General features: G+C 43.5%; 6 protein-coding genes across 12 annotated transcripts in view; 3 read left to right on the top strand and 3 right to left on the bottom strand.

Annotated features, from left to right (window-relative positions):
- lmx1al (LIM homeobox transcription factor 1, alpha-like) overlaps positions 1–705 on the bottom strand; it is a 26593-nt gene extending 25888 nt beyond the window's left edge. Inside the window, exon 1 of the mRNA XM_061224531.1 lies at positions 662–705. Coding sequence (XP_061080515.1) covers positions 662–705 — 44 coding nt within the window. The remainder of the gene's footprint in view (positions 1–661) is intronic.
- A 17691-nt stretch (positions 706–18396) lies between these two features.
- On the top strand, positions 18397–37838 carry LOC133114105 (adhesion G protein-coupled receptor E5-like). Its single transcript, XM_061223295.1, has 18 exons — positions 18397–18678; positions 23370–23450; positions 24378–24524; positions 24842–24994; positions 28712–28847; positions 29792–30065; positions 30190–30300; positions 30522–30675; positions 31402–31521; positions 31740–31936; positions 32376–32540; positions 33096–33290; positions 33962–34179; positions 34458–34524; positions 34928–35019; positions 35245–35416; positions 35753–35845; positions 36139–37838. The coding sequence occupies exons 1-18, from the start codon at positions 18651–18653 to the stop codon at positions 36175–36177; spliced, it is 2442 nt and encodes an 813-aa protein (XP_061079279.1). The 5' UTR covers positions 18397–18650; the 3' UTR covers positions 36178–37838.
- Positions 37839–38368: 530 nt separating this feature from the next.
- Positions 38369–48264, top strand: slc27a1a (solute carrier family 27 member 1a). The gene is made up of 13 exons (XM_061224062.1): positions 38369–38813; positions 39176–39343; positions 40184–40578; positions 40967–41131; positions 43118–43187; positions 44332–44423; positions 44919–45028; positions 45571–45780; positions 46159–46285; positions 46652–46789; positions 46878–47042; positions 47559–47705; positions 47859–48264. Exons 2-13 carry the CDS (start codon positions 39177–39179, stop codon positions 48014–48016), a joined length of 1944 nt encoding a protein of 647 aa, XP_061080046.1. The 5' UTR covers positions 38369–38813; position 39176; the 3' UTR covers positions 48017–48264.
- Positions 48265–48873: 609 nt separating this feature from the next.
- On the bottom strand, positions 48874–56676 carry trim35-13 (tripartite motif containing 35-13). Of its 3 annotated transcripts, XM_061224149.1 has the most exons (7): positions 53986–54213; positions 53836–53902; positions 53183–53278; positions 52856–53086; positions 52273–52295; positions 52019–52137; positions 48874–50234 (listed from the first exon to the last, which is right to left on the bottom strand). In XM_061224149.1, exons 1-7 carry the CDS (start codon positions 54078–54080, stop codon positions 49687–49689), a joined length of 1179 nt encoding a protein of 392 aa, XP_061080133.1. In that variant the 5' UTR covers positions 54081–54213; the 3' UTR covers positions 48874–49686. The 3 variants fall into 3 exon arrangements, with proteins under 3 accessions (XP_061080133.1, XP_061080131.1, XP_061080132.1); XM_061224147.1 differs by lacking the exons at positions 53836–53902; positions 53986–54213 and adding an exon at positions 56031–56676; XM_061224148.1 differs by lacking the exon at positions 53836–53902 and having other exon boundaries at positions 53986–55181.
- Positions 56677–58860: 2184 nt separating this feature from the next.
- On the bottom strand, positions 58861–65473 carry LOC133113965 (zinc finger protein 239-like). 5 transcript variants are annotated; one of them, XM_061223137.1, is made up of 6 exons: positions 64983–65473; positions 64379–64546; positions 64165–64270; positions 62067–62194; positions 61872–61977; positions 58861–61109 (listed from the first exon to the last, which is right to left on the bottom strand). In XM_061223137.1, the coding sequence occupies exons 2-6, from the start codon at positions 64424–64426 to the stop codon at positions 59902–59904; spliced, it is 1596 nt and encodes a 531-aa protein (XP_061079121.1). In that variant the 5' UTR covers positions 64427–64546; positions 64983–65473; the 3' UTR covers positions 58861–59901. The 5 variants fall into 5 exon arrangements, with proteins under 5 accessions (XP_061079121.1, XP_061079120.1, XP_061079124.1 ...); XM_061223136.1 differs by having other exon boundaries at positions 64419–64546; XM_061223140.1 differs by having other exon boundaries at positions 58861–59364; positions 64419–64546.
- Positions 65474–67177: 1704 nt separating this feature from the next.
- pgls (6-phosphogluconolactonase) lies at positions 67178–70087 on the top strand. The gene is made up of 6 exons (XM_061224845.1): positions 67178–67263; positions 68133–68401; positions 68565–68672; positions 68754–68855; positions 69200–69340; positions 69568–70087. The coding sequence occupies exons 2-6, from the start codon at positions 68135–68137 to the stop codon at positions 69712–69714; spliced, it is 765 nt and encodes a 254-aa protein (XP_061080829.1). The 5' UTR covers positions 67178–67263; positions 68133–68134; the 3' UTR covers positions 69715–70087.
- The last annotated feature ends 340 nt before the right edge of the window (positions 70088–70427 follow it).

The following is a 70427-nucleotide window of genomic DNA, read 5'->3' as shown; positions in this document are numbered from 1 at the left end:
TTTTTCCAAGAATGCAATCATGAATGTGTTTTTCAACCTCATTAAAACATACCAATACATGCTAACATATTCCTACATATTTTACCTATAGGCTATAGGGAAGCATTTTCAGGAGGATGCAACAATGCGTCCGTTTAGGTTTGTGTAGTCCATATACAAGGCAGCAGCATCTATTCATTTCTGTTTGAATGCATAACTTACGTGTGTCGAAACAAATCGCGAATAAAAGTGTAACACAGACTGGAAACTTTTTCTGGTCATTATGCAAGGACACATTACTCTAAAAATATATATATTTACACAGAGACGCGCGCTGAGAAAATACTGCAAGGACAGGCAGAAGCCGCGCGCCTTATCCTTGTTGGCACGTGTAGGCGAACAGCCTCGCTGAAAAGCGGCTCCTAGGGGAGCGTGGCTTCTCACTTTCTTTTGACGCGTTTTTGAATTGAATCGATCCTCTGGTGTGCAGATTTATCTTTAGTTATCCGACACATATATGAAAACTAGGCTACAATCGTCATTCTCAATACATTGACAATAAAAGGAAATAATACAATGAGAAATGAAATGGATGAGGGAAAACAGGAAATGCATTTCCATAAAACTGCTGAAACACACGCACTCGTGCTGCAATATGCGCACTACCTGTCGGCGGACCTACCTTGTTGTGAAGGATACTTCTCCCGTGATTTCCGTTGGCAACATTAAAATTAGCAGTAGAAATGTTTTCAAACACTGGCAGCCGCGCCCACGAGCCGCGGCGTTTCACTCTTCCGACCGCATTCTAGCCTCCAGCATCAACAAATCCTTTCCTTTCCACCTTATTGTCTCTCCGTTGGAAACGGGGCTGCTCAGTGCTGCTCAGTGTAGACAAAGCGAAGGAGTGAGGGAAAGGAGAAGGGAGAAGGGGGGTGAGTGACTGGAGAAGGAGGGCCCATACACTCACAAGGACAGGGAAGAGATGGAGATAAGTAAGGGAAGGAGGGTGGCTATGTGCGCGCGTGTGTGTGAGAGAGGGGGAATGTTTATTTCACACGTTTTTGAAAAACTTGTCACGCGGTGTGAAAAGAGCGAGGGGGTAAATGAGAAGAGAGAGAGAGCGAGAGAGAGAGAGACTTGCCAAATTTATCTCGAGAAATTATTAAAATGTTTTTTTTTTTTGTTTTTTTTTTCAAATAGGTATCAGGTGCATTTCATAATCAAAACATTTTAACACGAGCTCTGTCATTTGCGGCAGTTTTTTCTGTCCGGCTCATTTATTGTTTAACTACTAAAACACAGGCGTACACTTAATTGTTCGATGAACACGAATAAATATCACGCTATACATATTAGACTCATCACCTGACGCGATACTAAGGCTGGAACAAACAGGAGCGAATTAGGCTCAACCATAGGCAAAAAATGACCACTACAAACTGCAAAATAAGTAGGTATACCAAAATTAATTTATACGGTCACAACGCATTTAAACTAGGTTTCCAAAGTGAACTGCATCAGCCCAAGGCACCAAGACAGTAGATTTGCATACGGCAATAAATACGGCGTGTCAGAAATATATGAAAATATGATGTCCACATATACACAAACTATCAAAATCATCAAATATCCCATTTTATGGCCATGACCCAATTTCAGTCTTTCAGTGATATCTTATATCTACAAAATAATTACATTGCAGGTTTCTAACATACAATTTGGGTTGAAATGAGGAAATTAAGAATTATAAAACGTTTGACTTGATATAGGCTAAATCTCGCGGTTGGAATGCTAATGACTAGTACTACAAACAAAGGTCTGTGCTACAAACCATTGCTTGTATAAAAATTTGAACGCGATAGGCTACTTGGCCTCTTCCTAGATAATCTTCATTCTGCGAACAAGAACTCATTCGTTATGACTGTTCAACTGTCACAAAATTGTGCTGATGGAAAATGTAATTATATAAAAAATATTCCAATAGTTGTAGCTGTTATACAAAAAAAGTTGACTTGTATGACTAGTGGTAGCTATTTTAGATATCGAGTTTTCTAATTACATTACGCTTAATAATTAACCTGGTTAAATACGAATTAATTGCATGCTAGCTGTTGATTATTGTCTTCAACGCCTATCACATTTGGTGCTGCTGGTTCAATCAAAGACATGCGCATGCAAGAAAGTAAACAACCTTATTATCAGATTACAAAATTTTAATATCCTATATTCATCTAAAATCATTTTCAAATCTGATTTAGACTGAGCAATTAACACTGCCCATTCAGACAGAACTTTGACCAACAAAATACGAGACGGGCGCCGATGTTAAAAGTGAGAAGAAAAAAAAAAAAGGGGGGGGGGGGGGCATTATGGCAGGCCATTGAAATCGGGTCAGGCCCTGGAGCAGTGCGCAGTAGCCTGACCAAAACAGGCAGGATAATGTATCCTCAAACATAAACCGTTCTTGGTTTATCATATACGTTACAGGCGACTCGTATTTGGGATGAGACACCTGTTCTATTTACCGCGCACTTAACATAATTTCCATTTTGCAACCTGCGAAAAGCGTAGGCTATTCCGAAGCGAATCTTGGGATGAAGAAAGGACTTCACCCTATTTAGGTCTATTTAAGTACATTGTGGATGACTTCTGGTGCCTGATCCCAAGTTTTACCACCAACATTTTATTATTTTATTCGTACTTCGGCTACCGTTATTAATGTCTAATCTATTTTATATAAATGATTATTAGCCTATGCAGGCACAAGAATTAACATTAAATGCTTTCTTAAATTCTAAAACTCAAAAGAAGTTTAATAATTTAAGCATCTAAGCGAGGAGTTGGATTTAAGCGTCACTTGTTCTACATATCAGCGTCTGCCCAGTCCAACCTTCGCATGGGCTCACACCTGGGATGACATATAGGCCTAACCACTAAATTAACAGCCGTACAAAAATATTAAATCCAGTCCAGCCATGGCTAAATTGTCCATGTGCGCAAACCACATTAGGTTGATAATCAGATTAAAACGGCAAACTTCATAAAGCCCTGCAAATTTGCATGGATATAGATTCATCCGCTGCACATTGACGCATTTCAATAAAGTTGCCGATTGCATTTCTGTTAATGCAATACACAAGAATGTAGCCTATTGATTTAATCCACAATGTTTCATCAAAATGTTCTGGAGAATATAAATAAATTATTTAATTAATTAATTAATTAATGATCGGGGGGGGGGCTTTTTTTTTACACAAATGCATGCAATAATAACATAGTGGGCCTATGTGAATTAAAGCTACAATTAAATTTCCTAAATCCGAGCAGAAAAATATACGGAAGAAAACGACAATCTTGACGCTAAAAAGATAAAAGACGCACAATTCACATTCGAAACTGTTAAATTGGCTATATTAGGCCCATACGTCGTTTTTTTAAAGAAAATGGCTGCAATATCGAGTATTGTATCCACCCTGACAAGTACCAGTTGTCGTTACAAAAATAAGTGCGTATTTACCCAAATGTGGACAGAGCGTGAAGTGGACCATATAATCGCTTCCTTGACCATAGGGGAAGAGTTTGTGGATGTTTCCAGAAATGCGTAATTTTAATATTAAAAGTCAAGGTCTTAGGTGTTGTCAATGCTACACCCCTACAAAAAGCAGCTCGGAACGGTAACGTATAGGGAAGGAGACACGTGATATCATACGACTTTATGACAGGTTTATAACTGTTACAAGCATGAATCTCCTCTACCATCTCAAACGGAAATTACTTCACCTGAAATCTAAGTTCAAATTAATATAAAATGAAAGGTTAAAATTGATGCGTCTGAAAGTTTTTCCTGATTTTAGCTGATGGATACAATGTTCCCGTATAATTGCCTGCCATGGGATACAAATGTATTCCCTCATTTTGGAGTCGTGGGGTGTTTCATGAGGTAATCATGATATAAGATAGATATTTAATCAGCCATTTCATATTTGTTTCTAATTTAAAATTGTTTACGTTGTGTGTACTGAGGAGAAAAGCAAGAAACAAAAACAGCAGGATCATCATCCACTTGTGTTGATCTCTGATTCACCCAACAGTCTTGTAGTCACCCCAGAAGGTTAATTTCACTGGATATCATGGAAAGGGGTTCCACTTGCAGATAATTTATGGTTTAACTCCTTGACTGAGGGGAAATCCAAAGCTTGAGGTGACCCTCTGCCTCCTGCCATCTTGCAGCTTCTTGGCCCTCGTGCTGCAGTGAAGGACAGAAAAAGAGAATCTGAAACATGGACTGAAGTAAAAAGAGCTGTTCCACATTTTACTCAGTGCAGTTATCCAGCTAACGCAGTAATCCTGCTTTGTGACACAGATTTTACTCAGTGCAGTTATCCAGCTAACACAGTAATCCTGCTTTGTGACAGACCCCAAAGACACGGGTTTTACTCAGTGCAGACGCCAGAGGCATTGGCATAGCAGCAGTAAGGTGTGTTAGAGTCAACTGCTTTACCTGATCATTTAATTGAGAGCTGAATAACAATGAAAGCCACCAGACATTGCATTACAGCTACTTAGCTGACCTTGGGACTGTGTAGCTTTACATGTAGTGCAGGTTATTTCCTGGAGGGATGCAGGTTGTCCCCCTGGTCCTTAGCTGTCATTCATGTGCTTCTTCAAGAATCGGAGCAATGTCAGATCAGGCACATGGCACTAAGTAATTAAGAACTTAGCTAAGAAATTGAGAGCAGGAGTTTGCATGAATGGTAGAAACTGAATTCCCTGGTGTATGTTTGTAAAGACAAACCAAAGCTCTGTGCTGGCAGAAACAGGAGCTTACAGGGGTTATAGCGACTCTCTAAACATGTGGTTCCCAAATTTGGTACTGGGGGGCCCCCTGTATGTGCAGGTTTTCATTCCGATCATAGCTACAATCTCAGAGTCTTAAACACCAGTTCATTTTGCGTAATTAGGTGCTTCATGTTTAGAGGGATTATGTAAACCACATAATGTCCGAAATAGCTATACATGCCACGAAGAATAAAATTCCCAAATTCAGATTGTGCTAAATTGCAATTGCATAAAAAAAGGTGACTTTTTTGATGAAATGAAAGAGTGACGTTAATCAGTAAGCTCCTTTTTCGGTTGTTGAGCATCGTCTTATTTCGTTAATAATTAACACCGAGGCTCATTATCAGTTTCTTTGTCTGAATAGTTTTCATTATCTTCCTGATGGTTATAGTTTTAGTGGCCAGGTGTCTACACTTTCACCCATTAGGAGTATATTGATTCACCGCAGCCTTTCATTTTGAGAAAGAACTTACTGTATGTACTTATTTTTATGCAGTTGTTTGCAATATAGCACAATAAGCCCAATGTGAACTTGGGAATTGTATTCTTCATGGCATGCATAGCTATTTCTGACATAATGTGGCTGACTTAAAATAAAAGTATATCATTTTCCCATATATAGGGGCGGCATGGCTCAGGCAGTAAGAGCAGTTGTCCGGCAGTCGGAGGGTTGCCGGTTCGATCCCCCGCCCGGGCTGTGTCGAAGTGTCCCTGAGCAAGACACCTAACCCCCAAATGCTCTGGACGAGCTGGTCGGCGCCTTGCATGGCAGCCAATCGCCATTGGTGTGTGAGTTTGTGTATGAATGGGTGAATGAGAAGCATCAATTATACCGCACTTTGGATAAAGGCGCTATATAAATGCCAACCATTTACCATATGTTTGAACACAACATATAGATCATTATCTGTGTTGTTTATTATATGCAGCCTTTTTTTCCTCATTTATATTAAAGGTGTCAATAATTCTGGAGGTCAATAACTCTTACATTTTTTATACATTTTTTTCATTTAAATGTGACAACCCTATTATCCCCTATTTATTTTCTCAACAAATGGTGTTGTATATATACACATATACACACACAATAAAAATACCACGCAATCACACAAAGGCATCCGTTAACTGCCTAAATGGCAACATGACAAGATACACATACAAGCCATCACGCCCACAATACATACAACGCAACGCAAACAGTTTGTTAGGCCTGTGTGTTACTTTGTCATAATCCAGAAAAATATGATTAATTTACAAAAGTATAAGCTGTGCTGATAAAAGAGGTACAGTCCTAAACTATTCGTTAGTTTTTAAATACTGGCAATCTCTTACCGTTTTATTTCCGTTTCACTCTGCGTAGAACAAAGCAATACTGCCCTCGTGTGTTGAAACTATTTCTTCACCGTGCTGCAGAATGCCGACGCACTAAATCTCACGATGGAATCTCACAATCATGAAATAACGTCATGAGTTTCAGTTCTCAGAATCCCTCCCCCGTCGTCAGATATGCTTTATCTTCACTGGAAGATTATGGGATAGCTAGATATATATATGCTGCAGTTGGCTTTTAGTCACAGCAGGCCCTTTTGGCTGCGTGAAGAATTCTCTCAGCCACTATTTTTCTCCCGTTCCCATTGCTTTTCAATGAATACATTTGTTTCTAAACTAAAAATAAATTGTCCAGAGTTACATTACTTTGGCAAGTTAGTCGTGGTATAATAATTGTGGAAATAATTGCTCTTCAGGGTGATAAACGTAGCAGAACAACGACCACAAACATACAGTCAATGTCATTAAGAACTATCTTTAGCGTAAAGAAGAACAAGGAGTCCTGGAAGTGATGGTATGGCCCCCACAGAGCCCTGAGGCTGCCTAAATCCACAGAACTTTCATGTATTCATTACACATAAAGTGAAATATTTCAAACCTTTTTTTTGTTTTAATCTTGATGATTACAGCTTACAGCTCATGAAAATAAAAAATCCAGTATCTCGAAATATTAGAATATTACATGACCAATAAAAAAATAAGCATTTATAATACAGAAATGTCAACCTTCTGAAAAGTATGTTCATTTATGCACTCAATACTTAGTCGGGGCTCCTTTTGCACAAATTACAGCATCAATGCAGCATGTTTTACTCAGTTCAGTTATGGAGCTAATTCAGTAATCCTGCTTCATGAAAAACCCCCTGGCTCCTCATTGTGTTTAACCCCTTAAGTATCACCCATTTTCTTAACACAAGCTTAAAAATGACATACCCACAATTAAATGCCTATTATTCTTGAACCCTTTGACTACAGGCATAATCCTGAAAGGTAACCCTTTGGGGTTTATTTGTCAAGAGTCAGAAAAAGACTAAATTATATTATGGGTCTTATGATGTGTGAAATACTGTATTTTGCTCACTAAAGTATTGTGGTCTCCTCAAAAAACGTCAACCTTTTTGGCTATACAATCTCAAGAACAGTTTTTGCCTTAGCGTAAGTCTCAGCATGTGTATTGAAAGTGCTACTGTTATGCTGTGTTGTTTTATGAAAGCCTAACAAATGATACACCGTTTGGAAACGTAATGTCATTAGCTAAAATGCTTCTCAGTCGCTACTTCAATACCATGCCACTAGCCGGTTCTAGGTTCAGCTGAAGTTATACTGTATTTTTTGCTCACGGATGGGGATCACGCCTTTACGGTACAACAGGATTACTGTCACTGATCAGAGACGTCCTTGTTCCAGAGAGCCTATACAAAACGTAGGTAATACCAGTCATACTGTATGTACACGTACTTTTATAGAAGAAACGGACAGCAATGCTAATTCCTCCAGGGAAATATAAGTAAACAATGGACATTCTCTCGACGTTTCTCAGAGTTAGCACGTTTTTAGAATTGCATTATTACACACGTCTCGGGGGCTCAGAATTGGTGGGGCGCAAAACTTTCCTTTAAACTAATCGGTGACATCGTCCCGTTTTCATTCAATTATGTCGATTAACGAACGTTTCAATGATGGGGCTCATAAATTAACCACGAAGTAGACTAGCCAACACTTATTTAAAAAGATGCGTCACTCTGTTATCTACCGCGTTAGCTTTCAGAATGACCAGCAATACCAGTTTACAATCTACGCATTGCAGATCATTTCCGAGAGTGAGTGCGGACTGCGAAATAAGAAGTCTACACGTATCCGCTGTTGATAAAATGTGCACCGTTTCGTAATGCAAATATAATGAAATGCATAAGGCATAGGCTTATTCTAATAATACCCAATTGGGGAGAGCTGGCTATATTTGACGGTACTGAGTATTTTCTGAATTAATCGTATGGATAGCCTACTGCCACTGCTTAGTGATTAAAACGGATTTTTGTTAATTGTATGCATCATTCAACACGATATGATGAAGCCTCGTGTTAATTCCCTATTGATTATTCAGATCATCGACACATTTATTAATCAAGGAAAATGAAAGAAAAAAGTTTGAGATCAACGATTGGTTTAAAGGAAAGTTTTGCGCCCCACCAATTATGAGCTCAGGAGCCGCCACTGATCATACATTTGGTTATACCCTTGATTATACCCTTGCAACGAAAATGACACTGACACTGACATTACCTTATTCTGTTTAGTATATGTCTCCAAAATGGAGAGAATGCGAGATCCCCCCCATAGCAGCCACCCACGTTACAAAATAGGGAACTGTTGTCGCAATGTTGTTAAAGCAATCTGAAATACAGTGGTGTGAAAAAGTGTTTGATTCCTGATTTCTTTTTTTTTTGCATGTTTGTCACACTTAAATGTTTCAGATCATCAAACAAATTTAAATATTAGTCATATCACTCCCTACTCCCCAGCTAGACCACTCCGGTCTGCCTGCTCTGGTCGCCTTATGGTTCCCGCACTACGAGCACCTGGCGGTCGAGCTGCACGTTCACGCCTGTTTTCCATTCTGGTTCCTCAGTGGTGGAATGACTTGCCTACCACTGTCAGGACAGCAGAATCCCTCCCCCTATTTTGACGCAGACTAAAATCACACCTCCCCCCCCCCCTTTCCGATTTCCCTCTTGTCTAACCCCCCCAAAATTATATATATATATATATATATATATATATACACAGTGGTGTGTAAAAGTGTTTGCCCCCTTCCTGATTTTTTTTTTTTTTGCATGTTTGTCACACTTAAATGTTTCAGATCATCAAACAAATTTAAATATTAGTCAGAGACAACACAAGTAAACACAAAATTCTGTTTTTAAATGAAGGTTTTTATTATTAATGGAGAAAAAAATCCAAACCTGCATGGCCCTGTGTGAAAAAGTTATTGCCCCCCCCTGTTAAAACATAACTTAACTGTGGTTTATCAAACCTGAGTTCAATTTCTCTAGCCACACCCAGGCCTGATTACTGCCACACCTGTTCTCAATCAAGAAATCACTTAAATAGGACCTGCCTGACAAAGTGAAGTAGACCAAATGATCCTCAAAAGCTAGACATCATGCCGAGATCTAAAGAAATTCAGGAACAAATGAGAAAGAAAGTAATTGAGATCGATCGATCTGTCTGGAAAAGGTTATAAAGCCATTTCTAAAGCTTTGGGACTCCAGCGAACCAGTGTTCATGACTCCACCATAAGAAAGAGACTGGGCAAAAATGGCCTGCATGGCAGAGTTCCAAGACGAAAACCACTGCTGAGCAAAAAGAACATTAAGGCTAGTCTCAAATTTGCCAGAAAACATCTTGATGATCCCCAAGACTTTACGGAAAATACTCTGTGGTCAGAGGTTGAACTTTTTGGAAGGTGTGTGTCCCATTACATCTGGTGTAAAAGTAACACCGCATTTCAGAAAAAGAACATCATACCAACAGTAAAATATGGTGGTGGTAGTGTGATGTTCTGGGGCTGTTTTGCTGGCCATCTGTTCATGACCTCAAGCTGAAACGAACTTGGGTTCTGCAGCAGGACAATGATCCAAAACACACCAGCAAGTCCACCTCTGAATGGCTGAAGAAAAACAAGACTTTGGAGTGGCCTAGTCATAGTCCTGACCTGAATCCTATTGAGATGCTGTGGCATGTCCTTAAATAGGCGGTTCATGCTTGAAAACCCTCCAAGGCGGGGCTGGCTTTTGTTGTTACTCAGTTGATTGATATTACAGGTAAGGCAAAAAGAAAAATCGGCAGACTCTATGGCTCGCTAGTGAGGACCACTATTAGAATTTATTACATAGGTATATGAAGCAGGCAAGGCACATGTAGGCTATCTTATATGCAATACAATAAGGTTCATTACAGACAGTAGCCTGACTGACTAGTCCCACTGAATTCACGGACGGAGTTGTTGTTTTAGCTGTTTGGTGTTTCTGCGTTTTCTCCTCTGAGGAGGAAGTGGTATGTTGCATTTCTGTCTTGAAATGTACTCCATATCTATGATCTGGCAGTGCGCTTGCTGTTAATCTCTCGATCAATTGAGGCTGCTGAGAATACATATTTGAGTTCTGACACGTTTTTGTGATTTTAGTTACTCCCTTACAATGCAAAACACACCAGCAAGTCCACCTCTGAATGGCTGAAGAAAAACAAAATGAAGACTTTGGAGTGGCCTAGCAAAGTCCTGACCTGAATCCTATTGAGATGCTGTGGCATGACCTTAAAGGTGGTTCATGCTCGAAAACCCTCCAATGTGGCTGAATTACAACAATTCTGCAAAGATGAGTGGGCCAAAATTCCTCCACAGCGCTGTAAGAGACTCATTGCAAGTTATCGCAAATGCTTGATTGCAGTTGTTGCTGCTAAGGGTGGCCCAACCAGTTATTAGGTTTAGGGGGCAATCACTTTTTCACACAGGGCCATGTAGGTTTGGATTTTTTTTCTCCCTTAATAATAAAAACCTTCATTTAAAAACTGCATTTTGTGTTTACTTGTGTTGTCTTTGACTAATATTTAAATTTGTTTGATGATCTGAAACATTTAAGTGTGACAAACATGCAAAAAAATAAGAAATCAGGAAGGGGGCAAACGCTTTTTCACACCACTGTAGGTTATACAGATCTAAAGTGAGTTTTAATGCTTTCAAACGGTATATCCCATTGCCATCGTGATTGGAAATTGTGTTAAAAGCTGAATGAATGTAAATAAATAAATAAATAAATAAAATTTGAATGACCACACATTTCTAGTATCAACATTGCTTATTCATAATTCCTGCTGGACACAGAAATGCTTGATGAAGTTTAACTTAAACCATGCTTTCAATCAAAGGTTTTTCCGGATACCTGAAGCTGTTTAAAGTGAAGGTGGACATGTAAAAATGAAATGTAGAAGTCAGGTTTGCTTCTGTTCACTTAGATATTAATTGTAAAAGGCTTTTTGACCAGGGGTGTCCAAAGCTTTGCACACTTCTATAAATGTGTGAGCTTCCCTGGACAAATAAAGTCTTATTTTAGCATAGACTCAGTTTCACATATGCTTATTAATCAAGTTCATTAAGTGTCCAGTTCTATTCAATAAAGCAGGGATACTGAAGTCTCAGTGCCAGTATTGCTGCTGGTTTTCATTCCCCCCTCTAATCAGGGACTGGTTTAAACCTGACACACCAGGTGAGTGTAATCTCTGGCCAATCAGTGACTGTATAAGAAAAGGACAACCGAGCAGCACTGCTGACCTTGAGGGCCAGATCTGAGTGTCCCTGCAATAGAATGAAGATTCTTGCAGAGAGCAGTCAATACACAGTGACATCATTTCAATGATATTATTAATGTCACACTGATCTTACTCATGGATTTCAACATTTTTCTGGAAAAGGACACGGAGTTCAAGCTGAAATGATGTTTTATGTATTATAAACAGCAGTTCTGTTTATTTACCCACTATGTTCCCCCCATTCTCTCTCAGTCTTGCTCGCTTTCACTTTCTCCCACTCAATCTTGCTCTCTCCGCTCTAAGTATATACATACACACAAACACAAATATACACACACATCCACACAAACACTTGCTCACCAACACACATACATGGGTGAGGAACTTGGGTTTCTGTGGTGGGTGAGGCAGTTGTGAATGACACTGCGTTTGTTTCTCGCAGATTCACCACGGTCATGTGTTGAAATGTAATAAAACTCCTCCCAATGGTGCATTGTGAAAGACAATTGACTCCATGCTTAAAATGTACACCATCATCTCCTCTGTATCCATCAACATTCATTGTAACCAGTTTACTTCCTGCTACAGGGACCAAACTCCCCGCCACCGCCCCCACTCCCTCCCCCTCAGTCCTCAAACACACATACACACACCAAATATGAAGAGACTACTGGTCCTGGCACAATGAGGTATATGTGGAATGTTGTGATTGCTGACTGGGGAGGGGGAGAGCGAACAGCCCCCTCACATCTATTGAGCGTACATGCCTGATGTGGAAAGCAGGTCAGATCAGGGTTAGGTCGGGTTTCCTGTACCGTCAGCATGACTTTTCTGCAAACAGGAAACAAGGCTCCCAAAGGGGGGGTTAACACTGTGATGACAAACCTTCAGAATAAATTTAAATTTCATCTGACAGGGTTGGGGCACTGTGTGTGTGTGTGTGTCAGAGAGAAAAAGGGGTAATTTTTGAACTTCTCTTTGGCACATCCTAATAATCATCTGCGCTCACCATCTCACAGCAGCGTCAATAATCGACGCTGAAATGTGGAGACTCGCAGCCTCAGGGCAGTACCGTACCACGGTCCCAGCCCGTTCACTAGCAGCCCGTGGCCTGTGCTCTTCTCCAGGTCAGCACTCAGCTCAGCGAGGGGAGAAAGGTGGCCCAGTTGACCATGCTCCTGCTCAAGAGACATGTTGAAAGATAACGAGGAATGAAACTGAACTGCTCAACTCCATTGATTTGCTGGTAATCTTGAAGAAAAACCCATGGCCAGCACTCTCTAGAACAGTGGTCCTAACTCCAGGTCCTGGAGAGCCTCAGGCGGGGCTGGCTTTTGTTGTTACTCAGTTGATTGATATTACAGGTAAGGCAAAAACAAAAATCGGCAGACTCTATGGCTCGCTAGTGAGGACCACTATTAGAATTTATTACATAGGTATATGAAGCAGGCAAGGCACATGTAGGCCATCTTATATGCAATACAATAAGGTTCATTACAGACAGTAGCCTGACTGACTAGTCCCACTGAATTCACAGAAGGAGTTGTTGTTTTAGCTGTTTGGTGTTTCTGCGTTTTCTCCTCTGAGGAGGAAGTGGTATGTTGCATTTCTGTCTTGAAATGTACTCCATATCTATGATCTGGCAGTGCGCTTGCTGTTAATCTCTCGATCGATTGAGGCAGCTGAGAATACATATTTGAGTTCTGACACGATTTTGTGATTTTAGTTACTCCAGTACAATGCAGGTTTGGCTCACTGGCAGTGAGTGACAGTGAATACCTCCACTATATAAAGTGAGTAAGAGCCAGATTAAGGGTAATATTAAATATGACAGCAGCGAGAGATTAACAAAGTGAACTACAGGCGATTCTTCGGGGTGAGTTTGATTAGCAGAACGAGAGGGTACAAATGGAAATTGGAAAAGGATAAATTGTGTACAGACATTAGGAAGTATTTTTTCACACAGAGCTTGGTCACTGTATGGAATAGCTTGCCAGGACATGTAGTGGAGGCAGAAACACTGGGGGTTTTCAAGACTAGATACTAGCAAGACATTAGATACATGTCACTGGTAGAAAAAGGCAAGTATTGCTGGGCTTATTGTTATGCTTATGTTCCTACTGTATATGTAAAGGGAGAGTGCCTGAAATGTTGTAGATGTTGCTGCTTTCATAGATGCTCTCAACAGCATCTTTGACCTCAAGGTTACTGGTGGTTTTCAAGACCAGGCTTGATACAGTGCTAGATACTATTTAGGTACACTTAGTGGTGGGGAAAAAAGCAAGCATTGATGGGCTGAATGGCCTGTTCTCACCATTATGTTAGGCTATGAGAGAGAGAGAGAGAGAGAGTAAGATACTTTTTTTTACTCTTAATACCCTGTTTTTATTAGTGACACAGTCTTAATCACTCTGCAGCAATCCAAAACAACCCGAAACCACAAGAAAGAAACCCAACCAGAAAAAAAGGAATCAATTCAGACCTTCAGCTCTAACTTATTCCCCACTACACAATGAACGGTAAATGCTGTCAGTATCAGAGGACTGGTGGCTGATCGATAATATCATAGTGTCATTGACACTAATAATTAGAATACAAAATAATATACAAATATAATGAGATTATAGTATACCCATTGACTGGGTAAACTAAAATTCAATAGCCTTCTGCACATGGGCAGTACATCCATCCATCCATTATCTTTTTTTTTTTAAAGATATTTTTTAGGCATTTTTCAGCTTTATTGGACAGTATATAGTATAGAGAGACAGGAAGAATGGGAGCGAGAGAGAGGGGAAGACATGCGTCAAATGTCGGACGGTCGGATTCGAACCGCCGACATCGCGGTTCGCAATGAGCATGCGGTCAGTGCTCTACAGGCTGCGCCACCGAGACCATCCATTATCTTAACCCGCTTATCCTGAACAGGGTCACAGGGGGGCTGGAGCCTATCCCAGCATACATTGGGGCGAAAGGCAGGAATACACCCTGGAGAGGTCGCCAGTCCATTGCAGGGTACACAAACCATTCACTCACACACTCATACCCACGGGCAATTTAGACTCTCCAAACAGCCTAACCTGCATGTCTTTGGACTGTGGGAGGAAACCGGAGTACCTGGAGGAAACCCACGCAAACATGCAGACTCCACACAGAGAGGCCCCGGCTGACCAGGATTAACCTCCTAAGACCCGCACTCTTTTTTGGTATGCATTTGTAATTTCTCTTTGCTATTTGGGCTTATTGGGACCTGATAAGTATAAAAACTAAGCATCATCTTTTGACATGATGTAGTTTTTGAGAAAAATGATGTCCACATATGTGGACTCTCGGTCTTAAGAATTAAGTATTACGGTTGTACAGCCCAAAATGTGGAGTCCACGCATGTGTATGCCAGGTTTTAGAAGGTTAAACAAAGGACCTCCTTGCTGTGAGGCGGCAGTGCTACCCACTGCACCCACTTATGATCTATTGTCAATTCAAGTTCATTTCATAGGTAATTCAAGGGAATTGTCACAAAGCAGTTTTACAGAGGCCACTGTGTGCTAGCATGGGGAAACTCCCTGGTGCAAATCTTGAGCAGAACCTGACTCAGAGGGGGATGGTTGCAGTAAAGCATTCTGCGAGCGTTCTGCGAGTTTACCACACATCTCAGGAAAACCCCCACCCCTCCAGTCTTCAGCCTGCGCTGCGAGGGGTTCAAGGTGAGTGCGCCCCAACCGCAGTTTACTTTACTTCTGCAGTTGCTAATGGCAACCGGATGCAAAAATCAACCACAGAGGGGTTTGTTGGCTGAGATGCAGAAGATTATTTCTGCAGGTTACTTAGCTGAATTCAGTTACTCCGTTTATTTTATCTTTATTTTTGATCCTCCACATAAAGGACACTTATTTTGGGTGCCTTCAGTGGCCCTCTTGCTATCAAAACAGATATCTTGCTATCAAAACAGATAACATGAAACATACTCCTGAAAAGTAAATTCACTCCGGTGCATTAAAGATGCTAGATGCTCAATAAAACTATATCCGTAAACCTTTCACTCCTTCACAGTTGCTGTTGATTCAATACGGAAACTTATCTCAAACTTTTCACAAGGAATTTATCTCAAATTGTTAAAACTCATACTATTGACATGCACAAAGCGGTGCAATTTAACAGGAAACCATTTAAATCAGCAGTCCCAATTCCTCTGGTGAAACAGGAAGTGGTGAAGACAGCTGGTCTATGTATGACAGCCCCTCCATTCCCATTGACATTGCCCTAAAATAAATACAGATGAACATGAACACAAACACAATGGACTTATAAACAGTGTGGCCTGACCAGAATTAGGCTGGCGCTCAGCTTGTCCGTCCCAGATCCTACTGAGGCATGGCAGGGCATCTCTTTGTGTGCGTGCTTGTGTGTGTGTGTGAAATGAGTGGTAGAGGAGAGTGTGATCAACATATGAGCCGAACTAAGAGGAACCTGAACCTTTGACTGCTGCTGTGTGTGTGTGTGTGTGTGTGTGTGTGTGTGTGTGAAATGAGTGGTAGAGGAGAGTATGATCAACATATGAACCAAACTAAGAAGGAAACAGAACTTTCTAATTCTGCTGCTGTGTGTGTGTCTGTGTATGTGTGTATGTATGTGGATGTGTTCGTGCATGCGTATATGCGTGTGTGTGAGTGTGTCTGTGCATGTATGTCTGTGTACGGGCATGTGTGTGAGAGAGCAAAGGCACACTGTTCTGCCAGCTCTAATCTGATAAAAAATGCTTGCACACAAAAAAGAAGCAGTCACAACCACGTCAAAACCATGCCTGAGAAAACACACCACCCTTGCCCCTAACAAACAGTCGCATTTGGTGGTGAACACTGTTCTAGGCGTTGTCGCAGTCACACAAGGGCGGCCTGTAGCGTAATGGTTAACGGAAATTCCTGGGACACGCAAGGTCGGTGGTTCTAATCCACAATAAGCCACAATAAGATCCATACAGCCATTCGGCCCTTGAGCAAGGCCCTTAACCCTGCATTGCTCCAGGGGAGGATTGTCTCCTGCTTAGTCTAATCAACTGTACGTCGCTCTGGATAACATCGTCTGCAAAATGCCAATAATGTGATAATGTAACACAACTGCATAGCACTTCATGCTTGACTGCTGAGTTGCTGGATCCTAAAAGAGCCTCCAGGAGAAGCACCTTATACCTACTATATGAAGGTGGGTCATTGTTATTTTGGAGATGTTTTGCTTCCAGTGCTCCAGGGGCACCATTTCAGATCTTGGCTGAGGATCTGCTTGCCTCCGCTAGGAAGGTGAGACTGGTTCTAGGTAGATTGTTCAGCAGGACAATGACTCCAGGCATACATCAGTGCCAAAATGGTTTAGTAAAAACAACGTAACCATGTTCTGCAATGGCCATCTCATTCTCCAGGCTTAAGTCCTCCCACCCCATGGTCTGAACTGAAGAGGGGGGTGGGGGGTCTAAAGGATATCAATGATTATGAAAAGTCAAAAATCCCTCCAAATGTGTTATCTGGGCTTATCACAGATTATAGGAAAAGGCTCATCATCTTTACCAGGGGTGTTTGCATAACTTATTAAACCAGGGGTGCCAATAATTGTGGACCCTGTTTTTTGGGGAAATATAATTTTTATTTGAAAAATGTAATGTTTTATATTAAAAAATACATTTTACTTGTTACACACTCAGTGCACTGTACCAAACAGAACATAAGAGAGGTATGGTAATTGTATTGTTAGTAGGGTTATGTATTTAAATGTCAGATCTCTGTGTCGAATGGGTAAAATGTTAACCAGTCCTATGGTCAAATAAACCTAATGAAAAAGGTTTTGTTTCATGAATGAATTCCATGAATGTCCACTCTTCAACATACATGTGAGCTATTCACCCAAGGTACTTTCCTTCCCTCAGTGATGCCTGGAAGGCAGCAGGTTCAGCTCAGCCAACCACAGATTATGTGTACATGCTACTTGCCAGATTTTTTTTTAATGCATTTTTATTAAACCTATCTGTATTTATCTTACTGAGCTAGCTAGTTTGCTAAACCCATCAAAATCAGTTTTCTAGTTCTACAAGCTGCTGCCTTCAAGGCATCACTGAGAGAAGGAAAGTGCCTTGGGCAAACTATTCTCAGCAGTTTTTTCTTTCTGCTCATACACTATCGAGTATTTTTGCCCCTATCTTGCACTGAGAACATTAGAATTACGTCATATCGAAGCTTATTTGGCTCTATAGCTGTTCACCTGGTAGCTGCTGTGTAGTTTCCTTTGCCCAAGTCATTAACCAAACCTAACGGCTGTAGATTGAGAAAGAGTTGCAACACAGGAACCAGGCAATCAGATGTTGACAACTCTGTTCCATGACTGCTGAGATAGGGGGCTGTCTCTTGCTCTCTCTTTCTCTCTCTCTCTCCCTCTCTCTGTCACACACAGGTGCCATAAGCAGAGTAGGGATTTGTATGTGTAACAAATAAAATTGAGGTTCTGTACTTTTCTGTTTTTTTGGACATGTTGTATCCTGCAAACAGTGTAGCTGGTACTCCAGGCCTCTGAATTCATAACAGGATATCCGTGAAATTACAACCAAATCACAGCGCAAGCAAAAGGACAACTAAATGGTAACTGCTGGTGACTGTAACCAAAAGGGACAGCGAAAGTTTATTTGGCTCTGCAGCTGTAAACAGGTAGAAATGACTGAGGTCTACGGCCACAACCATATCCACCCCCCCGAGCAATCATTGAACAGGGATTGTACATTTTTATCTCTGACAGCAGTCCTCTCCTCCTCTTTCTCTCTTCCCCCTCATTCTTTCCCACTCCCCCTCTCTGTCTCACCGCCTGTGACACAGGAGGTTCCTCTTCTTGAACCGGTGGGTGCAACTCTGAAATGAACAAGCCCTGCCCAGAGAGACAGAACACAGAAGAAAGAGAGCAAAAACAGAATGAGAGTGAGAGAGAGAGAGAGAGAGAGCGAGCGAGAGAGAGAAAGGGGACCATTTCAACGAGTGTGCACTGAAGTTGCGTCATTTTGCTAAAGAGCAGTACAGCTGTTTAAACTTTCGTACTTGGTGCTTATCAGTTTCTCTTTTATAAACTCACATTTTGGTTAGAAGAGTGTCTTTTTGTTACTTAAAAAAAATAATCTTTGGCTTCCTTTATCCATTTCAGTGCTTTGGCCATTTTCTTTTTCCACCATGAGGAGAGGGCTTTTGCTGATTCTGGGTGAGTAACTTTTATTGTTGCTTTGCCTTGGCAACAGTTTGTTTCTCAGAATGTAGAATAAATTACTGCCATCACTTTCATACTGTGGAATGAAGAACTACTTGGCTTGGTTGTGATTTAGGTACAGGCGAGTGTGGTGTTAAGTTGTTTTTTGTGTTGGGTTAAAGATATGTGTAATATCAGTGTTGAGGTAAGGGTTGGGTTGTATGTATTTAAATATACACGCACACACGCTGTTCTGTGGCTGTACAGTATATAAATTCCAACAGCACAAGGGAAAAGGTGGAGCTCCTCAGAGAAACACATTGTTAAAAACAGTTCAAATTCACGCTCCCATCCCTACATCCAGTACCCGCATCACATTTACATGTTTGGTATTTAGCTGACACTTTCATCCAGAGCAACCTACACAGCTTCCATTACTTTACATATAATCCTTCATAGAGCAGGATATTTACTTCCGGTTATCTTAGTTAAGAGTACAACAACATTCCCTCCTGGGTATCAACCCAACATTACAATCCCAACATTACAATCCCAGTTACTTAACCATTTCATTACATTTTCATCCCATAAATGACACAAATGTATCTGAGAGTCACCCACCCTAACACAGTCTCTCTCTCTCTCTCTCTCTCTCTCTCTCTCACACACTCACACACACACATACTCGCACATGCGGAACCTCACTCACCAACACATCCGCCTGCACATTCACACATTTTCTCGAGCATTTAACACATTTTTTGCGGCAATTCAGACGTGTTAGCAAACCTTTTATTGATTGCAAACTTTGCCGAGAATGTATTTACATAAAACAAAAGTGGAATAACCATCAATCCATAACAACATGTGTGGGAAGTAGAATACGATCTTCCCAGATTGGTCTGTCTCCCTTGCTTTTATGCCAAATCATACGTTTGAAACCAGGCGGCAGTGCCATAAATCAACCTGGAGGGGTGGTCAAATCTGGAATTTAGACCCCCACCCTTGGGGGTTGTTGAGTAGGGAAAATGAGATGATTACCAGGAGAGAACGTGTAGGTTTTCCCTTGAGTTACTGAAACTATGGTTTATTAAACTCCATTTGGTATGAAATGTATCTCATCCGATTCCTTCATTTTACCAAATCACATCCATACCAAACAGATTACCCAAACATTATCCATTTTACATGTAATTCCTGTTACCATTACATAAGACTTCATGCAATAATACAAGGATCACATGGGCAATGTTTTCAAGGTGTTACCGGGTCTATTTACTATCTTAATAGCAGTTTTGAATATTTAATCTAGGAGAACAGTCGAACCAATCAGAATAACACCAAACATTACTATATTCTGACCTGGGATTATCATGAAACATCTTTATGCCATCTCCAATATTCCTGTGCTCTAACCTGTCAGGAATGTGAGAAAAGGGGGGCCCCCAGGGCCCCCAGAAGGCGCCTCTAAGAATCCTTGCATGTGTGCCAACGGTGGGGCTAACAATGTATGCTCCAGGAGGGGGAAGTCAGCAAGCTGACCAGCACATGAGACCAAATGTTACTTCTGACTGGCTTACACAACCAAGGCCTTGGTGGACCTGATGGAAAGAGACATGCTTTTTCTTGTGATGAACAGTGAAACTTAGTGATGTCATCAGCCTCTAAATGTCAATCAGAGGGAGCTGCTGCTGGGATTTAGGTACAGGCGACTGTGGTGTTGTTTTTTGTGTTGGGTTAAAGATATGTGTAATATCAGTGTTGAGGTAAGGGTTGGGTTGTGTGGTGTACGTGTTTGTGGTCTAGATACCAGGGTGTGTGGTAATCGAATTGCCATGTTGTGGGTGTTATAGAGGTAGATAAAGGGAAGTGTGTATATTTTTGGTGGAACCTGTACTGGTATTAGTGGTTCTGGTGGAGTACAGTCGTTTGTGGTGTAAATACAGGAGCGAGTATATTATGCTGGGGTGTAGGTGTTCTGGTATTCACATGAGTGACTGTTTTAATGCTGATCAAAACAGAAACCACACAAAATGAAGAACATCAAGTTTCCAGTGTCACTGGTGTGTGTGTAATGAGTGGGAGTGCCGAGTACGCCTTTCTAAGACACAAGGGAAGAGTCAGTGTCCCCAGCTCAGATACGCTTTGTCAATTATTTCTACCCCATGATGCCATACTGCATCTACAGTGTGATATTTTAAATATACACGCACACACGCTGCTCTGAGGCTGTACAGTATATAAATTCCAACAGCACAAGGGAAAAGGTGAAGCTCCTCAGAGAAACACATTGTTAATAACGGTTCAAATTCACACTCCCATCCCTACATCCAGTACCCACATCACATTTACGTTTGGTATTTGAGACGGGTGCGTGGGGGTTCGACCCAAAATGCACGACTCAGAAACAATGGTAAAATAAAGTCCCGTCAGGGCTTTATTCGGGACGAATCCCAGGAGCGTAGTCAAAACAAGCAAAGTCCATACACGTAGATCCAGCCAATAAAACAATAAATAATCAGAAAACACGGTGCCGAGGGAAAAGGCAAACTCGTAGTCGGTAGACGTGCAGGGAGGTCCGGTAGCAGGAGAGCTGTCAGCGGGGCAGAAGTACAGGCGGGCGGCAGGCAGGGTCGTGGTCGAGGGCGATGCGGAAGTCGAAACCATAAAACAAACAGCGAGGCAAAGGTACAAAAGCAGTAGGCGGGGACGTGGTCAAAAACAAGCGATGGTCAACGAAACAGAAATCAATAAACGGTGGTCGATAAACAGGCTTGGATCTTAACGTGAAGACAATGGCACTAATCAGTCAAGCGTCGCTGAGACGGACAAAAGGCAGACAATTTCGCAACGAACAGAAGTGCAACTGGGCTATAAATGCGGGTGTAGACAGGTGTAGACAATTAGTTAGAGAGCAGCAAGGGAATGGAAAACAGGTGCGATGGATGACAAGTTTTAACAAGGTAATTAGTAATCGTTAGTAATAAACCTATCCTGCCCTAGCATTAGTAAATTAGTAAATGACATGCACGAGAAACGTACGGTAACATGAACACATGATTAGTCTGTTAGTATTACCCAATCCTGATCTAGCATTAGTAGTTTTAGTACATAGACCAGGGGTCGGCAACCCTGGTCCTGGAGAGCCGCAGGGTGTGCTGGCTTTCGTCTCCACTTTAAAATAAGCAACCGATTCAGACCCAAGAAACCAGGTGAGGTGAGTTAACTGTGCAATCAACGGCTTTCATTGATCAATTAATACCAAGTAACAACGAAAGCCAGCACACCCTGCGGCTCTCCAGGACCAGGGTTGCCGACCCCTGACAAGGTTTGCGGAAAAACATGTAAAAGTGTATTTTTAAACAGCGACAAGTTTACGTAACAATAAACAATAAATCAAAACATAACACAAAACGAACTAAGTCGATAACCACTCCACATAACAAGGTAAAAATAATCGTAATGAAAACATAACTAGACATGACAAGACAATTAATCGTAACAAGAAATAAACTAAACAACATGACGAACCTAGACTAACATAATACATGATAAGACAATACGTGACTAAGACAAATGATAAAACATAAAACAAGGCAAGACAGACCTGAAACGTGACAGTATTTAGCTGAAACTTTCATCCAGAGCAACCTACACAGCTTCCATTACTTTACATATAATCCTTCATAGAGCAGGATATATCTTACTGTAGCTACACTACGGCTTGAACCACCGACCTTTCAGGTCACAGTCAACCAGGCTGTACGCTGCCCCTTCCACACACACACACACGCACACACACACAAACACACGCACACACACAAACACACACACACACATACACATACATACTGACACAGACACAAACACTGTCTGCAAAGGTGAGTATTGCTGGGCTGAATGGCCTGTTCTCACCATTACCTTATGTTATGTTATGTTATGTTTTGTTATGTTATGTCTGCTTTGAGTGAATGGGCTGTGGAGACCATTGCTGATCAGCCATAAATCATTCATCCTCCTGCATTTTTGAGTAGCATAGACCTACTCGCATGTCCTGGCAGTCAGTACTCACCTGTGCGTTTGACACGCAGTGCACATTTACATTAACCCCATGCCAGCCAAGGCCTTGGAGGACCTGATGGAAGGAGACATGCTTTTTCTTGTGATGAACAGTGAAACTTAGTGATGTCATCAGCCTCTAAATGTCAATCAGAGGGAGCTGCGACCGAATATGAGGAGCGATAGGGTGGAGAATGCTGGGTTGCCAGGTGTGAGATTATTGCTGAATTGCGGGGGATTCACCGCCTCCCGCGAGCAGCCGTACTGCAGGAACAAACGCAGGAAGCGGCAGTTTCTGAGGTGTTGATGTGTCATCAGCAGGCCCTTGTGCTGGAAAGATTGCCAAGTCTGACCTCATCAGGTTTGGAGTTTGTCACAAGGTCACAAATAGTATAATCTTTTTTTATCCCCCCCCCCATTGGTTTGGAATTATGGGTAATAATGGCACCTGCTCTGCAGTTCCTGGCAGCACAGGGCTTTTAAGTGAAGACTTATGACTTATGATTTTGTTGTGCACACTGGATAGAAATGTTACATTTTAAGTCTTGGTCATATGAAGACTCTTTCATCAGAAAGAGATGGGTGATGAAGGGCAGGCAGCTGCTGAAAATGGAGGCAGCTCTGATCTCCCTGATCTCCTCCTGCAGGTTTCTCCTTCTCCCTGATGACAGATCTGGCACTCTCACAATGCAAAGTAGGATTTCAAAGTACAGGTGAAGGTTGTATTGGTAAGTTTCCCACAATAACTATCATATGTGACTAATACATAGACTTGGATATATTCACTGAAACAGTGAAATATTGTAGCTGCTGCAAATATATTGACCAATTAAGCTTGTTACAAGATATTGTAAATCCCTTCATATAATTGAAAAAAGGTTCACTGACATGTTGACTCATCCTCTGCCTGTGTTTATAGTCCTTAAATTCAGGTTTGAAAATATACAGTTGACCAGAAATATACAGTTGCAGACACTCTGTAACAAAACATTGTAAAGCTGTAATAATTGCCACAGCCAATGGTGTTTCAACATCAGTATGTTCAGAGAGAAGGGGGAGGGATAAACAGTCTTGTGGGTTGAGGGTGTCTGAAATTACCTATTGAACCTTATGTTCTAATAACTTTCTGAAACGACACAGGTGTGGCTCTCCTTGCCATTTGCAGTCGTTTTATTTTCATCCAACCATCCATTATCTTAACCCGCCTATCCTGAACAGGGTCACAGGGGGGCTGGAGCCTATCCCAGCATACATTGGGTGAAAGGCAGGAATACACACTGGACAGGTCGCCAGTCCATCGCAGGGCATACACACCATTCACTCACACACTCATACCTATGGGCAATTTAGACTCTCCAATCAGCCTAACCTGCATGTCTTTGGACTATGGGAGGAAACCGGAGTTTGTTTTATTTTTTTACTTTTAATTTGTAAGACAGTGGCCTGGACTCAATCAACATGAACTGATAGTTAAATTCAAATCTGTTTTTTTCCATAACCACGGCTTGATTCATAGTTTGGCAAGATGGTTTTTGGCAAGTTCAGCAATGACTAAAACTATACCGCTGTCATTTAAGCCAAAGGGAAGCACACAAGTTGACTGCATGCAGGCCAGTGACTCTCTCGTCTTCCGCTCTGATTTATTTCTTCTACAGACGTGGACGAATGTTTACCTGGAGAGAGGCCAATCTGTGGACAGAATGGAAACTGCAGCAACACCAATGGCAGCTACATGTGTATATGTCACCAGGGGTATAGAATGAAATCATCCAATGACCTTTTCAGCAGCGAGCCATGTTCAGGTAATACTACTCAAACCCTCACTTGTCTGAATGAGAAAAAGCGGCCATTTTCTCTAATGATGAAAGTAAACTTCATTATGAGACGCAAGCCTTGCCAGGCTGTATAGTTATACATTTTAATGCAATAATGCAGAATCAACCAGAAATACAGTAAGAAGCTCTGGAGATTTCCATTGCCTGTGTTTATCATCAGGTCTCATATCTTCCAGTGAGCATGTATAATTTTTTGTGTGAGATGAATTAGCTCTTGTCATGACTGGAGTTTTTTTTTTGTGAAATATTCATCATCCAATGTGTGAAAATATTTCTTTCTGCAGACATAAAAGAGTGTTTAGAGAATAAGACAATGTGTGGTCCCCACACACGTTGTATAGACACGCCTGGATCACATTCCTGCACCTGTAACAGTGGATTTGTCCCCAGCAATGAGAAACAACCATTTCTAGCCTCTGACGGAGTTACATGCAAAGGTCAGACTCCTTTTATGGAAATGTGGGAGGGAGGTTTCAGTCTTGTTTCTGCAGAGGTGTGTCCAAATCACAGCTGTGCTGCCACTTAATTTTTCTCTGTGCTAGAGTGTTTCCCCTGATCTCATCAATACTCAGTACCTCTGTGCGTTCAATTCAATTCAATGTGCTTTATTGGCAGGAAATATGTAGGTAAATATTGCCAAAGCAAACATTAAGTATATATAAGTATATAACTATATATAAGTATATAATCTCTCTCTCTCTCTCTCTCTCTCTCTCTCTCTCTCTCTCTCTCTCTCTCTCTCTCTCTCTCTCTCTCTCTCTCTCTCTCTCTCTCTCTCTCTCTCTCTCTCTCTCTCTCTCTCTCTCTCTCTCTCTCTCTCTCTCTCTCTGGGGCACAGCAATATTATGTAAAAGAAGGTAGTCATGTTTCGAATTTTGTTGCATATATTTTGCACGCCATGACTTCCTGATGTCTGTGACCTACCGACATCATCAGAGTCTGAATATCTTATTTTTAGGTTGGCCTAGGTGTTTCCTTTTTTAAAAAAATCCCTCCACCAATGTTCACCAGCCGAGTCACTCCCCTGTCTGTGTGTCCCACTATTTGGGATTTCAACATTCCTTCCAATCTCGCAGTTCTTACCTCCTGCTTCTCTTGGTAGTTAAATGTTGTAAAGCACTGTTCTTACTAACTACAACTAATCTAGATATTGTACAGTACTAATCCACTTACAGTACTAATCCATTAATACACTTACTCTCTGTCTTACTAACTAACTAACAGTCACTTTTATTGGGTAGTTAGAATTATTCACGTAACTAATTCACTAACAAAATCTCTTAGTGTTTCTGCACTATTCTATGACTCCGCCTCCCTATGCTATCCCTGATTACTCGCTTAGTTTCAGCGAAGTGTTCGCACCTGTCTCTGACTGTCACTACGTCTTCAATCTATACAAATGTCTACTCCTTAATCCGGAGCCGTATGTTTTACATGTTTGTTTACGTGCATCCAGTCCGCGTTTTTGTCTCCCTCCTGTTATGCTGTTGTTGCTAAGTTGTTTTTTGTGTTGGGTTAAAGATATGTGTAATATACAGTGTTGAGGTAAGGGTTGGGTAAGGGTAAGGGTCTAGATACCAGGGTGTGTTTAATTGCCATGTTGTGGGTGTTATAGAGGTAGATAAAGGGAAGAGAGTGTATATTTTTGGTGGAACCTGTACTGGTATTAGTGGTTCTGGTGGAGTACAGTGATTTGTGGTGTAAATACAGGAGCGAGTATATTATGCTGGGGTGTAGGTGTTCTGGTATTGACATGAGTGAGTGACTCTGTTTTAGTGCTGATCCACAGTGATATAAATAGAAACAGGCTGATCAAAACAGAAACCACACAAAATGAAGAACATCAAGTTTCCAGTGTTACTGCTGTGTGTGTGTGTGTGTGTGTGTGTGTGTGTGTGTGTGTGTGAAATGAGTGGGAGTGCCGAGTACGCCTTTCTAAGACACAAGGGAAGAGTCAGTATCCCCAGCTCAGATACGCTTTGCCAGTTATTTCTACCCCATGATGCCATGCTGCATCTATAGTGTGATATTATGAATACACACGCACACACACTGTTCTGGGGCTGTACAGTATATAAATTCCAACAGCACAAGGGAAAAGGTGAAGCTCCTCAGAGAAACACATTGTTAATAACGGTTCAAATTCACACTCCCATCCCTACATCCAGTACCCGCATCACATTTACATGTTTGGTATTTAGCTGACACTTTCATCCAGAGCAACCTACACAGCTTCCATTACTTTACATATAATCCTTCATAGAGCGGGATATTTACTTCCGGTTATTTTTGTTAATAGTACAACAACATTCCCTCCTGGGTATCAACCCAACATCCACTGAGTTACAATCCCAGTTACTTAACCATTTCATTACATTTTCATCCCATGTTGACTCACCCTCTGCCTGTGTTTATAGTCCTTAAATTCAGGTTTGAAAATATACAGTTGACCAAAAATATACAGTTGCAGACACTCTGTAACAAAACATTGTAAAGCTGTAATAATTGCCACAGCCAATGATGTTTCAACATCAGCATGTTCAGAGAGAAGGGGGAGGGATAAACAGTGTTGTGGGTTGAGGGTGTCCGAAATTACCTATTGAACCTTACGTTCTAATAACTTTCTGGAACGACACAGGTGTGGCTCTCCTTGCCATTTGCAGTCGTTTTATTTTCATCCAACCATCCCTCCTGTTATGCTGTTATTACCCTATTGTGTTTCCCCACCAGTTGTCTATTTGTTTAGCCCACCTTCTCCCCAGCCCCGCCTAGATTGTCATCTTCCCTCATGTATTTAAACCTCAGTCTCCATTTCACCCATTGTCCGAACGTTGATCTCTGATAGTTCTGAGGTTTTTGTATGCCTATTTTTGAGATTCTTAAAGACACCCCTTTGGTTTAGATTTTTCGAGTTTTGCCTTGCCCTCTGGTTTTGTTTGCCCTTCTGCTCTCTTGGCTTTGACTATTTGCTTTGTTTTGTGACTGTTTCCTGCCTTCGCCCTTTTGTACCTTAGCCCTTTGACTACTTGGATTTTGACCCTTTGCTTGTTTTTCCAATTCTTTTGCTTTCTGTTTTTGGTGTTGTCTTGGATCTCTTGGCTTGAACTCGGGATAAACCCTACATTTTTGGATTATCCCGTGGTCTGCGTCTGGGTCCACAGTGCCATATGTAACTAAGTGACCAGAAATGACAATATCATTAACAATAATAGTAATAATAGTCATTAACAATATTTACAGTTTTAGTGCAATCCATTAATTCTGACTAAAGGATTTCCTTTTCCGTTTTTTTTCCCTACTCCATTTTATATTTTAAATGTGATTCCATTATTTGTTTGTCCCGAATGTGCCCTAACACCAACCCCCAGCCTGTCTGATTTTTTTCCCCACCTTGAATCATACAAACTATATTCATCATTTCCCTGAGATACCAGGTTTTCTGTTCCGCTGTAATGTTTTACGATTGATTTAAAATACTCCATTTGTAGATCCTGATCTGAGGTAGACTTGAAAATAAATACTTGTCCCAGAAGTATAATAACATTTACAACCTCGTTTCTTTGCATTATCATAATACTCTATGGTCTCAATTATCTGTCTTATGTTATCGCCAAATGAAACAACCTTGAATGAAACCTGTTTGATCATTATGTATAATGTCTGAAATAACATTTTTAATCCTGTAAGCGATGCATTTGGCTAATATTTTAGCATCACAACATTGTAGGGTAAGAGATCTCCAATTTTATAAAAGACAGGGTCCTTATATTGACCCCCCTGGATCTGGTTCTAAAACTCTTTGCATTTGAATGGATCCCTATGGGAATTGGGGGGTCAGTCTAGATTCAGCTGTAAATTATGCTGATTCAGTATGGAACACATTTGTTGGCTAAATGGCTGTAAGTCATTAAGGTATCAAATGAGCCTTAAACCACCATGCTGCTGCCAGATATGCAGTAGATATGAAAATAATTGTTTCCCCAAATATTCCTGTTGAACTCAATGGAAATATTCAGGAGAAACAATTATTTTCTCCTGAATGGAAAGCTGGCTTGTGAGCCATGAACATCAAATTTCATTGAGATGCCCTAATATTGTTATCTGTGACTGATTGTCATCCATCCCTTCACCCCCCCACCCCCCACCCACTTCAGATGTAGATGAGTGCTTGGCTGATAGCTTGATCTGTGGAAAGGGTGGAGACTGCAACAACACAGAGGGCAGCTACAAGTGCGTCTGCAATACTGGATTCAGTAACTATGGCATTGCCCTGGCAAAGTGTGACGGTAAGTGAGCAGCTAGCAGTCAGAGGCCGCTGAAGCAGGAGGCATTATCACCACTAGGGTGCAGCACTGCTCAGCCCTTTGACTACTTGGATTTTGACCCTTTGCTTGTTTTTCCAATTATTCTTTTGTTTTCTGTTTTTGGTGTTGTCTTGGATCTCTCGGCTTGAACTCGCAATAAACACTACGTGTTTGGATTATCCCGTGGTCTGCGTCTGGGTCCACAGTGCCATACGTAACAAAGTGACCAGAAATGACAATATCATTAACGATAATAGTTTTGTCATATTCTAACAATATTAACAGTTTTAGTGCAATTAATTAATTCTGACAAAAGGATTTCCTTTTCCTTTTTTTTCCTACTCCATTTTATATTTGAAATGTGATTCCATTATTTGTTTGTCCCGAATGTGCCCTAACACCAACCCCCAGCCTGTCTGATTTTTTTCCCCACCTTGAATCATACAAACTATATTCATCATTTCCCTGAGATACCAGGTTTTCTGCTCCGCTGTAATGTTTCACGATTGATTTAAAATGCTTAATTTCGGGATCCTGATCCAAGGTAGACTTGAAAATAAAAACTTTGCCCAGAAGTATAATAACATTTACAACCAAATTTCTTTGCATTATCATAATACGGTCTCAATTATCTGTCTTATGTTATCGCCAAATGAAACGACCTTGAATGAAACCTGTTTGATCATTATGTATAATGTCTGAAATAACATTTTTAATCCAGTAAGCGATGCATTTGGCTAATATTTCAGCATCACAACATTGTAGGGTAAGAGATCTCCAATTTTATAAAAGACAGGGTCCTTATTGTCTTGAATCTCTCGGCTTGAACTCGCAATAAACACTACGTTCTTGGATTATCCCGTGGTCAAGCCCCCCCCCCCCACTTCAGATGTGGATGAGTGCTTGGCTGATAGTTTGATCTGTGGAAAGGGTGGAGGCCGCTGAAGCAGGAGGCATTATCACCACTAGGGTGCAGTCCAGTGTTACTGCTTTCGCTGCGAGACCAGGGGATGCCACCAGACCCCACCAACACTGTTCTGTTTCTGTCCTGGGACATCCACATCCAACAATGTACTGTACTGAAGGTTCAGGAAAGAACATGAATGCTGTGTGGAACACCACGGTGGTCAATAACAAGTCTTTCATTCATTCCCCCTTAGAGCTGACATGCAACAATTTTGCACCTGAGGCTTCACCTGACCAGGTAGTTTTCGCTTCATTACTGACCTGAACCTAATGGAGATTCAGATTGAAAGAATACAACGGTGAATGCATCTCTCTTACAGACTAAACTCATCTATCCTCCTCTCTCCTCAACCCCCTCTCAGATACCAGCAAAACTTGACAAAGCATTATCGCTGATGAGAAATGCATGTAATGCCCTGAGCAATTCTCATGGACCAGATGGAGGGCAGCCCGATGGAGAGATACTGTTGGAGGTGAAACAAAACTTGATTTATTCACTACAACACAAACATTACCCAAGCCATAGCTACACAACACCCCAATCAACAGCTACACAAACACACCCCAACCCAAAACTACACAAAGTAACATCTCAAAACCATGATGATGCCACACTCACCAATCTGGTTTCTGTCCATCTCACATCACTTCCCCTCTCCCTCATTTCCCTCTCTTGCTCCATGGCTTTGTCTAGAGACTGTTGCTCATAATCGAGCAGCTGCTGTCAGCTGGGCCGCTGAACAAGAACAGCGCAGTCAGCACCTTTCTGAAGGTGGTAGAGGATGCCCTGCGACTCATCGGACCTCTACTGCACAAAAAGAGCACCAGGAGGTCCTATAACCACACAGGTAGGAGCTCTACTCAACAGCTGCACACTGCTGCCCACTCCAGGCTGCTAACTGCTATTTGACTGCTGCTTATCACCACCGCTTTGTGCAGTCTAGTGGTCCAGTGGTCATACACTCTCAGAAAAAATATTTATTTGGCTTGTCCTCATAGTTTTTATGCATCCCTGTATGGTTGACATGAAAACTGTGAAAGCTCCCAGATCTAACCATGACAAAGAGCCATTGAAGTAGATACAGTCCCTCTGTAGAGACCCTTTCTTCTGAGAGTGGAGCAACTGAGACAAACAAGTAGCAGTGTCCCTTAATGGATAAAGAACTGAGCTTGCAGGTCAAAGGATGTTGGTCTGATTGGCAGACTACCTGTATTGTTTCAGTAAAACAGTCTGCTGTATGGGTGGTATGGGGAAAATGTAAGCAGTGTAAATTGTACTAAAACCTGCTATCTGGCATTTTACAGCAGACTACAATCTGTAAGCCACAACAAATGTGGAAATTTCTACTCAGGAACAAGCCTTCTATCTTCTAATTCATCTGCAGGCTTAAGTTAACACTTAAAACACATCTAATCATATGCTACGAAAATAATGTACAGTACATCATCAATTTAGCTTTGCCTCCATGTACTAGCACATTAATCACTAGATCACTGCCTGTAATGAGGATGCTTGAGGTGAGGATTGGGGGTCCATGCTGCAGGTTGTTCACCCCCTCTATGTCTCTGGGCAGAGGTGGAGATTTTAGTGGAGAGAGGTCAGCTGGCACCCAAGGGGGAGATCAGCCTGTCCTCTGCACATGCACATCTGGACACACACTGGGAGACTGCTGCTGGAGATACCGCCTACCCAGGTATTCTTCATCTTTCTTCCACTGTATCATCACCATCATCATCTATAGTTCTCTTATTACCATTACTTTACAAATACAAAACACCCTTTTTGGCGGTAATGTGCGATTGTAAGCTGATTCAATTCAAATCAACCACGATTTTTCATATTACCTTTTCTGATGCAATATAAACAACAGAAAAGTGACCTTGATCCCTTGACCCCTAACCTTTCACCCAGGATTTGCAGCTGCCTCTCTCCTGACCCATAAAGGCCTGGAGTCATCCACCAATGACTCATTCCAGAGACTTAAAGAAGACCACGAGCACAAGGGCATAAGGTTCTCAATGAACTCCAAAGTGGTGACGGTTAGCGTGAGCAACTTAAACACGACGAACCTGCAAAAACCCGTCAACTTCACCTTCTCGCACCTTGTGGTGAGCATGGTCAACACCACGTACCGAATCACAAGAGACCGCCACACGCTTTGTTTCTTTCTCTTGTCGTTGTTCTGAGTTCTTAGATCCAACCCCCCTGTCCAATTTTCCCTCTGCCCCCTTGTTTTCCTCCTGGCACTGAAGCCCTGTTTCCCCCTGGCCCTGAAGCCCTGTTTCCCCCTGGCACTGACCACCTGTTTCCCCCTGGCACTGACCACCTGTTTCCCTGTTCTGTTAATCATTAAAAATTATTGTTGTTGGCACAAGAATTATATAATAATATAATTTAGTCCCGGGAAATTCACCCAGCAGCCCTGCCTGACTGTCTAGACATTTCAGTTAGTTTTAATGTCTAGTTTTCACTGAGTTGCCACCATAAAAATGTCCACTTGGTCGTTTCCTGTTACTCTTTCCACCTCACTTCCTGTTTCTCCCCCAGTCCACAGATGAAAACCACTCCTGCGTTTACTGGGATGCCAGGAGCGCTGGAGGGGGCTGGTCCACGGAGGGCTGTGAGGTGGTGCGCAGCAACGCCAATGAGACAGAGTGCTCCTGCACCCACCTGAGCAGCTTCGCTGTGCTGATGGCCATGTACGAGCTGGAGGTGAGGCGGACGGGGAGGTCTACAGCACCAGGCTGTCTGCTCTTAATTCTATTTACTTATTTGTTTATTTTTGACAGGGACAATGCACATCGAGCCACAATTCAGTTTCCACATCAATTCAAATGTGCCATTAGCTAATGAGGTCTGTATGATAAATGAAAGACCTAATGTCATCAATACAATACTTCAGCAAATGCAGCACTACTATAGAATTTATACATCAATACATAAAGCTATGAAAACATGTAACCTATCCTGTCTCTGTGGTATAGTTTTCTCTCCTACTATGTGAAGCAATACTCCCTGGCGTTAGCATTGGCAGGCTACCATTCATTGATACTGTCCTCCAGCATCTCTGCATTTGGTTCAGGGGTTTGTATTTACAGTGATGCTGACCCTCGGTTTTGAGGGCCAAGGGCTTTTGCCCACCTGTCACTGAATAGTATATGTTTGTAAGATATTTTTTGTTGTTGTGGATAGCACACAGGAATGGAAGAGAGATCTTGAGTGTGTACTGCACATAGAGACTGAAGCGTTTACCTTGTTTTTCGGCAGGACAACTTCCATTTGGAGGTGATCACCTGGGTGGGGCTGTCCGTGTCCCAGCTGTGCCTTCTGCTCTGCGTCCTCACCTTCCTCTACTGCCACTCCATCCAGGGCACACGCAACACCATCCACCTGCACCTCTGTGTCTGCCTCTTCATCGCCAACCTCATCTTCCTCGCTGGCATCTCCAGCACACAGAACAAGGTGTGTGTGTGTCCGGTCTGCACATCTGTTTGTGTCTGTGTGTCTCTGTGAGTGTGTCTGTGTGTCTGTGCGGGTGTGTGTATGTGGGTGTGTCTGTGTGTGTGGGTGTGTCTGTCTGTTTGTGTGTATGTGGGTGTGTCTATGTGTGTGGGTGTGTCTGTTTGTGTCTGTGTGTGTGTGTGTGTGTGTGTGTGTGCGTGTGTGCGGGTGTGTGTGTGGGTGTGTCTGTTTGTGTCTGTGTGTCTGTGTGTTTGTGTGTGTGTGTGTCTGTGTGTGTGTGTGTGTGTGTGTGTGTGTGTCTTTGTGTGTGTGTGTGTGTGTGTGTCTGTGTGTCTGTGTGTGTGTGTGTGCTACAACGAGAGACTGTTTTGCAATCATGTCTCTCACTCTCCCTCCCTCCCCCTCCCTTTCCTTTCCTTCCCTTCCCAATCCCTCCTGTCTCTTTCCAACAATTAAAATCTGCTTCACTGACAATGCACATGCTAGGCCATGCTAGGTATTGTGTGGTCAGAGCACACAAATAAAGAGAATAATACATATAACATGATAAGGAACCTGGAACTAACAAGTGCAATATAACAGCAGTAAACAAAATGATCAGATATCCATAATAGCATAACAGGTTAAACATAATTTATGGACAATCTTTTTAATGATGTCTTCTTGCTCAGGTTGGCTGTGCGGTTGTGGCTGGTCTTCTTCACTTCTTCTTCCTGGCAGCGTTCTGCTGGATGTGTCTGGAGGGGGTGCAGCTGTACCGCATGGTGGTGCTGGTCTTCAACACCACGCTGCGGCCCCTCTACATGATGGCGGCCGGTTACGGGGTCCCCGCCATCATCGTCAGTGTCTCTGCCGCCATCCACCCAGGGGGATACGGCACGGATAAACAGTAGGGCTCCGATGTCTGTCTGTCTGTCTATCCTTCTGCCCTTCTGTCTGTCTGGTTGGCTTTCTGGCTGGCTGGCTGCCTCCCTCTATTCCTTTCCAATTATTTTCATAGAGCTCATTTCAGCACTGAACAGTTAAAAGTCGCAACTGTGAAAGCAAGGCACGATTCAGTGAACATGCTGTTACATAAAATAAAGTCACTCTTTCAGAATGTTTTAAAATGTGCGTGTTAGTATTGTGTGTTTTAGAGCTTTGAAACAGTGCTGTGTCTTCCCACAGTTGCTGGCTGCTGCTAAAGGATGGTTTTATCTGGAGTTTCTTTGGTCCTGTCTGCGTCATCATCATGGTGAGTGTCCCACCCCAGAGCTCCCAGTCTGCCCCCTCTACCTCCCCACCCTGGTCACCTTATTCACATACCCTCAGGCTCACAGAGGCTCTTCAGAGGCTGCTGAGAGGCTCATCCTATTGAAACACTGGGTTCCACAGTGTAGCACACTTTAGGTTGCAGCATCCTCCACGGATAGAGGGATTTAGTGACCTCCTCTAGTTTTAGGTGGAGAGAAAATACTTTTCTCCTGTATTCATGAAAGAGCTTGTTGTGTAAATGAACACAATTATGCACAGGGAGGGGACATTTACAAAATCTGGGTTAAAAATTATCTTTCAAATATATTTGTCATTTCTGAAATATATTTATCGTTTGTAATCGTTCATTTTGAATATTTTTCTCAATCACCCTTCTCCCCCAGGTGAATGCTTTCTTCTTCATGATAACAGTGTGGAAGCTGGTGGACAAGTTCTCCAGCCTCAACCCTGACCTTACCAACCTGCGGAAGATCAAGTATGAGCTCAATACTTAAATATTATACACATCATATTCATATACATGTGGCACATATGGCACCACTTTCTGCATGTCTAATACTGTTATACACACATATTACAGTCATATATACATAAGTGGATTAGTACACATTTTACTCTTCAACCTTCCGCATTTCAGATATCTTGCCCAATTTATCCTCGTCAATGCCTTGGGCCTGATGTCTGCTGTCTCCCCCTGCAGGGTATTTACTGTTACTGCAGTGGCACAGCTGTGTGTGTTGGGGACTATGTGGATCTTTGGATGCTTCCTGTTTGAGGAGACCACCAATCGCCCTTTGGAGTACATCTTCACTTTCCTCAACAGCCTGCAGGGGACGCTGTTGTTTGTGATGCACTGCCTATTCTCCAAACAGGTGTGCTGTTCTCACACACACGCACACACACAGAGTAACTTAATCCACTCATATACATAAAATACAAATATGCTCAACAAAAGAAAAGGTTTAATTCAAACATACATTGAATACATTTGCGGTTGTGATAAAAAGATGTGCTCGGTGAGTTTATGTCTTACATCAATGTATCATAATACAACATATTTGAATGTATTGTGCCAGATCAAGCATAGCAATATTGCTGTGCTTTCATTTCTTTGACCAAGTGTGTTTGCAATAGAAAAAGTGAAATAGCATATTTTCTTCACATTCATATTTAATCCGTTCCTTTCTGCCCTCTGCTGACCCTCTCAGGTGAGAGATGAGTATGGCAAGCTCCTGTCCCGCTGTAAATCTCAGAAGAAGAAATACTCTGAATTCAGCAGCAACCAGTCAAGCAACTCCCAGGTACTCTCTCAGCCTTATTTTCAAGTTTTTTTGTGTGGGATGCAGCAAAAAGTCCGTCACTCAGTCACACACCTCAGTTTTGCTTCCACTTCATTATCTTTCCCTCTGTCTTTTCTTTGATCAATAGACAGCATGTCCTCCCCTCTCTGTCTTTCTCTCTCTCGCACACTCACACACTCACACACACACACACACACACACACACACGCTGATGTGCTATACTGTGAAGAGCACCTGTTCATCCCTGTAACAGTATTGATGGTAAGAGTGTTGATGATCTTTGTTTCTCACAGGCCAAGAGTGCTCAGCACACCGGCGAGTCACGAATCTGATGGCCACACCGTGACCCATGATGCTTTGCAAGTGAAGGACACTTCTTTTTCTTTTTCACCATGGCCCCTCTTTGACCTCCTCTCCTCCCTCTAGTATTTCTTACTGCATAAGATCTGAATCTGAGCTGAACAGAAATTATATTAATGGAATCAGGAAAGTTCCGCTGATCTATTGGCTGACTTGTCATGTGAGAGCAGAGCTATTGCTGGATTGTGTAAAGGAAAACAAAGCAATTTGCTAACTTGACACATGGAAGTAATATTATTGGTGGATTCTTTGGGGTAGACAAGTCCCATTGGTGGACACAAGGAGCTTCTATCTACACCTAGCTGTAAAGTGTTCCAATATGGAACACAAGGGAACACAGAGTGGGAAATGGAAGCTCCTATGTGGAAACAAGGAAGGTTCTCATCTTGTGATTGGACACTCAGGCTATGAGAGGCTGTCTGATTGGACTAAATGATGATGACAGTTTGGTACAGTCAGTGTCCCTCCTGTCACACCCCAGGACCAGAGGACTGGAACAACTACAGCTCCCCCACTCTGAGCAGGGCTGACCCTCCAGCTACAGTAGTTGCATAGCGATGACGTTCATTTGTGCATGCAGTCACAGCCCTGGTGCTTAGAACTGTCCTTCTACCATCCTTCTACCATACTGACTAGGTCCACTCATTGTGATGGTTGGCATTTATAGAGCATCCAAAGTGCTGTATAAATGATGCTTCTCATTCACCCTCATTCACCCATTCATACACACACTCACACACACACCAACGGCGATTGGCTGCCATTCAAGGCACCGACCACCTCGTCAGAGGGGTTAGGTGTCTTGCTCAGGGACACTTCGATACACCCAGGGTGGGATCGAACCGGCAACCGACAGCCAGACGACTGCTTTTACCACCCGAGCTAATGTGGCCTTGTGATTTTCTTCTGATGCATAGTTCAGATGCTTTCACAATCAGTGAAACTGCTGAGATACAATGCATATCCCGCCTGATTCGAGGAGCTCAAATATGCAATGTCATCGAAGGTATGAAGACAGAAGCATCCTAGTCACTGGCATCCTTGCTATGACAGAAAGGTGGTAGAACCTGATCAGAACACAAGCAAATAACGATACACAAAGGAGGAACAGTGTTGGCTTCATCTCTCTTTATTAGATAATGTTGAACATTAGTTCATTCTTTTTGCCATTGCTTTTAATGTGTGTACATGCTGTAGATATCAATATTGAAACCAGCGTCTAGTTTTAGATCTGGTTTATGATGATCCTGCATATAAGGCCACACAGACACAGACAATGGAAGTCAATTTTTGTAGTTTAAACAATGGGAATAAATTATTGTTGTTGTTGTTGTTGTTGTTATTACTATGATTGTGATGATAACAACGATGAGGATAATGATGAATATGTATAACTGTTCATTTATTATCAATAATAAATTGCACATCTGTTACTGTACCTCCAGCAGCCCCACCTTCATTGTATCTCCTCTTTAAGCTCCTATTTTATTTATTCTCTAAATTGTAATCTGCTGGACAGCATACTTTCAGAGTAAGACAGGTTATCCCATGTATTTATCTTTAATCTTATAAAGACTGTATGTTGCTTTTGTGTGTTGCTTGATGGAAATCTAATAAATTAAGAATAATTCTATGGCTTTTTAGCATTTTCTTTGTGCACCTTAAGTATTTTGTTTCTCACTGTGTTTGAATCTGATTCTGGTTTTGAATTACTCTCCCAGCAACCCCATATGCACACTTACCTCACAAACCCCACATAGCTACCCCGCCAACAATCACCTTCTTTATTTCCCCAACTTATTCTTCCATTAAAAGTAAATAATTGAATTAATATGACATGCCAGTCATATTCATCATAAGGAGTTTGTTGGAAAGCTAATGTTGTTCTGGAAATTGAATCATATCAAATCAAATTAATAAAATAATACTAATCATATCCAGTCAGTTACTGAAATACGTCAGTAGTATATGAGGAAGTAACCAGATATTACTTGATTACCAGATATTATGACAAATAACAACCAGCTATCTTTCTGAACCATTAAACTCAGCGAATAATCTCAGACGTCATTAACCTCTGACCAATGGTGCATCGGATCGTTCGACAGCTATCGAATAGCCGAAAACGCACGGCATTCTCTAGTAGCAGAGGCGGGGCCTGTGGTCCGGGTATTATACTTGGGAATGAGTATGCTTGGGTGTGAAGATACCCGGTCCATAAACTGGACATCGTCAAATAAGGATCTGATAGTTAGGACCTGCATCTGTCGGCCTAGCACACAGAAAGTAGCTACCGGGAAATATATTTTATATCTTTTATTGTGATTTTTAAATCCGGATGTATGAAACGAAGTGTGATTTCGCATCACACTACTATAGCTTGTAGTTTCATTATGGTGTTGATTAATACGATTAGCTAGCTATACTAGTTCGCTAAAGCTCCTGTTCCAGTTGGCTAGAAGTGAGCGAGATATACAAAGTCATTATACCGGGCCTAACGCAATTTCTGGAGTGTAGCCTACTCCTCACAACCGTAGCCAGCTTTGGGAGTTGCCGACTATAGTGGCTTTGTAAGCATTACGGCTGTGGGAGAACTCTTGCTACAAAGGTAGGCTAAGTGCGATTCTATGCCATGTAGCAAATTGTATTCAAGTGTAACAATGTATCCCAGATCTCCCAGTAGACACGCGAGCTTCAATGCTATGTTTGTAGCTGGCTAACTAGGCAACAACCTAAGTGAAATAGCTACTGTAGCTAAGCTGGTTGCTGTAAATTCTTAACCAACTAGCTATTTAGCTAGCTCTCCCGCGCTTGCTAGTAGCCGGAAAAGCTGACACATCCATAGATGGCTACATACACTTCTAAAATCATGAATGGTTTACTCCATAGTTTTGTAGTTCACGGTATAGTTATTTGACTCGCATGCCCTGAGCCCTAGCACCAATGTGTACTCTCCTATCTCTGTCCTAGCATGCGGGGTGCAGCCAGTGTCTGTGCATCTTTCGGATCTCTGGGTTTGCTCCGGCTTTTTGGGATACCCTGGTCCTGGAGCCTGGCGGCCAGTCTGGGGGTCTACCTGGGTACAGGGGGCTGGAGGTTCTTGTATGTCGTGGTACGCACAGCCAAGAGAGACCTGACGTGAGTGAGGGAAGCCCCTGTTGCTACCAATGTTCGGAACTAGTAGTTTAACTGCTGTTAAGCACTTTGTGCTGTATGCTCGAAAAGGGCAATACAAATAAAGTTATTATTATTACTATTATAATAATAATGATGATGATGATAATAATAATAATAATAATAATAATAATAATAATCATCACATCATCAGAATTATTATTATTATTATTATTATTATTATATAGGCTTTAAATTGGTTCCCCCATGTGAATTACAAAGTAGTTTGAGCTAGTTTTTCAAGTTGTTTCTCTTTAGGGTAGCTTAACTGTAGTTCAACTACATTCTTATTTTCGTTGTGAAGTAATTAGTGGTTTGTAGAACTATGTTTTCCGAGTCGTTTCCTTAACACTGTGCTAGAAGATATGTGTGGTGAGGTTTGGACTGATGTTCCTTTAATTTGAAATGTCTGTTGCCCCACATTTTGAAATACAGTGATAGGCACAAGGATTGACACAATGGTGGTTAGTTTAATGAAAAACATTGAATCACGACTGGAAGATTATTATTTGACAGAAAACACTACTTTTTTATTAATAAGGATAAATGATAACCTGGTCACAGGCTTAGGGTTTCAACAACACGACACAATGACTTCAATGTCAACTTGCATAAAAAAGGCTACTGTCATGTAACCATTGATTCCAGAACAATCAACCGAACAATATTGGGTTGTTTTTACAAATGCAACATTATGTGACATACACATATGCACAACTAAGCCTAGCAATAATATTCTTTTACTCTTGAAAGATTTTGAAGGAAACTTTCTACCCCTCTCCACTGCTCTCTTACTCTCCCTAGTGGTCTGTACGTGCTCCTGCGTGTGAAGCTGGCTCTCCGTCGGCACCTACGCAAAGGCAGCACGGTCCCCTCCATCTTCGCCCAGACGGTGGCGCTGCACCCCGACAAGCCGGCGCTGGTGTACGAGGCCACGGGCGAGACCTGGACCTTCTCCCAGCTGGACCAGCTGTCCAACGCAGTGGCCCACTGGGCGCTGGCCCAGGGCTGGGCCCCGGGCGACATGGTGGCCCTCTTCATGGAGAGCCGACCCCTGCTGGTGGCCCTCTGGCTGGGCCTGGCTAAGGTGGGCGTGGAAGCGGCGCTCATCAACTTCAACCTGCGCCGCGATTCGCTCATGCACTGCGTGGGCGTGTCCGGCTCACGGGGGCTGGTGTTTGGGGCGGAGCTAGCTGACGGTGAGTGGATATTGGAGAGGCACAACCAGTGATGTCAACTCTTAAGCACCACAATGTACGTAACTGCGTGAGATGTAAAGGATGGTGACTGTTTGCTAGTTTTCAACTGTTGTGCAATATTGTCAGTGTGTGTCTGTTTGTCAGTACTCGGGGGCATGTCAGTTGTGTCAAGCAGCATCAGTGTTTTGACAGTGCGTCAGCGTTCTGTCTGGGCCTGTCAGTGGAGCGGGATGCTATGAGGGCACAGATGTGCACGAAGCTTGACCGCCCACTTCTCTTGCGGTGTCGGTCGGTCGGTCGGTCCACCCGTCCGTGTCTCCCCCCATTTATTTTGTTCCTCACTCTTTTTCCTCGCGCTCCCTCGCTCCCTCTCTCCCTCTCTCCCCAGCCGTAGCGGAGGTGAACGCGTCTCTCAGTCAGTACATGGTGCGGTTCTGCGCGGGGGAGCTGAGCTCCGATCGACTCGCCGCCCTGGCCGCCGCCCCGCTGGACCCACTCCTGGCCTCCTCCCCCCGGCTGCCCCCTCCCTGTACCCACCGAAAGGGCTTCAATGGTGAGAGCTGCTCCCCGTGTCACCCCCTGCTTTGTCTTTGCCTCAGGACTGATTGTGGGATTATTGTTTTTGTCGATCTTTGTGACACAGAGCAACGCCTGGTGGCTGGAATAACACGTGTAATTAGTTGAAGCAAACGGGTGCCATAATATTTCCGAAAATATAGATAAATAAATTAAACCTAATGTGGGATGGATGCCCGTGGCAGTGGTCTATAAATGGAATTTACGTTCTGAAAGATTTACCTTTTAAACATGTGACGCCTGTTTCTTTCTGGGAAATCATAATGTGTTGTAACGGGATTGTCATAACACATACCGTTAGTTTTTGTCTGCCTCTGTCATTAGATGTGATGCACTCATGACATGCGAATAAAGTAAGATGTGTAACGTTAGTGATAAACATGCAAACATATCAGCCTATTGCTACTGATTTGTGAATGTGGGCTGTTTTCCAATCTGGCGACAGGCAATTGACACGATGTCTGCGGTACAATAGGTAATTTCAGACTTCTGATGGTCAAGAGAGCAATTGCAGCGAACACAAACACGCTCAAACCACAACACTTTATCCCACCCCTTCTTTGTATGCGCTGCCGTTGAAACACCATTGGCATAGAACCAATTTTCAACCAATGAGCTTGAATTATTGTACAGCTATGCAATGTATTGGTACAGAGTGAGTTTAAGGACTATAAACACAGGCAGAGGATGAGTCAACATGTCAGTGAGCCTTTTTCAATGATAGGAAGGGATTTACAATGGTCTTGTAACAATTGTTTAACACAAAAACCTTACCTGTTGTACCAGCACTTACTTGGCAATGTGCTTGTGAATTAAACAGCAAGCTTATTTTAATGAGCCATGGCCTATAACCTCACCGTATGCTGTACCGATGCATATATTTATTTTGTTTAGGCTCCCTTGCAGAGACATAAATCAGTATTGCCACACAGGCAGAGAGACCTGTGCCATCTTATGTGTGCAGACACCGATTGCTATTGCTATCTAGCCATTTTTTTGAAAAAGTGCAAATGTCAAATAGTCCCTTTTGAGGAGGCTACAATACTGATTTGTGCCATTTTGTTAACATAGATTATTATTTTTTCAATATAAAACACCGGGCTTTATTAGAGGATTTTTGGAATCCAGATTCATCTCACTTGGCAACCTGGCTTGTTTTCCATTTTGTAGACTTGCCTAACCTCTGCAGTATTATCATACATATTAATGATATGTGATATGATGTAAACAGGGTGCTTGAACAGGACCAACACCCATGCCTCTTCACAGTTAGGTTTCAGGAATGGCGTAATGTGGCAACTTCCTCCCAGAGTTCACATTCAGACTTGCAGAGGCACACACACACACACACGCACACACACACACACATCCTGACAGTCATAGCATGTTAATATGATTAATGTAGCAGGAAGACCGACCGGCATGTGTGCCGACTGACACCACACCGAATGTGCCCGTGACACTGGAATCTCAGAGCTCACTGAACCAGAGTCACTGGAGTGTTTCCATGTTTTCTTCATAGGCTCTGTTCAATGTGAAAAGCCTCATTGTCAAGAACAGAGAGACTCATGGTGTTCACAGATACAGTGAACAGATCTGTTTAAAGAGCAAACATGGTTCATCCCTCTTCCTTTCTCTATTTCACTCACTCACTTGTTCACCAGTGGCCAGACTCGAATGGTATGTAACCTTTCCCCTACATGTTTATCCCTCTCTCTCACTCTCCCGCTCTCTCTCTCTCTCTCTCTCTCTCTCTCTCTCTCTCTCTCTCTCTCGGTCTCAATTTCCCCTTTTCTGTCTGTGCATCTGTTTTGTTTGTGGGTGGGTAGTGTATACATTTGTGATGACTTTAGATGAACATTTGGAGACGCTGCCGTTTCCTCTGATGGACGGGGGGGGGGGGGGGAGTCCGCCCCTTCCTCTTCTTTCTTCACCTCTACCTCTCTTCTCTCCATCTCTGCAGATCGCCTGTTCTATATTTACACCTCTGGCACCACGGGACTTCCCAAAGCTGCAATTGTCGTACATAGCCGGTGAGTCTGCATTCAGTGAACTGTTGTGGTGCAGTCCCTCTCTCTCCTCCCCACTAGAGGGCGCTGCACCATTCCTGATTGGGGGGGGGGGGTGATGGTCTTATGTGCTGATAAAGGTTACGGGTTTTTAAAAATATATAAATTATTTCAGTTGTTGTGTATCTTTTCGATTGGCCCAGTCCTCTTTTTGTTTGTGATGTAGATTTATAAATATTGAGAAGTTTCTGATGATCTGGCAGCAGCTTCACAATGGGAGTTGTAGGGGAATACCCGGGTTTTTATTTTAAAGCTGAGGGGCTGTCCATTTAAGCTGCCAGCAACCTATAATTACCAACATGTTTATAGCTGGAACATCAAGTGATGTCCCATTATAATTATTTATATTGCTGATGATTTCTCACTTTTATGAAAATATTTTTGTACATTTTGGTTTTGGCATATATAAATTATGGAGCTTTTCATACATAACCCCCCTTCCCCCCATTTCAGGGCAACATATTATTTGTTTCTGATTAGTCGGCTGTATTCAATGGCTTCCTTAGTGCAGGTACAAGAGAGCCTTCCAGTATCTTGTCTTGATTCTAGGCTTTCGATTAAAAAACAAAGTACACATTAACTATTGGTAAAATGCACTGACCGGTACAGTGAGCAAACAGTCACCTGTGTGATTTACTCTCATCCACATACAGTCTCCTCTAGTATTGGAACCGCAAGGTCAATTCCTTTGTTTTTGCTATACACTGAAGACAATTGAGTTTGAGTCAAAAGATGTACATGAGATGACAGATCTGAATTTCAGCTTTTATTTCCTGGTACTTTTTTATTTATCTAGATTTGATATTCTAGATATCTGGAATACTTTTATCACCTAGAATTGGGTGGTCTGATACCAAAGGTGCTATGTTCTAAGTAGTTTAACACATCTAGGCGTAAATACCAGGAAATAAAAGCTCTTGTTTCGTGTTCATCTTTCTATCTCAACCCCAAATATATTCAGTGTAGAGCAAAAACAAAGGAATTGGCCTTGCTGCTCCAAACTATGTTACATTCATATGTCCAACCCTAAAAAATACTGCATCACTGACCACAAAAAGAGTGAGATGAGTCACAAATTAATTCCCTGATGTCCATTGTGACTCACCAGATACTACCGCATTGCTGCTTTTGGGTACTATGCCTTCGGCATGCGGCAGGATGACATCGTCTACGACTGCCTACCCCTTTACCACTCCGCAGGTGTGTCCGACTGTTCTGCGCCGTGTCTGTCAATCTGCACTCTCGTGTCTGTCAATCTGCGCTCTCGTGTCTGTCAATCTGCGCTCTCGTGTAAATGGCAGGCATTTATATAGCGCCTTTATCCAAAGCGCTGTACAATAGATGCTTCTCCATTCACCCATTCATACACACACTCACACACCGACGGCAATTGGCTGCCATGCCAATGGCCCTACCAGCTCGTCAGGAGCATTTTGGGGGTTAGGTGTCTTGCTCAGGGACACTTCGACACAGCCGGGGCGGGGGATCGAATCGGCAACCCTCCGACTGCCAGACGATTGCCTTACTGCCTGAGCCATGTCGCCCCTGTCTGTCTGTGTGATTCCTGCTCCCGGCCACGTGCTTTCCATATTTTTGTATTTATGCTAATTTTACAGGTAATTTCCAAGTGGAGATCATTGCCCACATTCTTGTGTTCACCTCCCTTTTAATGTCTCCTCCCCCCCTCTCTCCCAGGTAACATCATGGGGGTGGGTCAGTGCCTGATTAATGGTCTAACCGTTGTGGTGAAAAAGAAGTTCTCAGCCAGTCGCTTCTGGGAAGACTGCATCAAGTACAACTGCACAGTAAGTGATGGGAGAAACGGCCTATCGCATACGGCTTCACAATGCTGGTCTACCAATCATGCTGATGAACAGGAAGGAACATTCCTGTTCAACCGTGCACAGCTTTCAGGAAGGGCAGGTGGGTTGTAATTGGAGAGGTTTCGTACTGTGTTGATGTAGAGATATTTTTATTTCTTAGATGTTTGTATGGTGTATATGGTTCAGCCTGGTGTTTGTGATGTACATTCTTGACTGTTTTTTTTTGTTTTGATATTTCTTTATCAGAAATATTAATGTATATATTGTTACCTATTACAAAAAAAGTTGGGAAAACACTTACATGCTGAAAAAAGATATCTTTATTGGGCTTTCAACACACAAAGCGAATAACTCACTGTGGGCCAAGCTATTGACACTGTGTAGATGATCTCCTTTGCCTTGTGCATTAAAAGCCCAGTAAATCTTTTTTCAGTGTTTCCCCAACGTTTTTGTTATCAGTCATAGTACATAACGTTTCCCAATTCCCCTGTGGCTTCTGTTACCCTCCCGTCCCTGTGGTCCAGGTGGTGCAGTACATCGGGGAGATCTGTCGGTACCTGCTGTCCCAGCCGGAGCGTCCCGCGGAGTCGGGCCACCGCGTGCGGCTGGCGGTGGGGAACGGGCTCCGGCCCAGCGTGTGGGAGGCCTTCACCGAGCGCTTCCGGGTGGCGCAGATCGGCGAGTTCTACGGAGCCACGGAGTGCAACTGCAGCATCGCCAACATGGACGGCAAGGTGGGCGGGGCCTCGGCGGGCGCTGGCACTCGGCTTCCCCGCGTCAGACCGCGGAGGTTACACCCCCTCGATGGGCGAATCCGCCATTTTAAACCCGGTTTGAGAGTAGGAATGCGAGCGCTCGCTAAAGTTCATATGATGTACGTGGTAGGGATGTGTGTTTAATAGTCCTCACCCCCCTCAGATAGAGCTGTGTTTATAATGGTCACCACCTCCCTCAGATAGAGCTGTGTTTATAATGTTCACCACCTCCCTCAGATAGAGCTGTGTTTATAATGTTCACCACCCTGTTCCTCAGATAGAGCTGTGTTAATAATGGTCACCACCCCGTTCCTCAGGTAGGGCTGTTTGTGTAAATGTCCCTACCCTCTCTTTCAGGTGGGGGCGTGTGGCTTCAACAGCCGTATCCTGCCCTATGTGTACCCAATCCGTTTGGTGAAGGTGGAGGAGGAGACCATGGCACTGGTCCGGGACAGGGAGGGCCTGTGTGTCCCCTGTCGGCCTGGTGAGTGACCTGCAGTCCGAATTTAACCGTGTACACCCACCCCACTGACCCAGGGATACTAAAACCACACCCACCCCACTGACCCAGGGATACTAAAGCCACGCCCTCCCCACTGACCCAGGGATACTAAAACCACACCCACGCCACTGAGCCAGGGATACTAAAACCACACCCACCCCACTGACCCAGGGATACTAAAACCACGCCCTCCCCACTGACTTAGGGATACTAAAACCACACCCTCCCCACTGACTCAGGGATACTAAAACCACACCCACGCCACTGACCCAGGGATACTAAAGCCACGCCCTCCCCACTGACCCAGGGGCACTAAAGCCACTCCACTGTGGGCCATGTATTCCCCAGGGGAGCCAGGGCTGCTGGTGGGCCGGATTAACCAGCAGGACCCCCTGCGGCGTTTTGACGGTTATGCCAGTCAGGATGCCACCAACAAGAAGATCGCCCGCGACGTCTTCAAGAAGGGAGACTCCGCCTACCTGTCAGGTATGCCCGTCAGTCACAGCAGCTGTGATGTTTCCGTAGTGGTTCCTCCCTTCCTCTCTGATTGTCCCCTCTACCTTCCCTCGCTCAGGTGATGTTCTTGTGATGGATGAGTTGGGGTACATGTACTTCCGGGATCGCAGTGGGGACACGTTTCGCTGGAGGGGGGAAAATGTCTCCACCACGGAGGTAGAGGGGACACTCAGCACGCTGTTGGGGCAGGCTGACGTGGCTGTGTATGGAGTACCTGTACCAGGTGAGAGAGAGACACTATACCTATACCTGTACCAGGTGAGAGAGAGACGCTGTACCTGTACCTGTACCAGGTGAGAGAGAGAGACACTGTACCTGTACCAGGTGAGAGAGAGAGACACTGTACCTGTACCTATACCAGGTGACAGAGACACTGTACCAGGTCAGAGGAAGACACTGTACCTGTACAGGTGAGAGAAAGACGCTATACCTATACCAGGTCAGAGATAGAGCCACTTTACCTGTACCAGGTGAGACGGATGCTGTACCTGTACCAGGTGACAGAGACACTGTACCAGGTCAGAGAGAGAGAGACACTTTACCTGTACCAGGTGAGACAGATGCTGTACCTGTACCAGGTCAGAGAGGGAGAGAGTACCTATACCAGGTGTGAGAGTGAGGGATTCTGTACCTATACCAGGTGAGAGGTAATTTAATAACATTGTACAATATAAAAACCCTAATTTGTTTGTCATGCCTGTAAGGCTCTCTGATCTCTCACTCCCTCTTTGATTGTCAGGTGTAGAGGGAAAAGCGGGGATGGCGGCCATTGCAGACGGGGAGGGGCAGTTCGACTGTGCTGTCTTCCTCCGGGAGGCTCAGCTGGTCCTGCCTCCTTACGCTCGTCCTGTCTTCCTCCGCATCTCCCCACAGGTGGACACCACAGGTAAGGGGCGGGGCTGGACCGTCAATCGGTGAAATGGTCTATCATAGTAAACCTACTGTGCTGTGTGTTGCTGCCTCTATTTTATCATTTTGACTTAATCTCCATCTTCTTCCTTCCCATCCCTCTTGTGTCTTCCCCTTACCCCCCTTTCAGGCACCTTCAAAATCCAGAAGACCAGACTACAGAGGGAGGGATACAATCCACGTCTCACAAACGACCGGATCTACTTCCTGAATTCCCGGGCCGGGTGTTATGAAATTGTTAATGAGGAGCTGTATAGTTCCATTTTAGAGGGCAGGATGTCCCTATGAGACTGACAGACTAACAGACTGACAGAGGGAGGGTGGACAGACTGACACCCCCTGTTAATGCGCCCCTCTCTCTCCACAGTTTCCCTAGGGACAGCAAGGCATCTAAGGGTTAATGTAAAAGTGTAGATTAGGGCTCTGATTGTTGCATTCGGAGCAAAGTCCCGGTGCTGTGGTTGAATTTTGGGGAAACAGGGTTCAGTTTATGAAGTGAATACTGAAACCTGGCTGCTGAATAGTCTGACTTAATGAAGGAGGGGGGGAGGGGGAGGGGGAGGGGGGGGGGGTGCACTTGCTTAAAAAAGACTTCTGAACTTGATTCAAAGGAAATGAAAAGCTGTTTTTATCCATGGGTTTCAGCAATGATGAGCACATTGGGATGTTACCAGCACAATGTGAGCTCAGAAAAATACACACATGCTGCTTCACACACACGCACAGACAGGCACACCAGCTCCTGAACAGACACGTGCTCAACACGGACACACACACACACACGCAAACAAACTCGCACAATGTGCCTTGTAGCCCTGTTACTGTATACTCCGAGGATTCATTTTCAGGGCTAAATTTAGTGGACTGCAGTAGGCATTATGACTCTTCCTGTGACTGGCAGCCCAGCGCAGAGACTTTATCACATGAAGGCATTTTTGGTTCATCCAACAGAACAACGGTTTCTGCAGTGTGGCGAATGTACAGCCTGGACTACTAGGGTTATTAGAGCTTCACTGTCATCCGATTGGTAAATGTTACAACCAGATTAGGATTAACTGCCTGATAAAATTTCACAGGAAAGTTTTTAAGCGGTGCAATAATGAAGATACTATTTTTGCTGTTTGAGAGGCAGATAAAATATGCAATTGAAAATAAAGGTTTTTTTATTTTTTTTATTCATGTTGTGAGCAGAGCGCTGTCCACCCCCCAGAAATGCAGTGTAAGCGCTCTTATTGTTTGCTGCTTATATATTGTGTCTACATGTGTTGGGGTGTTGAAGGTATGTTGTGTTTTAATATGTTATGGAAGAGTGCAGTAGTACAATTGAGAAGCACAAATGAAATGCTTTATATGAAGTCAAGCCAACAGGGGCAGGAGAAGGAGAAAGGCTGGTTGAAGCGTTGATAATATGTCAATTGTGGAGCTTTTCCTTCGATCTGAAGGAAAGCGACTGAAGCCAGTTCCTGAGAGCGCGTTGTCGGTGACCCTTGCTGAGGATGGAATTCTATTTCTAGACTTTGAGTTTGATTCTCTTCTAGTGTGTCTCGTAATCGACACAATCTCTTGGCTTCCCGTTTGAAAAATACAATTGACATTAATGAATTTAACAGTTTTCAGTTTTATTTTTTTATTTTTATTTTTTAAAAAGGTTCCTACTCACTACTGGAGCTTGTGAGCCTCCCTGTACAGTATATGAGTGACATTCTCAGTGCTCATATCAAAGCGATGGGTCTACAAACTGGGCTCAGTATGCATTTCACCTCTTCACGTCTATTTTAACACTAGATATCATGCTAATTGACTCAACTTCATTCACGTAGGAGCAGCTTCGGACAGGTTTTGTCACTGTCCTGCACACGGCTATACTGAACGGACTGCTACTGGGTTTTCTGGTCACACTGGGACGGGAGGAGGGAGGAGGAAGCTCTTGAGTTGGATGGCGTTTGGGCAGGGAGGTTTCACCCGTGGTAGTTCTCGGGTGTGACTGACAGCCGTCTGGGCAGGACCGTGATGGGGTAGAGCTTGCAGGCGGTGCAGAAGTAGGGGAGAACCCGAGGGCTCAGGATGTCCGTGAAGGTGTAGAGGGGCGTCCTCACCCTGGGGTCATGGAAGGTGACCTTCGCCCTGTCCATGTCCAGCGTGACCCTGATCACCTCTGGCTCGCGGGTCATGTTCAGCGAGGTCCAGGGTGCCGAACAGGCCTTGTACTCCCCGTTGCGCAGCCGAATGGTCCAGAAGCCCTCAGCCGGTGTCAGCACGTGCTTTCCCTTCCTGTTGATGGAGTCCTTGGCTACGCCGATGACCCAGTAGGTGTTGTCCCTCACATCCACCTCCCAGCTGTGGCGCCCTGACCCAAATCCCTCGGAGCCCAGCATCTCCGCACTGATGTCAAACCGCTCCAGGTTGTCAGGGAGATCAAACCTCTCCTTGCAGCACTGGACCACTGTTAGGTCATCTGACACCAGGAAGCAGCTCGCTGCAGTGTTGGGGTCCACTGTCACTGGAGCTGTGGGGAGGGAGAGCAAGGGGCAAGATGATGGATCAGGGTATGCGTACCCACTCAATCATGTCTGAAAAGGGCCAGTGTGGGTGCAGGTTTTTGTTTTAGCCCTGTAACAAGACAGCTGGGCTCATTCCAATCGCTTGTTTATCACTTCCTCCTTTCTTTCATTGTATCCTTTCCTTCCTCTTAGCTACAACCATTGGGGGAGGCAAGGAAAGGAAGTGAGAAAAGGATGTGAAGATGGGGGAAATCAAGAAAATGTGAATTAGGCAAATTGAATGTCCTTGCTCCTTCAAACATTAGTTTGAAGCAATATCCATTACAGATGTGGCAAATGGGGATCCATAGGTGGGTCACATGTACGTCATGCCTTCCAAAAAATACATTCACAAAGAACGTGCAAATACTATCCTGATAAATTGATTAGTTGAGTCAGGTGGGCTAAAACAACAACAAAAAACAGCACCCGTCCCACATCAACCCTTTTCGGATAACATTGGATACCTCTGGCATTGAGAACAACTGCTGCCATTGTCCATGTCCTAACTCCGAGATCCTCCATCATATCTAGGATGGGCTGGTGTGGGTGCAGACTTTTGTTCCAGCCAAGCAATTTGACACTTGATTCTACTGATCAACTATTAAGGTCTTTGCTGAACACTTTGATTCGTAGAATCAGGTGTGTAAATGCTTTGTTGGAACAAAAGCCTGCACCCACACTGGTCCTTTCTTGATGATTGAGAATTGCTGTTGTACATTATTGAATCATAAAATGGACCGAACTGCTTATCTGACCAAATGTAATCCATTTCTATATATTTAAGTTTCAGAAACAGGCCAATTTGCACAATTCCTATCAGCACAGGATACAGTATGATTACAGGTTTACAGCTAACATTTGCCTTTGATATATATAACTATTGCCTATTAACATTAATTTGTTTGAACCAGCTTGCATAAGAGTACTTACTAATAAGATTTTGTGGATCTCCCTGTTAAGAACTTGCTTGCTAGCCTGGATGACTGTTAGCTGGCTAGCCAGACTGCTTGGCCAGCTAGATAAGCTGCTCTATAGCCCAACCATGGCTAGTTAAGAATTTGCCTAAAGCAGGCATCATAAAATCTGGACCTCAATCTAAATATGGCCTTGGGTTTCTTTTCTCTCAGGTAATTGGCTGAACAATTAGTTCTACTGAGTGGCCAGACTGCCTTCACACCTGACTCCCAGGTAAAGGGAGGGTGGAAAACCAGTCTTGAGGACTGATTTGATGATCCCTGGCCTGAAGCAATATTGCTATAGTCAACATCTCAGAAATACACTGAATAGCATTAGTAGAGGACTAATGCTAGTCAGTGTAGGACTTTAGCGACCATCAGCTGTCCAACTACATTGCAACGAATGCATATTTATGTTAAAAATTTTATTCTCCCTGGCAGTGAATTTGGAACTTGAATTGTTACATCTGTTTATATAGCTTTCAGTGGCGTATCTGTAGAAGACAGGCAGCAGGTGACATGACCAATAATCTCCCAAGAGCTAGAAATAGAAATGCCATCCTGATGGATATTCAAGCTCTAAGGCTGGGGCTTGAATGTACCCCAAATGCTCCCCTAGCTTTGGATGTGTTTCCAAATATAATTTGGGTTGGTTTACAGAAACTGGTCCCCAAAGGAAAGCGTTACTGCAAGTCTCACTTGTACACTAGCATGCAGATACACAGATACGTACACCAATAAGCCTGCTCAGTCTCTTAGGACGTGCCACGCCTCAGCCACTCCGTACTCACTGTATCGAACAACTTCTCGCATCTTCTCCCAGATATTGTACTTCAAGTTGCCCAGGTGTTTGGCCACGTCGATCAGTGCTCCTGAAACAACCTCTGGATCCTTCAGTGTACTCCAGGTTCTGCATGAACATTCAGGTGTCAGTACTGATGTAACACTGGATTCAGGAATCGACTAATACAGGTTTGGGTTCAGAGGTCCATGTTTATACAAATTATTTCAAAGAAGAGGGAACAGGAGGAAGGACGGGACATACCTCTTTATAGTGGCCCTGTAGTTCTGGAAGTCAAGAGAAAGCCACATTAATCATGTGATTAAGCACAGATGTGTTTCAGTCTGCTGCCTTAATTTATGACATTGCTCTATGGAGGGGCTGTTCCTGGAGGTCTACCGTCTTGTATACCAAAACACCTCATTCAACAGTTGTGCTTAGTTAGGGTTGGAGTGGGGAGAGGGGGGGAAAATTGTGTATATTTAAGAAGTCTTGCTGCAATTGGCACAGACTGGACCTGGTTGGCTAGATTGCAGACTAAAGCCTGAAGTTCCCATTACCTAGCTAGCTATGATATTAGTGTGTACAGTATGAGGACATCCTCTACATTCTATCTCTGTGCTTACCACACACCAGAATATGCAGGGGGAAAATAGTTGATTGTTGTTGATTTTGTTGAACAAAATTATGTTCTCTGGAGTGGCCTTAATCACAAGTATAATTTAGTTTAGATATGTAGTTATGGTTATTGTTGGGGATCATGACCACCAGGGTTGTAACCCACAATCCAAATACACTCATCTCCAATCTGGCCCACTCCATAGTAAGTATAGGACCGCTGAATTACCTGCAGGAATGCAATGTCTTCAGATCTCATCTCCTGCTTTATGGCTCTGATGGAGTCTGATATGTAACTGATCTCTCCATCCATTCCTCCAATCTTTTCTTTAATCATCTCACTCTTCTGCTCCTCTTCCTCCTTCAGGATGGCAAGCCGAGCCTCCTCTTCCTCTCGCAGGAACTGGTGGAGCTTCTCAAACTCTTCCTGTATCTGTGTCTCTGCATGCATGGCCTGGCCCTACCCCAGGAGAAACACAGAGGGACTCTATGGTAGAAGCAAACCTTTACTTGCCTGACTATCAGCTTAATTTCAATGCGCTGTATAGAGAGATACCTTAATGTGCTCTGCCATTTGATCACAGTTGAGCTTAGCTTTCTGAAACAGGTTCAGGTTTTCCTGCACGGGTATCAGCGCATTCTTGAGTTCCTCCTGGAAAGAAAAGCACAGATGTCTTTTCGCAGAGCCATCTACTCCCCATCTGACACGTCTGACATGAAGGGTCCCACTTATCATGTCCTGAGGCCAACAGGCTACCCCCTGCATAGCAAGTGTTAACAGTTAGGAATGGGGTGGGGGGACCATAGGGTCTGTGCCATGCACACTTGCGATCATTGCTCTGACAATAAGGAAATTGTTTTTTTAAAGGGTTTAAAGACTGGAAGATGTGTCTGTGGTGGTGGACGAAGGGGCGTGGTCCTGCCCTGACCTGCAGGTCACAGGGGGTGTAGGTGGGGAGAAAATCCCAGGGCTCCAGTTTCAGCTGAACCACCAGTCAACCTCCAGCATGTATAATCCTATTATTAGAGCTGTGATAAACCCTGCCAAGAAACCTATTAATAACTGTCACTACCCGGGAGCCAGATAACATGGCTGCTGTGATTTGGCGCTCTGCGTTTTCTTGACTGGGGTTGGACAGGGACGATGACAACAGCTGAAATTGAACTTGATGAGGAGAGACAGAGCCTGACACCCAACACGCCACTTACCTTCTCTCCTGTTGGAAAACACTGCGCCATGTCAGGGGTCAGGCTGGGTAAAAGATTGCGATTCTCCCTGGGTAAGATCAAAAGGGGTATCGGTGGTATGATGGTCCTAAGTGGAGGGGACGCGTTTGCAAGGTCTTGTGTCCAGCTTACCTTGCAGTCCTGCGCAGCGTCCTCGAGGGAGTACAGATTGTGGGTCCTGTGGTTTGGGGAGGAGCGGCAGATGTCACAGACGGGGAGCAGCTCATCCAGGCAGAACAGTGTGAGACGCTCGCCGTGCTCCCCGCAGGCCAGGGGGTCCCGCTGCCTCTTCTCCACACGGAACGTCTCGCATGCTCTCTCCAGGACGGGGCTGACCAGGAGCTGCTCCAGGGAGGAGCGCCGGTAGCACAGAGGGCAGTCCCGGCACTCCCCGTTGGAGCCCCAGCTGCCCTCCAGGCAGACCTTGCAGAAGCGGTGCCTGCAGGAGAGCACCACGGGCTCCCGCAGGATGTATCCACACATGGGGCAGCTGAGCTCGTCCTCCAGGTCGCAGTGTCTGGACGCCATCGCTCCCTCTTTTCCCTCCAATCCCTGAGCGAATGCCGCTTCTCTGGGTGTTGCGCCCCATAAGGTCAGATAGGGTTACCCAGTCTCCACCCCTTTCCACCATCCCACCTCAAAACATTTAAGCACGTGGGAAGTGTACTTATCAAACCTGTATCAACTGATATATATAATATTGTTACATATGCAGTACTGTGCAAAAGTCTTAAGCACCTGTATAACACTCTGTCCAGATAAGATTCTTTCAAAAATAATTCAATGAAAGGTCCTAAATAAACGTACTGTACCTTTTACATTACATTTAGGTAATTTGGCAGAGTAGTTAAAAACTGAATCAAATCAATATTTTTTGTGACCACCCTTCGGCGTTAAAACTGCATCACTTCTCTATGATATAGAACTGCAGGACAGCGTTGGCTAAGACAATCAGCAGGGAGGTTGTTCCAAGCATGTTGAAGAACTTGCCATAGTTCTTCTGCAGACTTTGGTTGGCTCCTTGCTTCTGATCTCAGACAGCCTTGATCAAGTTTTTATGTAAAAAGTAGTCAGTTGCTTACAGTAATATGTTACTTTTTTTCAATTAAATGCAAAAATGTCTCTGTAAAATAAAATCTTTTGGAAATCTCAAATGTCTTCTTTTATACTAACACACACAAAAAATAAACATGTATATAATAAATCTAGGATGCCTAAGACACAGTACTGTATATGAATACATATATAAAAAACAGTTGATAGCAGGTTGATAATTACAGTACATGGTGAAATGTTTGGGATTGTGGAAAAGGGTGGAGAGACTGACCATTTCAATATATGTATGGCATGCGAGTGCAAGATTTCCCCCCTCTCTCAAGGTGAAGTGTGCCAGCTCCCCCCCAGCTCTCTGACGTCAGCATTTTCAGAGTGAGAAGCTCCCCCCCCGCCCCCATCCAATGGCACATAATGCTGCCAGGTCCTCTGGGAGCAGGGGGACTGACACCAGTTCACCCAGGGAACTTGAAACCCTCACAGCTGCACCCCTGTTGGGAGACCTGGCTCCTTATTCCTGGAAAAAAGCTGCCCAAATCGTCCGCATTCACAAGAGGTTCCAAATGTTCCGTGGAAGGAAAAATGAGAGCAACCGATTTTGGCCAATAAGCACCATTATATTTTCGACTGTGTTTTTTTAATCTGTGAAGAGACCGCTGACCAGAATGAATATTTGAAGAGAAGTATTAAGAAAACAGGATTGGCAGGATTTATCGAATTTAGGGATATTATGTGTCATTTACAGTGCAGGTTTATTTACATGTGGTTGAGCATATCCCCCTGTATTTAGCTGCCATTGCAGTGTTGAAGAGGCCATTTGTTTACCTCTTGTGAATGAGGGGGCCTCCCACACGGGGGAGCCAAAGTGCTCAAATAAAGCACAGCCGGTCATCCCTGACGACAGGCCTGGGAGAGACTTTATGATTCATGAATTCATTGACATCTCCAGCATCCCTGACCTATGAACGGAGGGACTCTTGTTGGCAGTGTTCCCCAAAGGCCCTGCTGGAAGCGCAATAAAGCGAGTCCCAGCTACTGCCTCGGCTAACACAAACGTACCGTTACCCAACCGTACCCAACGCGAGGGCGCTACACACGGAGCGCGGGCAGTTTTGTGACGGTACCTTGCAGTCGTGCGTGGCCTCCTTCAGCGGGTACACCCTGTGGCCGCTGTGGCTGGCAGACCCCGGGCAGGCGGGGCAGATGGGCCGCAGGTCCTCCAGGCAGAAGAGGGTGAGGCGGCGGTCGTGTTCAGCGCAGATGGTATGAGACGTTCTGTCACAGAGTGGGCATTCCTGAGAGCCGTTCTGCTCCCAGTGGCGCAGCAGGCACGCGCTGCAGAAGCTGCAGCCGCAGCACACGCAGGAGAGAACCAGGGGCTCGTCGAAAACCTCCCTGCATACACCGCAGCTGGGGTCGTCCTCCAGCGCGGAGGGGGACACGGCCTCCATGCCGTCTCCCTGTTTGAGCCTGAGCCCCATGTCTATAACTGCCACGGCTAAAAGCATCGGGTTACAGAGGCACCACACCCTGGCCCCCCTTTTACCCCCCATCCTGCCTCTTTGACATTTCATTTGCTTGTGGCTGCACAAGATGAGCACACACAGAGCAAGATGGAGGCAATCTTCTTCTTTTTAGAATATGTTGTATAGGTGGGGGGGGTTTTTTGGAGGGGACTCTTCCATAACCCTTCACACATGTCCAACCTCAGTTTCCTGGATTTTAATATTGAGGTAGGACGTGTGATGGACTATGTCAGAGGCTCCTCCAATAAAACATCTGCTTTAATTCACAGCACAAATCTACTTGAGCTTTCCTTCTTCCAAACCTGTATCTGTTTTTCCATAATCCCTTCTGCTGTGGAGAAATGTTCTCTTGTGTTTCTTTGTACCTGAAGCCAGTCCTGAGAACTGAAACACCATTCAGACTTCGGCGGTATGCCCCAGATGACAAAAACATCCCATTGAAATTGATGAGAAAAAGCCATCCTGGTAGTGGAAAGCGCACTGCAGGTAAGGAGCATGAATGTCATGGAGATGGAACATGCAGAAAAAAGGCAACAAACTTCTTCTGGTATTATAAAATCCTCCCCCAGCCTTGCTCCACGGTCCAAGTAAACATGGCCAAAATGTGTCTTCCAACCTTCACAGAAGTAAACGATGTGAAATCCATCATATATTTTTCAGTAATGTATGTATAGGATCAGTCCACTTTCTCTACCATCACAAAGTGATTTGTAATTATTCCCAAGAGATCACAAGTCCACCATTTCCATGCTTTTGCACATACAGAGCAATGAATACTGCACTACTTGCAAAGATCGATGTAAATGACACAACAACGTCACAGAGGGAATGCTGACACTCACACACCCAAACATGTACGCACACCCACTTCCTACACTCATAAATATTCCTTACACGACTGAGACATAAAAAACTACTCACACATCACTGACACACAAGCACTACTGACACAAGCTGATCAATAGTGATGCTAATGACAAACATCCCGCCCCCCCCCCTTTCCCCAGATTGTGTCCACACATAGAAATACTTTATTTGGATGTGATGTATAGCACTCAGCATGTACAGACTCAAAGAGCACTCCACCTAAACATTGGGCTGTTTCAGGCAGGGTGAGACATCGTTCTTAATAAAGACTGAAGACACAAACAGCACACTGATAGCGACCGTACCCAACGCCAGGGCGCTACACACGGAGCACAGGCAGTTTTGTGACGGTACCTTGCAGTCGTGCGTGGCCTCCTTCAGCGGGTACACCCTGTGGCCGCTGTGGCTGGCAGACCCCGGGCAGGCGGGGCAGACGGGCCGCAGGTCCTCCAGGCAGAAGAGGGTGAGGCGGCGGTCGTGTTCAGCGCAGATGGTATGAGACGTTCTGTCACAGAGTGGGCATTCCTGAGAGCCGTTCTGCTCCCAGTGGCGCAGCAGGCACGCGCTGCAGAAGCTGCAGCCGCAGCACACGCAGGAGAGAACCAGGGGCTCGTCGAAAACCTCCCTGCACACACCGCAGCTGGGGTCGTCCTCCAGCGCGGAGGGGGACACGGCCTCCATGCCGTCTCCCGGCATTAGCCCGAGCCCCATGTCAGCAATAGGTTGTGTCTGTGATAAGACGTCCATCGCCTCTCCTGGTTTCTGACTTGTCCTGCATCTATAACAGGCCACACATATGACACTGTATGTTCTGTATGCATGTGCAACCTGTCAGATTGAGTTATAGCCGCCTTTACCCCATGGGACGGCTCTCTCGGGTTACTTTGATGAATGTTACTCACATGAGCTGAGGGGCTAAAATAAAGCCATGGCTGATCACCCTGAATATGAGGGCATGGGACTGGTCTTCCGGCTGAAATATCAACAGCCTGAGCTGCAGGTCTCTTTTCCACCTGTCTCTGGGAAGCTACACACATGATAAATGTACACTTAAGTCTGTCCAAGGAAGGCTTTAAATACCTATATATTTATAGCTACAGCCATTTGTGCCTGCAAAGAGAACACATTTGCAATTGCTTTTAACAGTGAGGAAGGTCAGTAAAAATAATCAATGAAACTGTATTTTGTACATCAGTGTAAATTAACAGTGCACTACATTTATTCTACATAGGAACAAAGCAATACTTTTATCCACCAAAATGTCAGGACATTATTTTTTTCTGTGAAATCAGTCCACTATTTACTAAATAGTAATCTATATTTAGTGTGTAGTACCTTGAGCTAAAGGGGTCAAACTAAGTATAGATTACTGCAAATGGAGAAGGAACTATCTCTTTTTTGCCTTTCAAGTTCAGTTTCAAGTTGTATGGTCATGTTCGGATGATTTTGGATTATTTTCAAATTACTGGCATGATGTCAATGGCAATATCTTTTCCTGACTGTATAGTGACAAATAGACAAATGTTTATTCTGAGGACACCAAACAAAACAAGAGGCAGGGTTTATTTCTCCAGCATTTATATTTTTGCTTTCAAAGGAGGAAATTCAGTCCACTAGCACAAGGATTTGTGACCTTGGCATAACCCTGTTTCCTAATGTTATGTCCACACAAATACAGAAATAAGGTTATGAAATAATGGATGATTAGTTGGGAGTCACATTCATAGACTTTGGACTAGAATGTACAGCTGGTTTACATGGTTCCTCCCAAGGCTGAATTATGATGAGCTTCAGACAACATTCATTTTGAACTCATTCTTAAATGCATCCTTGTACCTTGGATTGCATTGGGTCAATGGTGAAAATTAGTCTCCGTGGCTAACTCTGGCACCTTTATGGAAATGTTATTTATGTGCATTGAACGAACAAACTTTAAACTTAATAGTCAAATTAACAAGATGATTAATAACAGTACTGGCATCTATTTACATACTGGTCCTGTCATCACAAAGGTAAGAAAGCCTGATAATAGACCAGTCCTCCAGACGTCCGAACAACACTGAACCTGTGAAACACAAGTCAGAATGATCAGAATATGTCCGTTTACATTTGAAACGACTTCTTATACTTTCGTGGGGCTTCTGCAGCACTGATATTTAAGTTGTCAGACTAAACACTTGAGAATTTTGAGGCATACATTTAAAAACATTTATTAAAACTAGAGATGTGCATTTCCTCAAGAAAATGCGGAGAGTGATTGCAGCAAATTGGTGGACTACTGCTATGACTATGGTGTTTAAATATTTCCATTTATAAGCTGGTCAAAAAGTGTACCTAATAAAGTGGTAAAGCGAGTGTATATGAATGGCAGTTTAAACAACATCTCCAAAAACACAAATTTTAACTGTCACCAGAAACAGAACATTCCTCCATTCATTCCTATGGAACTTGTTTCCCTGGAAACCTTAAATATCTCAGAAAATAATAGGAATATTGAAAAGCTATGAACAAGCACAGTATTCAAGACATTGTTTACTATGGGCCTGGTGATTTGATTGTTGGTGGAGGTTTCCTGGAGAAACTCTATCCACGATAAAAGTGCCTATAATACTTGTGTCCTGTGGTTGCGCTCATGACAATTAAGATCAGTCTTAAGATAAAAACATTTTCCACACTCTCGACACCTATATGGTTTCACTCCTCTGTGAATTTGATCATGTTTTTTAAGATAACCTTTCTGTGTGAACCTCTTTCCACATTCAAGACATTTGTACGGTTTTTCTCCACTGTGAATGACCTGATGTTTCTGAAGATTAGCTTTCTGAGTGAAATTCTTGCCACACTCAGCACAGCTGTGTGGTTTCTCTCCTGCGTGAATTGTGCGTTGGTGTAAAAGAAGACTACTGCGCTCTGTGAAACACTTTCCACACTCCAAACACCTGTGCGATTTATCCGTAATGTGTTTACACAGATACTGTGTAAAAGTATTTATATTTGTGAAACTCTTCTGACAAACTGCACAGCTATAGAAATTGCCCTCTCTGTAAATGCGGTGTTGCGACTCTAATTTTCTCTTCCTAGAAGAATTCTCTCCACTCTTGACACAACTGTATTGTTTCACTTTGTTGTGCAAGCATTGATGTAAACTCAAGTGAACTTCCTGAGAAAAGCTATTTCCACAATCGTTACACTTGTACGGTTTCCCTCCAGTGCGAGAGCACAGATGTGAATCAAGACGCCATTTTTCTAAATAACATTTCCCACAGTCATTACAGCTAAATTGTTTCTCTCTGTGAATAGTCTGATGTGTTTCGAGATCGTAAGAACAACTGAAAGTCTCCGTACAATGTTCACAACTGAACCATCTGTTTTTAAATGTTTTTTGTCCAATCTCAGTGCTCTCATGGTGTGCAAGTTCAGTTTTTTGACAAGAATGGTTCTCGCTTGTGTTGTAGCAGGTTTGTTGGTGCTTTTGAAAACTGATAAAATAAGAGAAATTCCTTCCACAATATCTACATGCTAGCAGTTGTCTCCCAGCTCCCTCAGGGCCCTTTGCCGGATTGATGTTCTGACCACGAAGGAAGCATGGCTGAGCATCTCCAGATTCCGCTGTGCTCTGTGGAGGTGCAGGAGATGCATGTGATTCTGCCGTGCCTTCCAAGGTAATGGGGAGGGTGTCCTGTTCCAATCGGCCCCCTGCACTTGTAGCCCGTGCGTAAGGTTCCTCCATTATTTCTGTGGGTGCAGGCTGCGGATAGGACTCTTTGATGTACTGCCGCTCAGTGGAATCACTCTCTGATTCGAAACAACCTATGGGGACATTGGTGTAATGGATAGAGGACTGGGCAGGTTGCAGGTTGTACAAATTCCTTGAGATACCAAGGTAGCTATTGCTTCTGTATTATCCAGCAGTATAAATGTATAAAATGCAAACATTGTGTAGGTCACTATGGACCAGAGCATATGCTAAATGTCTACTATAATGCAATGTAAGGAAAAGAAACAGGAAAACTGTGTAAATAAAAATCTAAGTACGTCATAGAGATGTGATGGGCTTTTTCATTACAAATTCGGTGTGTGAAGGGTGTGTGAATGAAAAGATACAGAATGTCAGAGAAACTACAGCAGTATCTGTATTACAGGGGTGAAGCAGGGAGTAACTGCACTGTTATCATTACTACGAAGAATATGTTGGTATTCATTACCAAGTTCTGAAATAGCTAGTTTTCAGAGGCTCTAAAACACAAGGAATTCCATCAAATACTGAATTTGGGGAATGCTGCATAACCTTGTGAAAATCCACCTTCAACTAAATTTGTTTGCTGTGAGTCCTGCGTAATGGCCTGGGTTTTTAACCCAGATTTGCCTCTCTTAATGAGCACAACTGCATTGCTGAATGGCAGCTTTTATGAACACTGTGACAGGCATCAGCTTTTCTCTATTCGGTCTGAAATGTACATTTCTACAATCTCACCTTGCTCCAAGTTCTAGCTTTGAATGGATGGTTAAGACTCCTCACCCACAGTATTGGGAATCATCAAATTTTCCTGAAGGTTTCTAGTCTATACTTACTGCTTATCTTTAGACCTTCCTGTGGATCAGTGTCCTCCAACTTCTGTTCAAACAGCTCAACCTTGATGGAAAACAGATCCGGCCTGTCGTCCACTGTCTGTGTAGCCTGGAAGAAAGAAGTGAGAAGATCACTTTCCATGGACTTCATTTCCTGCATATTGTCACCCTATCAATTAAACTCCAAAAACAAGTGACCTCCTCATTGATGACTGGCTGTAGTGGAGCTTCCTCCTCTTTCATAGCTGCGAGTTCTCCATCTTTCCACAGATTTATGCTCCACTCCTTCCCAAACATGCTGTCTGTGGACAGTGATTCTTCCTCTTCTGAAATGTATAACAATTTGTACAAGGCTTTACATGAGTATGTTACAGAAAAGGACTTTGGCAACTGAGAGAAATTACATCCCCACGTCACACCCTAAAAAAAATACAGTGATTTTTGAATGATGGTGGTAATGCTGTGAAATAATAAGGCTTAAGCCTATTCATGATGTTGTAAACTGCAGCTGATAAAAACAGGAATCCCTGGAGCAGAGCCAGGGATCTGGTGACCCTAAACAAGAATGATGCTGTTTCCCCAAAGTGTTAAAAAGTAAAGGTTGTGGCCTTAAGCGACTGCATAATGTTTATACTAACGGTATAAACTCTGCAGCCAGGGGCCATCTCTACCCCTCTCTATAGGCGAAAGCAGAAGCCAAACACCGCACAAAAAAGAAATCTGCCTAGTTAACCCAGAGGTGTTGCATTCACCCTAACTAGCTGTCCGACGTGTCCGTTTTCTCGAATTTCATCGCCGACCGAAATGCGAATCCTGTCTCCCGCTACCACTCTTACTTTTACATATCTTCAAGCTGATTGTAGCTGCTTCTCCATATGCAGTAATCTCCATTTAAGCATTTTGTTCTCTTTCTTTCAACATTTTCAAACTGTTGTAAATGGCTGAATGTTCATTTAAAAGCAATTGTGATGATTTGTCAAGAGTGTGTTTATTACAAGCTACCTGACCTGTATGAACTAGCATCTAAGTTTCTCAGACTCTTACCTAGCTTTGAATAGGGAGTTGTAGTGTCACAGTGTTTCATTAGTGATTCAGAAAAATGCTTGAAGACAGAAGACATACATAAGCAGTAACTTTTGACTCGCTGTATAACCTACAAGTTATTTAGATAGGCACACACTTATTTTGCACCTAACAGGGATCGCATATTCCTATGTGACTAGAACTTCACTTTACAGAAACCAGATAAGGATGCAAACCTCGTTTTCAATTTCCGTTTCTACCTCGTACTCCAGTTAATCTTTTCCCTGCTGCCTGCTCGTCAACCCTCACTTGATCCAAGTTCAGCTCAGGCAATTTCTTCTTACGAGATGGCTGCAAATGTCACCTTGCCGCAATTAAATTTAATTCCTCTAAATCTAAGTGAATTGTACGGTGGGTGGGGAAAGGGACAATAATATAATAAAAACACTGGCCCTGTTCATACGTGGGCCAATGTTTTTGCTATTTCCACAATGTTTGTGATGTAAGTGTCCTTCCTCATTTCTGTCATATCCCCTGTACTTCCTCATTTCGGTCATATCCCCTGTACTTCCTCATTCCTGTCATATCCCCTGAACTTCTCCCACTGCATGTCTTGCAAGCTTATTAGCTGCAAAACTGCCTCCCTCTGCAAGGCCACTGCAGACAGTCTGTAAGAGAGTTGTCACCCCTCTGCCTTGTTCTGTCTTGTTACTTCTGACACGCCCTCCCTCCTCCCGTTCCTCAGAGATGTCCAATCATAGGGTTCTGGTGTTCCATCCAAAGCCATTAATTTAAACTAGAGATGTGCATTTCCTCGAGAAAATGCAAAGTGTGATTGCGGCAAATCGGTGGACTACTGCTACGACTATGGTGTTTAAATATTTCCATTTATAAGCTGGTGTAAAGGTGTAACTAATAAAGGGGTAAACCGAGTGTATATGAACATTTTTATGTATATGTATGTAGTGTAAATTGAGGAGAGTAATGGCAGTTTAAAAAACATCTCAAAATAATTTTCAAACAAATTTTTACTTCAGGGCCCTTTGCCGGACTGATGTTCTGATGTTCTGTGAGTCCTGAGGAACTGCATTGCTGAATGGCAGCTTTTATGAATACTGTGACAGGCATCAGTTTTTCTCTATTCGGTCTGAAATGTACATTTCTACAATCTCAACCTTGCTCCAAGTTCTAGCTTTGAATGGATGGTTAAGACTCCTCCCCCACAGTATTGGGAATCATCAAATTTTCCTGAAGGTTTCTAGTCTATACTTACTGCTTATCTTTAGACCTTCCTGTGGATCAGTGTCCTCCAACTTCTGTTCAAACAGCTCAACCTTGATGGAAAACAGATCCGGCCTGTCGTCCACTGTCTGTGTAGCCTGGAAGAAAGAAGTGAGAAGATCACTTTCCATGGACTTCATTTCCTGCATATTGTCGCCCTATCAATGACATTCCAAAAATAGCCAAGGGCAGGCATTTGAACAGACCAAAACACTGCCCTCCTGGTTAAAAGCAGTGTGAAGTGACCTCCTCATTGATGACTGGCTGTAGTGGAGCTTCCTCCTCTTTCATAGCTGCGAGTTCTCCATCTTTCCACAGATTTATGCTCCACTCCTTCCCAAACATGCTGTCTGTGGACAGTGATTCTTCCTCTTCTGAAATGTATAACAATTTGTACAAGGCTTTACATGAGTATGTTACAGAAAAGGACTTTGGCAACTGAGAGAAATTACATCCCCACGTCACGCCCTAAAAAAAATACAGTGATTTTTGAATGATGGTGGTAATGCTGTAATAATAAATGCTGTAAATAATAAGGCATAAGCCTATTCATGATGTTGTAAACTGCAGCTGATGAAAACAGAGCAGAGCCAGGGATCTGGTGACCCTAAACAAGAATGCTGCTGTTGCCCCAAAGTGTTAAAAAGTGAAGGTTGTGGCCCTAAGCGACTGCATAGTGTTTATACTAACGGTATAAACTCTGCAGCCAGGGGACATCTCTACCCCTCTCCATAAGCGAGAGAGGTCGCAGAAGCCAAACACCGCGCGAAAAAGAAATCCGCTAACTTAAGCCAGAGGTGTTGCACTCACCGTAACTGTCGCTGTCCGACGTGTCCGTTTTTCGAATTTCATCGCTGACTGAAGTGCGAATCCTGTCTCTCTCTATCGCTCTTATTTTTCCATGTCTTCGAGCTGATTGTAGATGCTTCTCCATTAGCAGTAATCTCCGTTTAAGCGTTGTATTCTCTTTCTTACTCCGAGACATTTCCAAACGCAACTCTTCGGTGCCTTCGTCGATGACTTTACTGATTTCTGCTATTGCTGATTTAGCCAGTACGTCCAGGATGGAGACCACCCGTGTTCGCAAGTTCAACGTGACAGAAGTCGACATTATAATAAAAAATGTCCCTCCTTTATATGAAAGAAAGTTGATGAGCTTTTGCTCCACTTACAGCATAAAGCCATGAAAGTAAAATAAACTTTTTACAGCTGGACGTAACGTAGAAACGAAGAGAATTACATAATTTGGCTGTTTTCAGTGACTGAACAGTTTCACATCAACTTTTAATCAGAGCCATTGGTTAAGCGTAGTTTACAATGGTGAGAATAGAAATGAAGGCGGTCGATGTGAAATACTTTCTCTGAACATCATGGAAAAGTTTTTCAAAATAAATGTCATTTTCAAGAAATCTAATCAGGAGCAACCTTTCTAACCATGCATAGTATAGGAGCTACCTCTTCACTACATCACAATTGAATTGAATTCGATACGAATGTATTTTGTTCTTGTCAGAGGTATTCATAAATTATTCAAAAACCTACTCCTGTATTAGTGTATGTATAACGGCAGAAGAAAAAAGTATGCTTAAACCAATGTTTTTTTTGCTTGATTTTTCTTCTTTAAATTTTGTTTCATTATGATGAAACTATTAGATTTTGTTTTGCTATCATTCACTAGTAAGTCGGTTTCCTTCACAGTATGTGAGGAATTAAATTCATGGTGTCAATTTGTGTGACATTATTTAAAGTACACGAATGAGACAAGAATGACACAAGAATGAGTATTGGATATGTGTCAGCTGTTTCGCAAATGTAGACATCCATCCATCCATCCATTATCTTAACCCGCTTATCCTGAACAGGGTCGCAGGGGGGCTGGAGCCTATCCCAGCATACATTGGGCGAAAGGCAGGAATACACCCTGGACAGGTCGCCAGTCCATCACAGGGCACACACACCATTCACTCACACACTCATACCTATGGTCAATTTAGACTCTCCAGTCAGCCTAACCTGCATGTCTTTGGACTGTGGGAGGAAACCGGAGCACTCGGAGGAAACCCACGCAGACACGGGGACAACATGCAAACTCCGCACAGAGAGGCCCCGGCCGACAGGGATTTGAACCCTCCTTGCTGTGAGGCGGCAGTGCTACCCACTGCACCATCTGTGCCGCCCAAATGTAGACATATTTATGTAAAAGAAATGGGGTGCTGATTGGGTGATCCTATCTAAAAACTGGTGACTTAAAACAGGCTCAGTGGCTGCTGGGTAGCTCATCTCATACCATTGTAGTGGATGCACTCTATTTGGCTGGGACTGAATCCAGACCATAGCAGTGCTCAGTGCTCTTTCGCAGGGAGGGTTGTAGGCCCAACCTCATGACATACCTGTTCTGATTGGGCTCATAGAGTCTGTCCTATATTAAAATGGAATGACTGTGCAGCTCTGTTGGACTCTGGGGTGTGAAGAAGCAGAGGTGTTGGGGCACTACCCATGTCTCTCTCAAACTGATGGATGGCACTGCAGCCAGAACAGGCCAGAAAATACAATTTGTCTTCCAAATTTGCAAAATAACAGGCATGGGACCATTGTGGGTTTAAAGGCACTCTCCATCACCACTATGTGCAGGTCCAAGTCTAATCCAAACTGATGTGCTTCAATTGATCATCCTTCATCAAACACTCCTTCATCTGTTTGTGTTTTGTATGTACAATGTGGCCCATATCCCAATAAATATCTATGTTTTATTGGTTAATGCCAACTACTGACAGCTGAATTATAATGGTTATAGATCAGACTAACTGAAAAAATGTACTCTTTCAACAGTTTGTCTTATGTTGGAAGCTCTAGAACACTATATATCAAATGTATCTGAAATATTCACGCCCACGTTGAAGGCACGTGTTTTTCTTTATGGACGCGTTTATTGGTCTCGGGCAGTCATGAATAATTCAGAAAATATTGTTTTCAAAAGCTTTTCATTGTGCTTTTATTTTGAAACTCGAAAAGGAAACTCTGCCGGAAGTAGCTTGCTGCAGCTGCCTTCGCGTGATCTGCTCAACGTAGCTTACACTGTCAAACAAAAAAGGTAAATGTGCGTGAATTGCCATCGAATATTTTCTCTGTAAAACTGTTGTAAATGGCTGAACTGTTCATTTAAAAGCAATTGTAATGATGTGTGTTTATTACAAGCTACCTGACCTGTACGAATTAGCATCTAAGCTTCTCAGACTCTTAGCTAGCTTTGAATGGGGAGTTGTAGTGTCAGTGACAGTGTTTCATTAGTAATTCAGAAAAATGCTTGGAGACAGAAGACGTACATAAGCAGTAACTTTCGACTTGCTGTATAGCCTACAACAAGTTATTTAGATAAGTGTACGCCTAACGGGGATCGCATATTCCTACGCGACTAGAACTTCATTTACAGAAACCAGAAAAGGATGCGAGCCTCGTTTTCAATTTCCGTTTCTACCTTGTACTCCAGTTAATCTTTTCCCTGCTGTCTGCTCGCCAACCCTCACTTGAACCAAGTTCAGCTCAGGCAATTTCTTCTTACGAGATGGCTGCAAATGTCACCTTGCCACAAATAAATTAAATTCCGCTAAATCTAAGTGAATTGTACGGTGGGTGGGGAAAGGGACAATAATATAATAAAAAAACTGGCCCTGTTCACACATGGGCAAATTTTTTTGCTATTTCCACAATGTTTGTGATGTAAATGTCCTTCCTCATTTCTGTCATATCCCCTGTACTTCCTCATTTCAGTCATATCCCCTGAACTTCCCCATTTCTGTCATATCCCCTGAACTTCTCCCACTGCATGCCTTGCAAGCTTATTAGCTGCAAAACTGCCTCCCTCTGCAAGGCCACTGCAGACAGTCTGTAAGAGAGTCGTCACCCCTCTGCCTTGTTCTGTCTTGTTACTTCTGACACGCCCTCCCTCCTCCCGTTCCTCAGACATGTCCAGTCGTAGGGTCCTGGTGTTCCCATCTGCAGCGGAGCTAGGTCCGGCGCTGGCTCGGCTGGTCACCGCGAGAGCAGATCAGGCCTGTGGGTCGGCCAGGGGCCGCTTCTCCATGGGTGTGTCGGGAGGCAGCCTGGTGGGCATGTTGAGCAAGGAGCTGACCGCCTTGCCGAACCTGGACTGCAGCCGTTGGGTCGTGGGCTTCTGCGACGAGAGGGTGGTTCCTTTCAGTGACCCAGAAAGCACTTATGGGCTGTACAAGGTAATGGCAGTGGCACTTTGGGCCCCTTAGATGCATCAGTATTGGGTCCGAAGAGTATCTCATGTGGGGCGTATTTAATGGCTATGGTCCGTTCACTGAATTTAGATGTACTAACCAACAACAAAAGCAGCATGTAAAAAAAGACTCTTGTTTTTTGCTTCAGGATCAGCTTTTATCCAAAGTCAATATTCCTGAGAGTGGAGTTCTGGCCATCAACCCCACTTTACCTGTACAAGAGTGTGCAGAGGATTACGCTCGCAAACTGAGCGAGGTAAATGCATGTTCTTGACTCGCCCAGTATGTGAACATGTGTTCAGTATGCAGTGAGGGTTTGTGCATTATCTTTCCTTAGAGCTTCCCTGGTGAAGCAATCCCTGTATTTGACCTGCTGCTCCTGGGGATGGGCCCTGATGGACACACCTGCTCACTCTTCCCAGATCACCCCCTGTTGGAGGTACACATGAACTACACCCAACTCCATTCTGTTTTTATATTATAGCTCTCCCCATGCTGTAGAGGCAAGGATTCTCAAATCTGGCCCTGAAATCCAAACCCAGGCCTGGTTTTATTTTCTCCAGGGTAATTATCTGAACAATTACTGCTACTGATTGGCCAGACTGTCTTCACACCTGACCTGTAACGGGAGGGTTGAAAACCAGCATTTCTTGGCTCTCCAGGACTGTGATGGGTTGATCCCTGCAGTACGGTGTTGTGCAACACACTGATCGCACAGGAATTCTCATTTGCATATGCAATGGGCCGAATCCACGTTTCTTCCTTTTACTTTGATCCTGACAGGAGAGCCAGAAGACGGTGGCCCCCATCAGCGACTCGCCCAAGCCCCCTCCTCAACGAGTCACCCTGACGCTGCCTGTGGTCAATGCTGCCCGCTGTGTGGCCTTTGTGTCAACTGGGGGCAGCAAAGCCTCTGTGCTGAAGGTGAGGTGCTCTCTGCTGAAAGCCCCTAATATCATGTAAATTGCTGAATTAACATGTTGCTACATGTGGCCATGAGCATTGCTTACTTCTCTGGGAATACACTTAACATTGAGAATGTTCTGTGACTTATCTTAAAACACTGACTTCCCGAGGATTGGCGTTAAGGCATTTCTCAGATTACGAGAGAATGTTAGTCAATGGTCTGACTAGTTCTCTGTTTCCACCAGCGGGTCCTGGAGGGCGGGGAAGGCCCACTCCTGCCTGCAGCAAGGGTAACGCCCAGCAAGGGAGAGCTCCTCTGGCTCCTGGACGAACCAGCTGCAGCCGCCCTGACCCTCCAGGTGGAGAGACCAGCTTCTGGTGCACACCTCTAAAACACCACCAGGGGGAGCCAGAGAGAGGAACGTGGTATCTGTAGCAATGTTAGAAGCGTCCAAAGCACTTTGCAAATTCTGAGAGAAAGCAAATATAAACTACTTGAAATCAACACCGAAAAAACTTGTCGAGCTCGTGTAAATTATGTGTTGCACACAGCAGTGAAGCTTGTGGACCTTGTTACTTCCTGTAGACTTTATTTCCCTGGTTTGCAATCCATCTGGTTGTTCATTTGGCAATTTGTTGGGAAGGTTCTGGAAAGAATAGGCACTTATTTTTCAATCCATTCCAAATTTATGATTTTTTTTTATATAGGTTGTGTAGTATTGAAATGAGAGTGCTCTGGAATAAACAACCATGTTCGAAACTGTACTCTGCTTCTCTGTTTTATCTTTTACTGTAAACCTGAATAAACATAAATACGTTTTCCTCTGTAGGAGTGGAGGTTGTATTAATGAACTGTAGCACTTCTGGCTCCACTAATGAGACACTGAAGGGACAGACACCAGTCCTGTCCACCAGTGGCAAGTGAAACCGGAGGAACAGGAAATGTGTCACAGGCCATCTGCAGTTTCTTAATATCTTAGTAAACACTGGAAAACTGGAAAATAGAAACATGAATAGCCTTGTTTAAGAACCTGTGTGTGTGTGTGTGTGTGTGTGTGTGTGTGTGTGTGTGTGTGTGTGTGTGTGTGTGTGTGAGTGAATGTGC

The sequence above is a fragment of the Conger conger genome, chromosome 16 (genome assembly GCF_963514075.1).
Source record: "Conger conger chromosome 16, fConCon1.1, whole genome shotgun sequence".
Lineage (NCBI taxonomy): Eukaryota > Metazoa > Chordata > Actinopteri > Anguilliformes > Congridae > Conger > Conger conger.
This window is presented reverse-complemented; position numbering and strand designations above follow the sequence as displayed.

Bases quoted from the DNA above. Each gene is read 5' to 3' on its own strand.
- pgls (XM_061224845.1), top strand. From the start codon at position 68,135: ATGTCCAGTCGTAGGGTCCTGGTGTTCCCATCTGCAGCGGAGCTAGGT. The intron at 68,402-68,564 runs GTAATGGCAGTG...TTTTTGCTTCAG, and splicing joins GCACTTATGGGCTGTACAAG to GATCAGCTTTTATCCAAAGT. The intron at 68,856-69,199 runs GTACACATGAAC...TGATCCTGACAG, and splicing joins CAGATCACCCCCTGTTGGAG to GAGAGCCAGAAGACGGTGGC.
- slc27a1a (XM_061224062.1), top strand. From the start codon at position 39,177: ATGCGGGGTGCAGCCAGTGTCTGTGCATCTTTCGGATCTCTGGGTTTG. The intron at 45,029-45,570 runs GTAAGTGATGGG...CCTGTGGTCCAG, and splicing joins GCATCAAGTACAACTGCACA to GTGGTGCAGTACATCGGGGA. The intron at 46,790-46,877 runs GTATGCCCGTCA...TCCCTCGCTCAG, and splicing joins AGACTCCGCCTACCTGTCAG to GTGATGTTCTTGTGATGGAT.
- trim35-13 (XM_061224147.1), bottom strand. From the start codon at position 56,480: ATGAAATGTCAAAGAGGCAGGATGGGGGGTAAAAGGGGGGCCAGGGTG. The intron at 52,296-52,855 runs GTAATTCAGCGG...CTTGACTTCCAG, and splicing joins AAGACATTGCATTCCTGCAG to AACTACAGGGCCACTATAAA. The intron at 50,235-52,018 runs GTGAGTACGGAG...CCCTCCCCACAG, and splicing joins GCGAGAAGTTGTTCGATACA to CTCCAGTGACAGTGGACCCC.
- LOC133114105 (XM_061223295.1), top strand. From the start codon at position 18,651: ATGAGGAGAGGGCTTTTGCTGATTCTGG. The intron at 30,066-30,189 runs GTAGTTTTCGCT...ACCCCCTCTCAG, and splicing joins CTGAGGCTTCACCTGACCAG to ATACCAGCAAAACTTGACAA. The intron at 34,180-34,457 runs GTAGGGCTCCGA...GTCTTCCCACAG, and splicing joins GGATACGGCACGGATAAACA to TTGCTGGCTGCTGCTAAAGG.
- LOC133113965 (XM_061223136.1), bottom strand. From the start codon at position 65,283: ATGTCGACTTCTGTCACGTTGAACTTGCGAACACGGGTGGTCTCCATC. The intron at 64,547-64,982 runs GTGAGTGCAACA...TATACATTTCAG, and splicing joins GTCGGACAGCGACAGTTACG to AAGAGGAAGAATCACTGTCC. The intron at 61,110-61,871 runs GTAAGTATAGAC...ATGTCCCCATAG, and splicing joins GGAAGGTCTAAAGATAAGCA to GTTGTTTCGAATCAGAGAGT.